At 32.5% G+C, this 72089-nt stretch overlaps 3 protein-coding genes across 4 annotated transcripts; all 3 read right to left on the bottom strand.

The window, feature by feature from the left end:
• Positions 1-897: 897 nt before the first annotated feature.
• Positions 898-14884, bottom strand: LOC127719911 (protein mono-ADP-ribosyltransferase PARP12-like). Of its 2 annotated transcripts, XM_052226277.1 has the most exons (9): positions 14751-14884; positions 11800-12536; positions 11198-11363; positions 9968-10255; positions 7891-8071; positions 5762-5979; positions 4461-4611; positions 3664-3794; positions 898-2319 (listed from the first exon to the last, which is right to left on the bottom strand). In XM_052226277.1, the coding sequence occupies exons 2-9, from the start codon at positions 12458-12460 to the stop codon at positions 1878-1880; spliced, it is 2238 nt and encodes a 745-aa protein (XP_052082237.1). In that variant the 5' UTR covers positions 12461-12536; positions 14751-14884; the 3' UTR covers positions 898-1877. The 2 variants fall into 2 exon arrangements, with proteins under 2 accessions (XP_052082237.1, XP_052082238.1); XM_052226278.1 differs by lacking the exons at positions 11198-11363; positions 11800-12536; positions 14751-14884 and adding an exon at positions 11030-11148.
• Positions 14885-27460: 12576 nt separating this feature from the next.
• On the bottom strand, positions 27461-43302 carry LOC127719910 (protein mono-ADP-ribosyltransferase PARP12-like). Its single transcript, XM_052226276.1, has 9 exons — positions 43227-43302; positions 41745-42530; positions 40839-41001; positions 39923-40225; positions 39195-39378; positions 38158-38375; positions 35970-36117; positions 35353-35483; positions 27461-33976 (listed from the first exon to the last, which is right to left on the bottom strand). Exons 2-9 carry the CDS (start codon positions 42430-42432, stop codon positions 33553-33555), a joined length of 2259 nt encoding a protein of 752 aa, XP_052082236.1. The 5' UTR covers positions 42433-42530; positions 43227-43302; the 3' UTR covers positions 27461-33552.
• An 18399-nt stretch (positions 43303-61701) lies between these two features.
• LOC127719925 (uncharacterized) lies at positions 61702-71739 on the bottom strand. The gene is made up of 3 exons (XM_052226299.1): positions 71509-71739; positions 63402-63777; positions 61702-62420 (listed from the first exon to the last, which is right to left on the bottom strand). The coding sequence occupies exons 1-3, from the start codon at positions 71677-71679 to the stop codon at positions 61888-61890; spliced, it is 1080 nt and encodes a 359-aa protein (XP_052082259.1). The 5' UTR covers positions 71680-71739; the 3' UTR covers positions 61702-61887.
• Between the last annotated feature and the right edge of the window lie 350 nt (positions 71740-72089).

Below are 72089 nucleotides of genomic sequence, written 5' to 3'. Positions count from 1 at the left end.
AATATCTCGAAAAGGAGGTCCATGAGCTATCAATATTTTTTGCTTATTTTGATTCTTCACCAATGCTCTTTTAACTTATAGTATCAATTTTAAATTCTTGATTTTTTGAATTTCACAAACCCTCACCTAAGTACATCCTTAAGGTAAAATATTTGGAAAGCTGTGAAATTTGCAAAATTTGGTTGAATAGATAGGGATTTTGAATTGGTGGTCTGACACCTGTACAGCATATTTTTGTCTCCTCTCTGTTACCATTGCAATACAATTGATATTGCAATCGTGTACATCAGATTTGTATTTGATTAACATATTGCATCTGTCGTACCGATAACCGGTAATAGGATGTGATGATGGATAAAATAAATGGAACAATTTTTGTTTGGCTGTATACCGGATAAATATACGCCTCGTTAATCCTATGGAGTGCTTTTGAAGAAAAGATAATTTCCATCCGGGTATTTAATTCCCCAAGTACTTTGTATCTATTGTATGGGATATAATCTTATTTTGTTGATTTCCGGATCTGCGGCTGCATTTTCAAATTGGAAACAAATACTTCTTAATTATGTATACTCTTATTGGAAAAGGGGGGGGGGGGGGGGGGGGGGGGGTATTTTTCGAACTTTTAACAATTTTTCCGTAAGGCAAAGGAATGATTCTTGCTAGATATACTATTTCGAGCAGCACAATAAGATCTGCTGGAACGTTTATAGTGTCCGATATATTTAACATCAGCCGCCACATATCACCAGCCAAAAGAAGCTAGTTTGCTTAGTAAAATGTTTGCAAGACTTTACATACAATGTAACAAGTATTTTTAAAGCATTCATTAGTGTGTTACTAGTCTTAGTAAAATTATATCCGAGACTACTGTATTAGAGTAATTTTGATAAGGATATACTAGTACATCTTCACGATTTTGAAGTTCTTCTATGACTATTGAAAAAAGAGTTAACAATCTTAAATCTCTCAGATCGGTTCTTCGTGTCTTCGTCTTTTTGTTAGTTGTTTTGTGTGCTTGGAATCGATATAATGGGTTATTCAACTGATTGTTATACTGAGTTTTGTTTGTTATGTTGTTCTGTTACACCACTGTACCAGATTAAGGGAAGGGTGAACCCCGCTACATTATGTATGTGTCTGTCCAAAGTCAGGAGCCTGTAATGCAGTGGTTGTCGTTTGTTGCTGTATGTCATATGTGTTTTTTGTTTATTGTTTTGTACATAAATCAGACCGTTAGTTTACTAGTTTCAATTGTTTTACAATTGTCGTGTCAGGGCCTTGTATAGCTTGCTATGCGCAGAGACATGTATATATAGTGAACTATGTGTCTCCTGCTATGTGGTTTTGCTTATTGATGAAGACTGTATGATAACCTATAGTTGCTAACTTTTACGTTATTTGGACTCTGGCGAAATTAAAGTGTCTCATTTGCAATCATTCTACATCTTCTTATTTTAACATTAGAAATAAATAACTGTAATGTCGAGACTATAACATCCCTCTAAATCAAAATCTACACGTGATTATTTGCAATTCAAGTATTTATTATAAAGTGAAAAATTTTGCTTAAAATTGTAAAAAAATATTTCCCTGTCTGTACCATTGTGGCCAATAACGCCCCCTTTTTTCTCGGAACCTGGATCCACCATTACTGGTGACAATTGATCTGATTTATATAGTTCTTGTACTAAATACATTCTAATCTAACATTATGTTTTAAAAAAATGTCATGAGTTTTTTTTTATAAATTTGAATTAATACATGACTGATTGTCCTCTAATTATCTTGTAAGTCTTTTACGGATTATTTTGAATTATAAGAAATGAAATTGTAATAACAATATTCAAAGACAAGTTCTCAAATATAAAAAAAAGTTAAAATTCATTATACTTTAAATTGGATTGTTGGTATTCTATTACATATTCTGGGTACACTTGATCGAAAGTGAAAATGACGAATATATTCGGATTCCGCACATTATCTACACATGAGTCGAAAAGTTCGAAGGGATCAGAGGGCTTCCTTGAAGGAGGACGAACAAACGACGTTTCACCAAGGGTATATTCTCCAGCTAAAACTCGAACAACAAACATGCGTTTTTTTCTTCCAAAATCCGTGTAACTGTCGGCAGTTTGAGCCATTTTCGCAAAATAACTGCCTTTGCCGTATTTATGACCTATTTTACTACCACTGAACCGGAAGTCGAAGCCTTGGCGACATATTGCATCAACTAAATCTTCATTGGTACCATGAAATAGTTGTAGTTCCATTACATTACCACCAAATGTTTTCCTCATATTCATTTTTTCTCTTTTACTACAAAAATTCAATTTGTACATTATTACAAAAGAATTTAGGATTTTGACTTCTACTACAGAATCTCTATTTTTAAATATGTTCTACTCAAAACGAATGATTTTCATCTTCACGGTGTCTTTTTTAAATAGCCCGATATCCAAAATTGGATTCTTAAAATGTTACATACGAAACGCAAAAAAAACCAGTAAAAAAACACATTTTTTTTTAATAAGTGAAGTAAGACATATTTTCGTTACAATACTACAATACTATAAAAACGGATGGATATTAATCTTTAAACATTCTAGACACTGTGATCTTACAACAAAAGTATAATGATAACGTTCATCAAAAAGTTTTTTAATCTAGGAAGAGAGATGTAAGGGACAATTCCTAAATTTGGAAATTTTATCAATAACAATTCCTTGAAAATACAGCACTTTGCATTAAATTCCTACAAGTTGAATCAATCTTATAAAATCGTAATATATTGTATATATTACAGTGTCTTCGAAAATTATTGTCATTTGTAATTTTGTATTTAATATTATACTTCTGACAAGACTTTACGACCCGACAACCATTTGACTATATGGGCTAACAGGTATATAACTACGATCTAACAGTCTAATGACAATGCTCTGGAAGTCAGAATGATGATTACATGGACTGATAAACCATATTACAATACGGCCTGCCAGGACGATATCTATACTGTTTGACCACCCGATGACTATACAGACCCAGTTAAAGTCAGAATGAAATGACTATACTGTCTGACAGTCAAATGACTACACGATCCTGACAGCGATGACTATACAGACCCAGTTAAAACCAGAATGAAATGACTATACTGTCTGACAGTCAAATGACTACACGATCCTGACATACAAGAATCAATGGTCTGACAGTCATACACGTATGTCTATACGGCCTGACAGTCAGATGACGAAACGGTCTGGCAGCTACATGACTTTACGACAGTCAAATGGGTATACGGTCTGACAGCCAGATACAATGTAACTATACTATCTGACTGTTAGATAACTATACTATCTGACTGCTAGATAACTATACTATCTGACTGCTATAGATGACTATACGATCTGACAGCCGGATGACTTTATGGTTTGACAGTCAGTTGACTATATGGTCTGATAGTCAAACGACTATACGAACTGACAGCTAGATGAATCAATGGCCTGACAGTCAGATGATAATACGTTTATATGTTTTAAAGTTTTGAAATTGTATTGTTGGGATGCTGTTTTCATTTCATCTTCCTTCTTCTTTGTTTGTTTTCACATGTCAGCGAATTTTTTAATTTTATTTATGAAAATGACATATACTAGGAAAACTTACCTCACATAATTCATCCATAATTCGCCGTTTTCAATCCTTTTTATGGATACAATATTGCATGACTTTGGCATTGTTTCAAAAAACATTTTCCTTATCGTGCAGCCTTCAGGACCGGTCTTTTGACATTCTACCTGAATGACAAAGCGCATTTGTATAGAAGTAGAAATAAACACGTAAAACTCATTCGTAAATGTCTTCAGATTGGTATTTAGGAAAAATTGTTTGGTAAATATCGTTTCTTTTTAACTATTCACCATTTGTTTAAAGTTTCAGATTTCAAATTTTTGTTTCCTTTGGCAAAAACAATTACTCCGTTAGTCCATCCATTACATCCACGAATTTATGAATTCATTCATATTAAGATTTTTCCTTATAAAATGTACATAATTCATTCATCCTTCCTTCCACCCAGCAACCCATCCACCATAAAGAGGGGAGTCGTCATGAAGCCAATTTTACAACATAATTTTGATGGGAAAACAATCTTTTTCTTAACATCTTTTATTTAATTGAAAATAGATAGATACAAAATCTCATTAATGTATAATTCAATAGCAAAGTATTTTGTATATATATTTTTATACCTATTTAACTCTATAAATTTTTTCTAGTTTTAAAAGTGGTACTGAAAAGACTAATTTGAAATCTTGTATCAATTTTATATGCTATTGTAAGAAAATGATGTTACAACATTAACCGGCTTCTAAAATGTTTTTAAATGAATGATCAATATATATATGTAATTTGAAGTTAATATTTGTACTATACGAACTTATTTCACTATCTGGACTACGAACCAAACTATAATGATGGATTAAGTCTTCTGACCGGCGTCTTTTATCGAAAGTCCATGATGACGGTATATGAGATGCTTGATCATAGGACAGTGGTGTTAGAACTAAAGTGGAACATGATGTAGATCTCTTCATAGTACCAGTATCAGATGACCTGCAATGGTACAGGATTGTAGAATTATTATATGAGTATTGAAATTTTATAAAAAAAGATTTCCATGGTGGGAAAAATACCATGGGGCAATCAAAATTCCGAAGTAAATGAAAAAAGACTATATGAAAAGATGAAAATACTATACAAAAAACTATACATAAAGATTTAAGATAGAGTATAATTTATGAAGTATGAAAAGCGTAATGATAATTAATAAAGGTGCAAGAAAATGGTTTCAAAAAACAGAAATTACATTGCTTCCTTGGAACAAATACGAAAATATGAAATAAAATATCAAAATTACAGCACCGGAATTACAGTTCGTCATCTTGAAAGTCTTCAACCAAATGATATTGAGTTTTTCACATGCATATTACAACAAATGATCCTATATAGGAGTTGGGTTTGTACCAGAGGAAGACCTCAAATTCTTTGACGAGCGAAAATGTGTCGTTTCCAATAGTATTAACAATATAGGAACTTTTTAATGCATATTATACAGTTAGTTTACAATTATTGCTGATTTCCTAGTCAATAGGTGGTTGTAATTAAGCTTCAGGTTTCTGGTTACAGATGAGAGAATTGGTAGGAAAATTTTACCCGTTAGTTTTTGATATTATAAAAATTAATGTTGTTTTAGTTCACGCTGCTGACCGTTTTATATTACTGTTAAGATGTCAGCTTATATGTTGTCGAAGGCATTCCATTTATAATCACAGTATAAAGGTCAGATTGTTATCTGATGCATACCCATAACATGGTTAACGTTCTTTCTACCTTATTATAATAATGATGATTTAAAATATCGTTAGATTCCCAAAATTAAAATAACAATCTAGATATGTGTTGTGGTACTAATAAAGTGTTCTGAAAATTAAACTGGTTGAATAAATTGTATCAGTAGGCCACATATCTTCGAGGGTAAACTAAATTATTGGGCGTCCAACTTCATCCTAATGTTTAAATTAAAATATTGAATTATAATCCTGGTACCTTTGATAACTATTTAAAAAGATCCAAACTACCGATTATTTGGACGTTAGGAAAGCTATTTGGACAAAAACTCTCAGAAGATTGTCGTCAAAATCTAATATTGTGATGCAATCAAACTGAAAGTTAAGCACCCATCTACTTAACTTCTCCTACATACTTTCTCCTTTTCAACTCCACATCTTCAGCACAAACAAATACAGGCCGTCTACGAACGCATCTTTCCGTTTTATGGACAACATTTTTCTGAACCATTTTTTGAAAGTCCATAATGTAGTCGTGTCCTCTTGTTTTGAACTTCATTTGACCACATGGGTTCTCGTGATAATTCATTTCCAAGCTCTCACTGTCCAAAATAGCAGCATAACCTGTGACATTCTGAATAGAATACCAGATAGTTTTTGTATTTAACATTTTGTCGAATTTTGATTTTACAAGATACACATTTAGGTGTTTATTTACTTTAGCAATGGCATGGTTTTGTACAACACGACGGGTGCCACATGTGATGGGAGATCTGATTACCCTTCCGGAGCACCTGAGATTACCCCCGGCTTTTGATGGGGTTCGTGTTGATCGGTCTTTAGTTTTCTATGTTGTGTTTTGTGTACTGTTCGCGTTTCGTCGTTTTTTGTTTTTTTTTTGCCATGGCATTGTCAGTTTGTTTTCGATTTATGAGTTTGAATATCCTTTTGGTGTCTTTCGCCTCATCTTCGTCATGTTTAAAGAATATGCACTGTTGACATTTAACTGTGTACACCGAGCCATCATTTAAAAATTTCTGGTGCGCGAAAAGTCAAACAACAGTCTACAAAACACTTCATTGTCCTTTAATTTCACTTTCCGTTATATAAATAATGTCATCTCACTAAATAATTCAAAGTTTGATGACTGTTGAACGCACCTATCCCATCAAACTTCAAATAAAAGATACAACAGACACAGTTAAGTCTACTTCATATCTTGACTTATATCTAAAAATGAACCAACGAGAATTGGTTGAGAACAAAACTTAACAAAAAAAGAGCTTCTGCTTCCCAATTGGGAACTTTCCATTTCTATGTAGCAACATTTCATCAGCGCCTGCAGTATATTTCTGCCAGTTGATACGATATTCCAGGGCTTGCATTTCCTATCATGATTTCCTTGATAGAGTGTTGCTGCTCACAAGGAAGCTTTTTAACCAAGAGTCCCAAGTGGTGCAGTTGAAATCAGGAGATGTGGTATGATTGCCAATGAGACAACTATCCACTAAAGTTCAAATGAGTGGATGTACTAAACTTAAATTTAAAGAAATAGAACAAATGGAATAATAAAAACAGTAAACAGCTCTCTCACAACCAAAAAAAAAAAGGCGAAAGATAATAAAGGGACATTCAAACTCATAAGTCTGAAATGAACTAATAACGGCAACGAGTTGGTTGACCGTTATGGAATATCTGTTTCACAGATGACGACAGATATGTTCCAAATGTTGCAACCACAATCCCGTCCTCTGTCCTCCAATGTGACCTACCGAATTAGACTTATCACCGGGTTTATACTCACATGAGCAACATGAGCAACACAACGGGTGCCACTAGTGGAGCCGGATCTGCTAAACATTCCAGAGAATCTGAGATCACCCTAAGTTTTTTGGTGGCGTTCATGTTTAGCAGCCTTACGTTTTCTTTGATGTGTTTTGTATACTATTGTTTGTCTTTTGGTCTTTTTTCATTGTTTGCCATGGCGTTGTCATTTTATTTTAGACTTGTTATTTAGAATGTCTCTTTGGTATCTTTCGCCTCTCTTTCATATAAAACTAAAAACCGAGCAAGAAAAACACCAGCAAAAGCCGGAAAGGGAAAACAGATCATGCTCCACATGTTGCACCCGTCATTTTGCTCGTGTTATGTACGCATTCGATGATGTCCCAATCGAGGAAATTAGGGTTTGTGGACGACAATTTGAATATACTAGGTCATATGTGACACAGATATTCCAAAACGGCCAACGAACTCGTGATGGCGTCCGTAAAACTTTGGAAGTGATGACTTTAAATTTGTCATTTGGAACCCTTGGTTCAATAGCTTTCTTGCAAGCAGAAACCCTCTATTATACAAATTATGAATGGAAAAGCAACTTCTGGAATGCCGTAGCATATAAGAGATATATGATGCAATCAATTTTAGAAGAGCTAGTCAGTTGATACAGGCACAGGGACGACCAATAAAAACTATATCATTGAAAGAAGAAACTACTTCACGGTAGCGAGAAACTTTGAGCTTATCGACTTTAATATTAAAATACCTGTCCACCGTAAATAATCCACCTTTCTCTTTGATCTTCCCAGTACCATTTGTATTCTGTTGCTAAAGGTTGAAATTTCTGAACCGCTGATGATTCGGTTGATAACCTCCTAATATTGATAATGGTTCCTTTTTTCTTCCCTGTCATTTGTATGAAATCCATATTCATTCGTATTTGCTTGCTGGAAAAGGCAGATTAAGACCAGAATTAAATTTAAAGATGCATATATTTTACGCACTTCAAACAATTTTACCCGATCAAAACAGTCGCTCCTTGTTTATAGGGGAGGGGTCAAAAACACATTTGTTGCCCCTTGTTCCCCGGCTCCTACGTTCCTGTGGGTTCCTTAAAACATGTTAATATTTGTTTTTGATTGGTTTATTTTCAATCCAATTTAACCTAACCGTTAGGAGGTCTTTAGCCAGCCTTATACTATACTTTTTCGAAATTTCATTGCATTTTTCAATTTATGTAATAGAAATTCCTTCCGGGCTTGTGTGATTTCCATTTTTCAGTCAGTCTGAATAAAATATAAGAGATTTTTTATAAGTTATAGTGGTGGCTATTTTTGAAGAGGACTAGAGTAATCAACCAAAAATGTAAAAGGAATTGTATCCAAATTATTATATTTTCAGCAAAGCAGCCATGTCGGTTAGATTATGCAATTATCGAACATTACTTAAAATCTAACCAAGGAAATATTTTTTCTAAACTTGAATTGGTGTCAAATTTCAATTTTATTGACAGTGGCTGTTATGTTTAAAGGCGATTATGGCCATCAAACATAATGTTATTGCCTACAAGTTTGATAGCAGTTGGTCCAATTCAAGATTATTTTTTTAATGAATTATGTTGGTTGATTGGTCAACATTTTATTTTTGGAAATAAATGCCGTAATGGTTTGACATGGGTGTTATCAAGTTTAGTAGTTTTCATTACGGGTGATGCAGGCCTAGCTATGTCACAATTGGTACAGTGGTTTCCGATGGGAAGACTTCTAAAACTGTTTAGGATGGACGTCAAGTGATTTCAATAGTTCACGTTGGACATTTGACCCAGGTAAGTAGAGCAGCTGCCTTAAATGCAACAAGAAAATGAATACGGAGCATAACAAATAACCATGACCTGAAATATCCTAAACAGTGATTAAATATTAAATAAAGTTTGCAATGCGTCACTTTTTCGAAGGCAGAACCATCGAATCATCTCGGTATGAAATATTTAACCTTTTACAGATAATTATATGATAAAATATGCCTACCTACCCATACGACTTAAAGCAATTAACATAATACATATCACAGTAAATACCAAAAACTCTTACCAACAGACAATGTTATACACATCCACAGAACACATATATGAAACTACATACAAAAGTCACCATTATAAACATCACATTAACCATATCATATCTCTAAACATCAGACATTATATATACACATCAACAGAACACGCATATAAAACCGTATAAGCAGTCAAATATACATAACATTACGCAGACCATACCTAACCTCTATACACCAGTCAACATTGTACACATCCACAGACCATACCTAAACTCTATACATCAGTCAACATTGTACACACCCACGGACCATACCTAAACTCTATACACCAGTCAACATTGTACACATCCACATACCATACCTAAACTCTATACATCAGTCAACATTGAACACATTCACATACCACACCTAAACTCTATACATCAGTCAACATTGTACACACCCACGGACCATACCTATAAAACTGTATACAATAAGAAACACTATAAACGACACAGAACATAACCAAACGTTAACGTACTCTATATAACAGTCAACATTATACACATCTACAGAACACGTGTATACAAAACTGTTTATGTCAGTCAACATTATAAACATCCATGCATGCATAGAACACATATATCAAACTATATAACAGACAACATTATACATATCAGTAGAACACACCTATAAAAATGTATATAGTAGTCAACATTATAAATTCACAGAATATCCTTAACTTCTATACACAGTACATACCCATACTGTGTGACAGCAGTTGACAATGCACACATCACAGTACATACCCAAACTGTATACAGCAGTCAACAGTGTACACATCACAGTATTTCTGTTCTATCTCCACGTTTGTCGCTGGTCTGTAATCAGTCCATTTGCCTCTTGTGTCTTTAAACTGCCATTGATACATACTAGCTTTATGCTGCATGTTACATCTAGCTCCGTATCGACAATTTCCTCTCAAATAATAGATGCATATTTCTTCAGATTCTGCCTGTAGTGGTTCGTCTATGTCACAACTACATGCTACTGATAAACTCGACATTCCCGTAAACAGGCTTGGGTTTGATTTTGATCTGTAAAAAAGATGTAAACGTATCTACTAATGTCAATATTGTGCTGCCCCCCAAAAAATGAATACCTTTTTTCTAGCTTTAGCATTGAGTTAGTAGTACTATATTTTATCAGCATTACCAAATAGTTGAAATTCAAATTCTCTGCGGTGTCATAGATGTATTTTATTGAAGAAAGCGGTGTGATAATTGTAGCTTCATATGTACATGCATCAAAATAAATTATAACTAACCTGATCATGCCAGTATTCTGAGTTGTGATTTTGCTATATATGCTTTATCTTCATTACCTGATCATGCCGTGATCCTTTGGTTGTAATCGTTCCGAAGTCACTGGTACCTCATCGTTAGTATCACAGACTACATCTTAATTACCTGATCATGCCATTGCTGGGTTATGATCGTGCCACAGTTACTGTAACTTCATTGTTTGTATCACGTGCACTGACTACACCTTCATTACCTGATCATTCCACGATTCCTGGGTTGCGAACGTGCCACGGTTATTGGTACTTCATCGTCTGTATCACTGACTACACTTTCATTACATGATCATTCCACGATTCCTGGGTTGTGAACTTGCCACGGTTATTGGTACTTCATCGTCTGTATCACTGTTTACACCTTCATTACCTGATCATTCCACGATTCCTGGGTTGTGAACTTGCCTCGGTTATTGGTACTTCATCTTCTGTATCACTGACTAGCCCTTCATCACCTAATCATTCCATGATTCCTGGTTCTTCATCGTCTGTATCACTGACAACTCTTCATTACCTGATCATGCCACGATTCCTGGGTTGTGAACGTGCCACGGTTATTGGTACTTCATCGTCTGTATCACTGACAACTCTTCATTACCTGATCATTCCACGATTCCTGGGTTGTGAACGTGCCACGGTTATTGGTATCTCATCGTCTGTATCACTGACAACTCTTCATTACCTGATCATGCCACGATTCCTGGGTTGTGGTCGTGCCTGAGGTACTAGTACTTCATCGTCTGAATCACTGACGTCATCGTCCGAGTCCTCAGTGAAACACTCTTTCAATTCTTCTACAATGTCTCTTGCACTCTGTTTTATATTGATGCCATATTTTACTAGAAGTTCTAGAAAATGAAAGATGTGAAATTGAATATGAAAATAATAAACAAACGTTATTAAAAATCGCAAATCGTAAACGTACTTCAGGAATGAACTTGTAAAGATTGTTTGCTCGTAACATTTTTTTCTTCATTACTTTCTAATATGTTTTACTCGTCATTCGCCTTAATAAGGAATGCATTTACCTTTTTAACGTCCAATGCCATTTTATGTTAAAAAATGTAAATGCTGATATTCTAGAAACTAAAATATTTACATTTTTTCCCCATTATTTTGTTAAGTTGTATATTATCTGATGAACAATTGCACATGCAACAAAATACATTCATAATTTCTATTCACATAATATTCAATATCTAAATACAAAATATTCCAATTCTTTAATTTGAGGTTATAAAAAAAGGAAACACAAACTATTCGATAATAAGATAAAAATTCTACCTTTCAATTGAGGCTGGAAAATGTTATGATTTTGTCTGCATCTCCTTCCAAAACGACATGATCCGGTAACATAAGGTTTACAAATATGCAGAAATTTACATCCAGCTTCCTTTGAACAGCCTTTTTCTAAGTTGTAAAATTTGCATATTGGTGGTCGTGTCACCTGACATCTATTTCTAGGGCTTTTAAATAGATTTCTTAGCTCCTCAACATCTATTTCAACCAAGTCGTGATATTCTAAAAGTGCCTTGTTATAGTCGGATTTCAAATTGTGACCAAAACGACACCTAGATCCTTTAACGGTGCAAGAATTTGATAACAGATAATATTTACAGATGTGTAATTTATTGCAAGTTTTATCGCATCTTTTCCGTATTCCGCTGTGCGATGGACACAGCTCTAATGTCGTTTTTGCTCTGATCAATTTTGAATTATAACGGTCTTCCACAAAAAAGTTGCTATCGAATTTTTGTAGCAGAGGTAGAAAGGAAAACCGAAACTTTCTTCCAAGACTTTTCTCTACATTTTCTTTTAGTTCTTCAATAGTCAAACTATCATTTTCTTCTTTGCAGAGATGCTGAATAGCAGCGTTGACGATCTGAAGATCATACTTCTTTAAATTTCGTTCTGGCTTGGGTGGTAGTTCTCTTAAGCTTGCCATAACTAATTCGGAATGGCGATTGCTTGCATGAAGAAATGCTATTTGTATGATTTGCACATCATTACACAGGTTTAACCTAAAATAACACACACAAAAAAATCATGCGGCAGTTCAGAAGTCTCATTCCATGAATTTTTTAAAGATTATTTTCTCTAAAACAAAGATCATTTCATGAAAAAATTGGAACGGCGGAATGGATGATGGATAGTGGGATTTGATGTTTTGACGTATTCTCAATCAGATTAAAATTCAGATCTGTCGGAACTCGCGTGATTGTCGAACACCATAATGAAAACAGAGATCTATATCATAATTAGATTGGTGTACGGAAACAAGTATGTATGAACGCGTAAATAAACTCATCATAGATACCAGGATTAGGATTGTGTACGCCAAACGCGCGTTTCGCCTACATAAGACTCAGCAATCACGCTCGAATACGAAAATCATTAAACACTGAAAAATTATTGAATTAATCAAACCCCTTAAATAGTGCATGGAAGTACCATATTGTCAATATAATACTTATCATATTGTCAATATGATACTTCAATAAATATTGCAAGTCCGCCATAAAGAGACTTCGGATATTATATTTATTCTTTACTTTCCAGAACATTTGTAATTATTATGTTACTTCATGAGCGATGGTCCGCTGTCTTGGTCACATGAATTATTGTAGAGAGAATCTAATGGAAAATGATTAAACTGCTTTTTATGAGTCAATATCTTTGATTGTTATCAATTAAACATCAGTCTTTCGTTTAAAAAAAAACACAATTAATATATATACTGGCTTCTCTTGGGGGGAAATCACCCGAGTTCGATCGATCGGCATAGGGTACATCGTCGACTTGGTATAGTACAGACTCGTTTGCATTAAAGTGGTGGGTTAAGGCAGCTGTTTCATCAGAACCATATCCCCACTTGTATGACAAAACAATCGGTTCAAACCAGTAGAACTGTGAGCTATTGCTCACTAATGATACCTCGTGTTAAGTTTTCGGCAACCAGGAAGATGAAGAGAACAGAATCTGAAAACGCATTACATGTTAAAGTATGTTCACATGAAGCCTGGTAACAAATTTCATGAAGCTTTTTTTTTGCAACTTGCAAGAAAAATGCGACTAAATTTCGTACATGGCCTATATGTGTAGAATAATATATAAGTATTCTGTAAACAGGAAGTTGACGAGAAAGGAATCGTGATTTATATCACAAAACGAAAACTGTACATCCGAAATCAAAACTTAACAATTCAATCACAAATAATACATGTTACCAGTAAACCGTTTTATCGGTGTTCCCACTATCTATATCACACTGCAGCTCTTCATACAGTTGCATATCACGGCCTTGTGACGTCAAAGACGTTGACCCGGACCTTAATAACTTTGAACCGGACAAATCACCGACGTCATAATGAATTAACCTGTTCGCTGGTGAAACAAAGAAAAACACTTGTTTCTGTCATGCAAATTATACAAATACAATCCGATGAATCGATTATCAGATTTTCTTCATATTGATATTGTAAAATATCAGCTACTCGACACAATATGATGCTTTTTTTAACTCGTTCGCTGCGCTCACTCGATGAAAGCTTCATATTGTGACTCGCGGCAGATAATTTACAATATCAATATGCAGACAACCTGATAAGCGGTACTTATCAGACAAAACCTCAACGAATTGTAATCTGACCTTAAATCAATTATGGGTGAATAAATGTGATTGCGTAGTTTACATTCAACAGTAAATCTTATGTTTTACCAGTCTTCACGACGCCTATTAGGTATGGAGTTCAAACCTTTTTTGTACAAGCCCGGCCTTTATCACAAAATCCTAACATAAAAGCTTTTTTTATATCAATTGTTCTTCTATCGTTTGCATTTTTCGTTTCAGAGTTCTCAGATTTTCCATTTTTGAGATTTCTGGAACGGCGTTGTATCAGTAATGAACAAATAGAACACTTCAATAAAATTGTATGAAATAAAAAAAATAATAATAAAATTTGAAAGTTAACATGGTTAACATCGAATCAAATTTGAGTATTTGTTTTGTTTAGCTCGATCGGGGATTCCTCAACCACCCAGGTGATTAGTTTTAAATCTATTTGTTAACAGGCTAAGTATAAATTCCAGGATACATGTTTATCATTTGCTTAATATGTAGTTTTGTTTACGTGGCAGACAAGTAGAATGTAAGCGGAAGTAATCATCTATATATGCAGTACACATGTTCAATTTTGAGTATTAACATTAATATAAATATATATAAACAAACTTACCATTTAGAGGTTATAATTACAAAAGATATATAAATTCAAATGCGGAAAAAATGTACTTTTTACTGCAATCGAAATATTAAAACAAAATACTTTTTACTGCAAAAACTGACACGAAAGATAACCCAGGTAAATTAGATGCACCTTGAACTTCGATGACATAGAAATATTAATCACTATATGTACTTGCCATCCCGAACACATTTGAAGGGGCTCCCTAAGCAAGTCTTCGATACTCTGATAGCACGAGATCAACTGTCCGAAACTTCAATACTGAAAAAATAAACAACACATGTTGTTTTATATTATATTTCAACTGGCTTATATAACTATATAAGCCAGTTGAAATATGATAAAAATGATTGATCATAAATTTCCTAGAATTTCCTTCTTCCTTCTTCAAAATAAGAATCAATTCCCTTAAAAGATCATATATATATATATAGCTACTGGTAAGAAAACATAGATAAAACTGTATGAAAATGAAGGATTATTTTTTTATTTCCATCTTACTTTGTTAGTCAGGAATATAAATCTCCGGGAAAATGCATGATGTGTCTCCATTACATGTTTGATGATGTTTTACGAAAAGTCCTGAAAAAAGCTGCATTTAGGATAAAAAGTAAAATCACAAAAATACTGAACTCCGAGGAAAATTCAAAACGGAAAGTCCCTAATCAAATGGCAAAATCAAATGATAAAACACATCAAACGAATGGACAACAACTGTCATATTCCTGACTTGTTACAGGCATTTTCAAATGTAGAAAATGGTGGATTAAACCTGGTTTTATAGCGCTAAACCTCTCACTTGTACGACAGTCGCATCAATTTCCATTATATTGACAATGATGCGTTAACAAAATGTCACAAATAGGGGTACAAAAACAACTGACATGATATGCGGCAGAACCAACAATAAAACATGTGACCGTGATAAATATGTTGGATTTCTTAACTAGACTTCTTTATATATATTTTTTTACTGTATATAATGAGGGCTTTGTCATCGTGCTTTCCAACAGTTAGCTGATAAATTAATATTAGCAACATTTGAAGCAGGCTGAACATTTCAGCGTGTGCACTCTTGGTGTTTTTCTGGTTTTTTTTAAACCTAGATGCATCACCACTAGATAGAAAGTCTGTTTGTCCACAGTTTCTGAACATATTTTATAGGATTTGGCTCTTTTAGGTCCTTTTTTGGTCATAGAGCTCTTCGACTGTTTCGGTTTTTATACATCCTTGGCTTTCAAATATTTGGCTTTGAGCGTTCCTGGTGAAGGTAAATCCAGAAAGCGCTTCGGACACATGACATTTATAACGTGTAGTTTTTCTTTTTTTTAATTGATATACTTCCTCTTAATGAATTCTGAAATTGTACTTAAAACAGGCCTGCTACTCCCTGATACAATTACGCAGATGGTCCAATGTGTTTTGTGGATGTTAGCTTTTCTAACTCTTGATCTCGGGCATAAGATATTTATAAAGTCATTCCAGAAAATCACATATCGGTCGTACCGAAATTGATATCAACATTTATATTCAAACACTAATATAATTATACATGTATTACAATAAATAGTTTAAATAATTGTTTATGTCCGAAGCGCTTTTGTGGATTTACATTCATCAGAACGCTTAAATAAAAACATTTCAATGTCAAGGTTGTATAAGACCTAAACATGTGAACAGCTATATAACCAAAAAGGACTGACAAAATAGCTTAATCCATATAAGGTGGAACCTCAGTTTCTTTATAATATCTGAATGTAACAACGGATTTTTTTTAAATTGTTCGCAAAGCTTGCCAGTATCGACGGAAATTTGATGATGTTCCAGTGACAGTGTGTGCAATGTGAGGATCTGATTCTCGCATGCGTCTTGTTAATGTAAATGTATGACAAACTTGAGACTTTGAGAATGAAGAAGAGATGTTAAGTTTTTATATATGCGGCCAGTCAGTTGCTACTTAAATATCCAAATACAAGATTTCGAGGAAGAGCTTGATTGCTTAACGCCTAGTGGTTAAATATGTCATGCACATGCATTCATATTTCTAAAAAAAAAGAAAGAATACATAAAGCTACTGCATGATGATAAACTCATTTCTTAATATATTCGTTAGATGGTTTAAAAATTTAAAACATTGCATGCCACAAAGTTAATTAATTCTTTTGAAAAACCCGAGATGTTATCCCTCTAACAGTTAAAGGTTGACATTCAAGGAATCCAGTCGACTATCTAACATTAAAGTTTGATGATATTCTTATTTGATAATTTAACTGCAATAAATAGGGATGATCCCTTTTAAAAAAATAAGATTAAGTAATACTTTTTTTTTTATACTTAATAACTATTAAAATTCTTGCAAAGCTAATTTTATTTTTCGTTATCGTGCTGTTTTATGATTTTTTTCCATTTTGTTTATCCTTATATTTTATTTTGCTTAACATTTACTTTATCGAGATAGAGTATACTATAAACGGTGTGTACTATGAACTTTTAAAGTTTTGGTTGTTGACGTCTTTGTCAAAGGACAAGAGGTGATAAGGGCCATGTATTGCTCCACCCCCAAATTTCATTTTGTCATTTTGTAACTCTATACCAAAGACCTTCTGAAAATGGACAGCCAACTACTACACCTTTTTTGTTAGCTTCTTTCTTTGATTTTTTGTATTTGTTTGAACTGTGTTGTCAGTTGTGATGTATATTTACACAATTTTGGCTGCAGGATGGCAATTATCCTTACATTAACCTATTACCTCCTTTTGTGTTGCTCACCCAATTTTGTCAATATAATCAGAGACTACTATAACACGCTATAGTAGTGTAGAGTACGAAGACTAGGGTACATGTATTTTATTGTGACATGTGTGATGTACATGTAAGTTTACATAGACAGGGAGAAGATATTTTTGATGTATGTTTTAATTGGTATTAATAGAGCATATTGTTTAATATTCTGTATTTTTTTATGAAAGTCTTATTATGTAGGAAACAGTAACTGTGTGAAATAACTTGTACTATATTACTTGTAATGATTGTAGTCTGAAACATATTCATAATTGAAGCAAATAAGTTTTAATTAACATTTAATTAAGTAAAGTTAGAACAATTACAATATTATGATTTTCTAGAAATATTGAATTACTGTCATTTGAATATTTGATAAACTATTTGAAGTTCATGTTATAATTTACCAGTTCATAGTAATAATCCACTGAATGTCTTGTATTTTTGTGATGATCCAATTGTAGCAACTGTAGTAGATCGTAGTAAATCTCGTAGTAAATCCACGCACCTTGCTTGAATTTTATGAATGAAATGTACTGACATGCGCAGTGGAACCCATGTGTCACTTGGGACGATTTTTCAATAAAAACACTATTTTTACGTTTCGGCAACTGTTTTCAAATACTCTTTGTAATTCCTTTTAGTATTTGTAGTCAACGTCTTCAATGTTTTGCAGATGTTAATGCTCACTATCCTTGATATTTGTCATTTTGGTTAGCCGGTGACACACATAACTTTTGGCAATGTTGTTTACGTATTGTGACTTCCGGTGAAGTTTTATTGGTGTATTTTTAGCTACTATAGAAATTTGTTTAGTACCATGCAAAATTTGTTTATTATATGACTGTTACTAAAATTGTATATTATTATGATTTTTGTAATTTATTTGAGAATTCAAATATTTCGTTGGACAGCAAGCGCGCGATCCAACAATTTTCCAACTTTGCCAACAATCCAACATTGACGTAATTTCGACGCTTGTTCGTCAGTTCTGCTTAAATCTTTGGTCGTTACAGTTAGTATTTTATTTCGCTCATCAGTAATTTTTGTCAAAATGGTTAATTTTTCTAACAAACTTCATTTTTTTTGGGGTTAAATTGTAAAGGAAAATAGTAAATTTAACGTTTTCTAAGTTAGAAAGGAATATTTCATTTTTAGCGGACTCTTAGGAGCCGGACTCTTACATTTTTGATCTTTTGCTTAAAGTATTTTATTTTTTTAGTAAATTTAGGAAAGTTCTTAAAATTGTTTTAGAATATCTTTTGGGTTAATTATCGTATTATTGCTGGCAAAGCTTTATTTCTAGTTTATCTTTTAAAGTTAGGATTATTGAAATTGTTCATTGTTTTCATGTTACTGTTAACGTTTGTCTTTTTCTAATAAATAAAATTAAATAGGAAAACATTAGGCAATTAAGGGATAATTTCCTATAGGTCTGGAAATTATAATAAACAAAACAGTTTATTTAAGGTATAAATTGTATTTTATTGTTAGTTATTCAGGAAAGGTTCTGAATATAACTAATGATAATAAACATTTTTTTATATAACTGGTGAGGTATCAGTTATTACTATTTACAAAATTGTCAGAAAGAGGTATTCTGACTAAATTCACTTGAAATTAGTATTTTCTGTAAGGGTAATTTATTTTCTTGGTAATATAGCAGGACTCAGCCTTTTAGGTATTTTTCTAACATACCAACATACAATTATATTGGTAATAGCAAGTGTTATTTTTTATTAGAATTGCACGGACAAAGTTATCCGGCAATCATAAAAATTATATTAATCATCTCTTGAGTGTAGAGATAAAATATTACATGTATACTGAATAGATTCTTGTCATATATAATCTAAAAGTCTATAATTTAAGTATCTTACTACTTAAAATTGTTGTTGTTTATCTTGAATATCAATGAAAATATCTGAGTCTTGAAATGAATAAAATATAGAAACTTATTTATGTTACTTTTAACAAATGCCTATATTATACTGACCAGTTCATATCTTGTCATATTAACTTAGCAATTTACAAACTACTCATAATTTGGAGTAAAACTTTTGGGTCAAGCATTTCAAGCCCCTGCCCGCTACATAATTTTGGCATCCACGGTGGGATTCATTAAACTTTATTGGATCCTGTGATACGAACCTTTTGAAGTGTAATAGATTATCAGTGAAATGGGTAAACCAAGGTCTGTTCGATCAAGAAAGACTGACACATATAATAGAGGACATAGTAGCCAATTAGAATCAGAAACAGAGGACAGTGAAATCCATACTCTCCACACCACTGATGACGAAACATGTCATTCTGGAAGTGATCAAGTTTATGAAGCTTCTCATGACTTGTCTGACATAGAGACTGAGGAAGAAGAAGAAACAATAATTTTAAGACCCAGATCCAAATTAAGTAAGAGACCAAGTCCTAGAAAACCTGGCTCTCCAAGAAGGTCCTCCAGATATAGAAAGCAAAATGATCTAGAAAATAAGTCAGAACCTCAAAACCAAGGTGATTCTGGGATATATGATATTATTAAAGTAGCTATACAAGATATGACTGGTCAAGTAGTATCAGCCATTCAAAATGCTTTTACTGGCATTACAAAACAATATAGGCATACTAATGCTTCAAGTGAGCAACAAAAACATGCTAAAAGTATAACAATTGCTAATAATAGTAATTCAATTTCTAAAGTTAGAAAAAGTAAACCAAGTTTTACATCTAATAGTAATTTAGATTTTACATCAGCATCTGAGTATGATGAAACTGATGATGAAATATTTAGTGATGCATGCTCTGATATGGATACTAATAGTATTGACACAGATATCGATGTTATAACCCAAAGTAAACGATCAAAATCGAAAATTGGGTTTTCCAATGCTAAACTCCCATCCTTCACAGGAAAAGAAAAATGGGAAGTCTGGATTAATAGGTTTGAAGCAGTAGCAAATCTACAAAATTGGGATAATAAAACTAAATTGAGTGAATTGTTAACCAGACTTCAAGGGGAAGCTGGTGATTTTGTGTTTGACCAATTAAATAGTAAAACATTAAAGAATTACTCAAAATTAGCAACAGAACTTAAAAATAGATTTGGAGTCTTTGAAAATAAAAGAACATATAAAGTACAATTTAACAGACGTACCCAAAAATCAAATGAAGACACTGCAGACTATGCTGCGGAATTAAAACGCATATATGACAAGGCTTATTCAAACAGACATGCTAAAATTAGGCAGGAAGACCTGCTTCAAAGATTCTTAATGGGATTGTCAGATAATGAAGCAAGAATTCATATTGAACTGACAAAAGACCCCAAAACTATTGAGGAAGCAGTACAGGAGGTTATTATCTATAAGGAGACAACTTCAGAAACACAGGAGGGTAATTCAGAAAAAAATACCAAAGTAAGGCAACTAAAGAAACAGAACACCAATTTCAACAAACAAGGTTCTACAAATACAGAAAAAGATGTCATTCCGATAACCAAAGATGAATTACAGAAAATGTTTGACCAAATGTACCAGGACAAGAAAAGAAATGATGATACACATACATCAGTAACAGGACACAATTATCATGATGAAAGACAGTTTGACAGACAGTCCTTCAATGTCAATGCACCATCCTATGTTCCAAATGGGAATTTTAGAAAGAATAATTCAGACAGAAATGCTAACCCAGAAACTATCCCAAAATGTTATTATTGTGGTCAACCAGGTCATTATGCCAGAAAATGCTATAGTAATCCCAATAGGCAACCAGATTATACATGTTATAGAAATAATAAGGCTACTCCTCCAAGACAGATGAATATGCCTTACACTCCCCCCAACAGTAATACTAGTCCGTCACAAGGTGAATTTAAATCAGATGGATATACATTAAACTAGAACGGGTTAACCCAGCTGACCAGAAGTTAGCCCTTAAGTTTAATGAAAACGGTCATAAATTGGACAATATTGGTGTACATGAACCAATAAGCAGTATAACTTTATGTAATAGTAAAAGTGAGGAAAATATTAGTAATAGTAATAGTATTGAGGAGAATATTAGCAAAAGTAAATACTAATAAGGAAAATATTAGTAATAGTAATGAGGAAAATATTATTATCAGTGGAAATAATAGTAAGAGTAAAGAGGAAAATATTAGTAATAGTGGAAATATTAGTAATAGTAATAGTAAAGAAGAAAATATTAGTAATAGCGGAAATATTACTAATAGTAATGAGGGAAATATTAGTAATAGTAAAAGTAATAAGGAAAATGTTAGTAATAGTGAAAATATAGTAAAACAGGGAGATACCTGTAATAGTAATACATCTTCTGTCACTTTAGAAGATAAAAATTTAGTTTGTTCTACACCAATTTTAGGTAGTGAACCATCAATTGCAAGTAATGTAATTGCAAGACAAGTACTCCGAAGTGATGGAGTTTATGTTGAAGGACATATCCAAGGGTCTGAGGTTAATTTTACTGTAGATACAGGGGCAGTTCGGACAGTGTTATCCGTGTATGCCTTTAATAAATTTCCTCATGTTAATAGACCAATCTTGGAAAAGTCTAATACTTTAGCTTGTGCTGATGGCAAACCCTTAAAGGAGCTAGGGAAAGCTATTTTTGAAATTCAATTAGGAAATTTATGTTTTAGTACAGAAATGATAGTAGCAAATATAGAAGATGAAGCTTTGTTAGGACTGGATGTTTTAATGAAATCTCAGTGGGGTCCTGCTGACATAAAGTTAACAGATGGAATTATACTGCTTGGTGGTCATGCTATCCATTGTACCCAAATTGGCCAAACAAATAAATTTATTCGAAAAATTTATGGAGAAGCTAACTATGAAATTCCCCCAAGGTCAGAAATTTGTGTTGATGTTTTTGTTGACCGACTTGATGATGATTCTCCTGAAACAGTTCAAGATTGTATTTTAGAACCCTCTGAGAATTTTTTAGAAAGATTTTCATTAGTAATGGCACCATGTTTAGTTAACATACATGTAAGCCAAGATGTTACGTGTAAAACTAGCATAATGGACACATATGATTACAAAAACACTTTGTATCAAGATACAGTAATTGGTTCAGCAGAAGTTGTTGAACATGAACCAAAGATGTTAATAGAAAGTGAAGACACACTTGAATTGAATAACCAAAATGCAATGAGAAGACTGAAATTTCATGACTCACATTTAGTGTCTGGAAAGGGGGTATCCAAAGAAGAAATAATTAGACATTTGACTAGTAAAGAAAAAGAACTTGTACCAGAACCACCTCCTACAACAGCTACAGGAACACAAAAGAAACAGAAGAAGTCCCTAGTAGTTAATGACAATTAATTATATATTGAATAAAGATGTAATTTTATATTTTTAATGGAAATTTAAGGTATTGTTTATTAGAGTTGTTAACATCAAAAGTAATTTCAGGTTAAGATTAAAAGTTATTTAAATTTACTTAGATTGAAAATTTATCTTTGAAATTCATGAAAAGTTTATAAGTTATTTATATTAGATATAGTCAAAGCTTTCGAGTGTTAAAAGTTAATTTGGGGTGTATTTTTGAACTTATATTTAAACATTTTGGTACTGTTTACATGGTAACTAAATTTTCCTTCAGAAAACCTCTGGTTCTTAGCCATGTTCCACATTGTTCTTAATGTTCAGTAATTTTTCACATTTGGTATATATAACTAAGTCTGTCTGGTATCTACCGCCCTCGTGCTGATGGTCATAATGGTGAAACTTCTGGTGTATCTGAAAAATATTATATAAAAAGAATATATTTTTGTAGTTTTTTTTACATAATTTAATATATTACCATGTATTTTAGTTATAATCATAGATGGTATTAATAAGAAAACTAATTTCATTCAGTTTTGGAAATAATTCTTAAAATATTAAGTCTATTTTTCTTTTTAAGAAGTACATGTATATGCAATTATTAAAGGCATAGAAAAAAAAAATCAAAACTTTAAATGGAAGCTTTTGCAAAAAGTTAAAAGTATTTGCGGGGACGCAAATAATGGAAAGGGGGTAAAATGTAGAGTACGAAGACTAGGGTACATGTATTTTATTGTGACATGTGTGATGTACATGTAAGTTTACATAGACAGGGAGAAGATATTTTTGATGTATGTTTTAATTGGTATTAATAGAGCATATTGTTTAATATTCTGTATTTTTTTATGAAAGTCTTATTATGTAGGAAACAGTAACTGTGTGAAATAACTTGTACTATATTACTTGTAATGATTGTAGTCTGAAACATATTCATAATTGAAGCAAATAAGTTTTAATTAACATTTAATTAAGTAAAGTTAGAACAATTACAATATTATGATTTTCTAGAAATATTGAATTACTGTCATTTGAATATTTGATAAACTATTTGAAGTTCATGTTATAATTTACCAGTTCATAGTAATAATCCACTGAATGTCTTGTATTTTTGTGATGATCCAATTGTAGCAACTGTAGTAGATCGTAGTAAATCTCGTAGTAAATCCACGCACCTTGCTTGAATTTTATGAATGAAATGTACTGACATGCGCAGTGGAACCCATGTGTCACTTGGGACGATTTTTCAATAAAAACACTATTTTTACGTTTCGGCAACTGTTTTCAAATACTCTTTGTAATTCCTTTTAGTATTTGTAGTCAACGTCTTCAATGTTTTGCAGATGTTAATGCTCACTATCCTTGATATTTGTCATTTTGGTTAGCCGGTGACACACATAACTTTTGGCAATGTTGTTTACGTATTGTGACTTCCGGTGAAGTTTTATTGGTGTATTTTTAGCTACTATAGAAATTTGTTTAGTACCATGCAAAATTTGTTTATTATATGACTGTTACTAAAATTGTATATTATTATGATTTTTGTAATTTATTTGAGAATTCAAATATTTCGTTGGACAGCAAGCGCGCGATCCAACAATTTTCCAACTTTGCCAACAATCCAACATTGACGTAATTTCGACGCTTGTTCGTCAGTTCTGCTTAAATCTTTGGTCGTTACAGTTAGTATTTTATTTCGCTCATCAGTAATTTTTGTCAAAATGGTTAATTTTTCTAACAAACTTCATTTTTTTTGGGGTTAAATTGTAAAGGAAAATAGTAAATTTAACGTTTTCTAAGTTAGAAAGGAATATTTCATTTTTAGCGGACTCCAAGGACGTATACGTCCTTGCGGACTCTTAGGAGCCGGACTCTTACATTTTTGATCTTTTGCTTAAAGTATTTTATTTTTTTAGTAAATTTAGGAAAGTTCTTAAAATTGTTTTAGAATATCTTTTGGGTTAATTATCGTATTATTGCTGGCAAAGCTTTATTTCTAGTTTATCTTTTAAAGTTAGGATTATTGAAATTGTTCATTGTTTTCATGTTACTGTTAACGTTTGTCTTTTTCTAATAAATAAAATTAAATAGGAAAACATTAGGCAATTAAGGGATAATTTCCTATAGGTCTGGAAATTATAATAAACAAAACAGTTTATTTAAGGTATAAATTGTATTTTATTGTTAGTTATTCAGGAAAGGTTCTGAATATAACTAATGATAATAAACATTTTTTTATATAACTGGTGAGGTATCAGTTATTACTATTTACAAAATTGTCAGAAAGAGGTATTCTGACTAAATTCACTTGAAATTAGTATTTTCTGTAAGGGTAATTTATTTTCTTGGTAATATAGCAGGACTCAGCCTTTTAGGTATTTTTCTAACATACCAACATACAATTATATTGGTAATAGCAAGTGTTATTTTTTATTAGAATTGCACGGACAAAGTTATCCGGCAATCATAAAAATTATATTAATCATCTCTTGAGTGTAGAGATAAAATATTACATGTATACTGAATAGATTCTTGTCATATATAATCTAAAAGTCTATAATTTAAGTATCTTACTACTTAAAATTGTTGTTGTTTATCTTGAATATCAATGAAAATATCTGAGTCTTGAAATGAATAAAATATAGAAACTTATTTATGTTACTTTTAACAAATGCCTATATTATACTGACCAGTTCATATCTTGTCATATTAACTTAGCAATTTACAAACTACTCATAATTTGGAGTAAAACTTTTGGGTCAAGCATTTCAAGCCCCTGCCCGCTACAGTAGTTTCAGATATAACGGAACTATAAACAACTGTCATACAAATGGGAGGTTTAACTACCTATAAACCATGTTTAACCCACCATTTTCTTTCGAAAACCACTCTACCAAGTCAGGAATATTATAGTTGTTATTCTTTCGTTCCGTTGATTGATAACGTTTGATTTTGTCAGATTTTAAGTACCTCCCGTTTTTGAACTTACCTTGGAGTTCGGTATTTTTGTTTTATTTTTATGTACATTCTTTACACATCATCGGCCATTTTAATTTGTAAATTGTGTGTATTCACTATTTTGTTTTATGTATAACTAGATGTTCACTTGGCAAAACTATACATCATTAAAACCATTGGCGACAGTACAGCTATTTTTCTCAGTAAGAAAAGTTTGTTGCAGATCCAATCTTGGATTTTTTTAAATGGAAAGAATTTTAGGATTAAGGATCTACTTACCCTTCCGGAGCACCTGAGATCACCCCCAGTTTTTGGTGGGGTTCGTGTTGCTTAGTCTTTTGTTTTCTATGTTGTGTCATCTGTACTATTATTTGTCTGTTTGTCTTTTTATTTTTGGCCATGGCGTTGTCAGTTTGTTTTCGATTTATGAGTTTGACTGTCCCTCTGGTATATTTCGTCCCTCTTTTAAGGACAATACCAGTTCGAAGAGTCAATTGATAAGCGCCATCGCCTTATTTTCTTTTTCAGTTTCACTATCTATCATTGTATTCAAAATAATAAAAAAATCGCTGAATTGGTCAAAAGTGTCATTTAGGACAGTCCCTCCTGTAGGATGTTTATCCACAAATAATTCAGTTATGTTTATATACCTGTAAATTTTATCTGTCTGATCCTTTTTTGTTGTTTTAGTTTCTAAACCTATTAAAGTTTACAAGACAACAGTCACAAGCGCAAAACATGGGTCCCGAAAAAACTGTCATTGAAAGGCAATAACTGCTATAGAGCTGACTGACAATTTGATTTATGTGTAGGTTTGGTCTAGTTGATATGTGTTTTTGCTGTAAAAAGTGCCTAAAGACCGCCAAAAGGGGAATGACTTCCAACTGACGTTTTCAGCAAGTTTGACATGTTTATAAATCTGCTCTTTTTTAATTAGATACTGTTTAAAGTTTCATGTGTTTTTGCTGTAAAAAGTGCCTAAAGACCGCCAAAAGGGGAATGACTTCCAACTGACGTTTTCAGCAAGTTTGACATGTTTATAAATCTGCTCTTTTTTAATTAGATACTGTTTAAAGTTTCTCCCTATCTATTGTAATAAAATGAGTAAAAATGGAGTCGACTGAAATTTCAGCAATATCGTATTATTTTTATATAACCTTATCTTGATGGTCATTTAAAGGACCAGTTGAGGATTAAATAACACACATTTTCATAATCATATGTATGCAGTTTTTGTTCCTTGTGCTTTGCAACATATCATGTATAAAATTCATCTTTTTGCATTTTAAATGTTGGAAACGCTTTTCCCAGTCGTGTTTGGCCTTAATCTGTCCAGTCTCAAGTAGTATCTTGGCACTAAGGTATTGCCTCCTATGCCGCTAATTGTTGGTTTCTCAAGAATGGTGATTTTAGCTACAACACTGTTGTTGCCTCTGTTTAAAAGGTTTATTTTCAAAGTGAGATGAATTCTTGTTTAACGAAATCTATGCAATAAATTGCACTGAAATCTAATGATCAATATTATGTAAAAGGCTGATGAGAAGGGTTTATCAGCAGATATACACAAATATCCAGATCTTGTATAATCCTAGGGGTCATTGAATCACATGAGCTTGGTCATTGTTCTCATTAAATCTATAGTTTTGTTAAAATGAATTTACAAATGTTGACAATACATAAAATGATAAAACAAACTGTTGACATAAAGATGTCTCGCCTGTATGTAATTTGATAGTAAAATAAATGTTAAGATTAAAACAGCAATACTTTAACTTGCAAATATGCAAAATATTCAAAGTCAATGAACTGTTACTGAAGGTACATGAGTGCCAAATAATTTCAGTGGAAATAAGATATGTCTCACAAACTTAAACATGCAAACTATGAAAAAAAAAGTCAATTATTCATGGCTGAGGAGGAAGCAGGGCTTAAAAATCTCAATGGAAATGAAATGTGCCAATGTTTATACAACTGCATACCAAACATCATTGATTTACCATAAGTGGTTCCCCTTTAACTGACCTAATCACAAACTTTAACAAATTGTTGACGACACTGCTGCCGGAAACAGCTTACCTAAGTCTAAGCTGGTTCAAGAACAATCTCAACTTGTTTGAATTGCATATTTGTATTTTATTGTCAGATAAAATTTGCAACAAGCACATATATTCCTAAAATATAAAATAAATGAAGCTTCATTATACCTATCCTAGCCATCAGGATGAATGGAACATAAATTGTAAACTAGAATTGTACATTTATATGTATTTGAACGAAATATTGTGAACAACATCTTTTAAGGATGTTCGCTACTCTTGTTTCAAAATAACAAGGTTTTTAAAAGACTGTATATAAATTAATAGTATATAAATAAAGGAAATAAAAAAGCAGAAAAAAATGAAGGGTCTGTGTGCTTGTTTTCAAGATATATGCCATTGAAAATTTGACAGGAAATAATTCTCTCTTGACTTTTCATACATTTAACATTGACACCCTTTTTCTTTCAAAAAATATGAAAAAATAACCAGGATTTCCAAATATGGCTTTTAAAACTATATGTAATAAAATTATCAAAAGAAAAGTAGGGATTAGTGGGGAAATATTTTTAATGGCACTACATGGATAAAGCATCCTTAAGCACACACTACATGTGGTAGTAAATTGAGAAAACAAATTTTATTAAATTAACCCTTCAAGACCTAATTAAATGTCCATTGCCTCCTTTCAGAACCATATTGCACTTACAAGTATCATGAATATGATTGTCATTAATACATACATAAATATTAACATGATCCAGATTCATGGTGGTTTGTATAGCTATTATGTACCATCTGAGACGAAGTTATTTTTCAATGATACATAACTTTTTATATTTATTAGGGATTATTCCTTTATTCACCACTAACAAGTCTGTGAAAATTTACAGAAAATAAAAGGTTTCTTGTACTTTCAAAATGTTACAATGTTGGATTAAACATCATTGGGCCAATCCTTCAGGCTTTCAAAATTCTGGAACTCAAAAATGGTGTTTAATAACACCTTGTAGATCATTTAATCTAGAAATTAAGGTATGTATTTAACCAAGAAATTCATGAAAATTAGTAAGCAATTCAAACCTAAGCATGGCTTATAAATCCATATCTAATCTCCCCCATTGATTGATTGATTGGTGTCAATCCTAGTCAATTAAGATTAGAGTTGACCACACCTGCTACGTGCGGGGTTCAAAGTCATACCTTAAGTGTTGACAGGTTAGTGGTACAGTAGTTTGACTATTTAGACCACTTGACCACCGAGTCCCCGTCTTTCACAATTGTATAGATATAACAAAGTCTATTTTAGGACTAAAACAAATTTTTAACACCTTGTAGATGATTTAATATAGTAGAATTGAGAATGAAAATAGGGAATGTGTCAAAGTATTTAATGTATGAGGTTGACCATGAAATTTATGAAAATTAGTATGCAGTTAAAAACTCAGCAGAGCTTATAAATTCATATCTACTCTCCCCATTTGTACATATATGACAAAGTCTATTTTAGATATTTGAGAAAAAATAGGTGTTCAATGGTATTAAGTCGACAAAAGTGTGTGATTGAGTATGATTGCTCCTATTTTTATACGTCAAAGTTCATGTTTTTCTATGAGAAACACCCCCCAAAAAACTGGAATGAAAAATTACAAATAAAACAAAGTTCACATTGCCATACTATACTTCAGATTCTGAGAGTTTCATTGAAATAGAATTTAGTATAATTTGCATATAAAGTGTAGATGGTTAAATGAATGATCAGATTAAATGATCACTATCTATCAGCTGTAAAATATAGCAGTGTCATGATGCATAATACATGTATTCATAAATATACTTTTGCATACTGCAATATATTAGTAATAACATGTATATTACAAATTACAAATAATCCCAATAAAACAAAAATAATTAAATGAATTACATTGATAACAGTTGAATAACAATGAAAACAATTGAATCCCAATGAAAACAATTAAATTACAATGAATTTATTAAAATAATTGAATTACAATGAATTTAATTGAATAACAATGAATACAATAGTGAATTACATTGAATACAATAGTGAATTACATTGAAAATAATTTAAGTACATTGATTCTAATTTAATTACAATGGAAATAATCTAACAACATTAAACACAATTGAATTACATGAATAGAATAAAAAGACCTAAACTTAAATGCCTCTATTTCACTTCAAAAGATTAAACCGGTTTGTAAATGAAATATCACTTTATTAATTGTGTCAACTTTGTTGAGGGAGTAATGGAACCAGAGTTTTTCAATAATTTCTTAATCTATCGACTTATAATTTCAGAAAAGTTTGTTAAAAATCATGTCAGCCATGACCACTGTGATACCCTCTGGGACTTACAGTTCACCAGCAGTGGTATAGATCCAGTGCTAGAAAATGAAAAACAAACCCACTTCATAAATTTTGTGCCTCCAACCTCTTTTCCTGTATCTATCCTCATCAGGAATGCTCAAATCCAAACATTTTGAAAGCCAGGGATGTATAAGACCTAAACATGTGAAAAATGTAAAGGATCAATGATGAAGGCATTTGCACACTTCATAAAGACAGGAGGCTAAACAAATATCATTTTAAAATTAAACCCAGAGTTCCAAAGTAGTTTAATACTGCTTGATATGGTACGACTTATGTCAAACTTTTATACTTATGACACTCATTATACTGATCGACAAAAAATAACCCCAAAACCTATAATATAATAGTTGGATTGTTTGGTTGCAATTTGCTCATGTAAAATATTTTCAGAATTTAAGGGGCGTCAATACTGTTTCACATTGTATTGCTCATTTGAAAGACAAAGGATTCAAAATGTCATTGAGATTTGGTAACCACTTGACAATTTTCTAACACTGGTATTTTTGGCAATATAATAGCCAGGTTAGTTTATCTAAAGGCTTTGATACATTTGCAATAGGGAAAAATAAAAATATGTCAGTAATATTGGGTTTTTTTTTAAACTTCATGGAAGTTTTGTTTTACATGAAAGAATATGTTAAAATTACCAACCTTCATAGAGCAGTTTTACATAATTTTTGTATTTTAATTTTTCTAATGTTTGTATTGTGCTAGGCTGGTAAGACTATCTGATAGTTACAATCACTAACCCAGTGGTAGGAAATGAAAAATAAATCATGATTTTTTTTTAATTCTGAATAAACAAAATTTAATTTAATAACAAAATTCTATATGAAGTGTAAACATTTGTGGTGCACTTTAATTTAAAATTCTCTGCCTTCCTTGGGAAGAACTCATATCTTAATGAAATGAATACTTAACTGGCACTAAAAAAAGTAAAATAACAAAAATACTGAACTCCAAGGAAAATTCAAAACAGAAAGTCCCTTATCAAATGGCCAAATCAAAAGCTCAAATACACCAAACGAATGGAAAGCAACCGTCATATTTCTGACTTGGTACAGACATTTCCTTATGTAGAAAATGGTTGATTAAACCAGGTTTTATAGCTAGCTATAACTTAACTCTGCCAACGACACCAAATTCCTTCAATGACAAAAACTATGATCAATAAAATACTGTAAATTCAGAAATTTTTGTGATGTTTTTATTATTGCGAAAAATGCAACAGGGTTATAATCGCAATAATTCAAAATCTCATTTTGAAAATTTTATATATGAATTAAACAGGATTTTTCTCAATATCGCAAAAAATTAAAAACGCATTTTAGTCCAAAATGACAAAATCGCAATAAAAAATGCACGCAATAATTCCTAAATCTACAGTAATAGAACAATAAAAAGGTATTTATATATTTTAAAATAACTAAAATTGAAAACTTGAAAATCACATTGCAACAATTACAATCCATTGCATTCTCTTATAAATTTACTTTGTGTGCATGTCTCTAAACTAAAAATCAAATTTACTTTGTGTGCATGTCTCTAAACTAAAAATCAAATTTACTTTGTGTGCATGATGTCTCTAAACTAAAAATCAAAGGTTTCAACTACATATGTTGTTCTGACTCTTTAGCATTAAAGCTAAATTATTAGTTATGTTAACTGGTAGAGCCCAAATTCCCCTTGGCTCTGTGGTTCAGGAAAAAAAGATTTTGCAATCCACTTTTAAAAATTGTCCAATTGAAAAAAAAATTCCAAAAAAATCTTTAATATTGGAATAAATTTATGCTTCACATATATGTTTGAATTTCTGCAATATATCTATCTTGTAAGAATTATAAAATATTTATCAAATCATTTTCTGTGGAAAAACGTGTGTGTATGTGTGTGTTAACAATATTCAAGCTAAAAGTAACAGCATTATATTGCTTGATTTTAGTGGAAACAAATTACATGAAAACTATGAAGCAATTAGAAAAAGAGGTTTAGGGAAAAGTGTATCAGTGAAATTCTGCATCACCATGAGAAAAACTAAAATTCAAATATATGTGCTGATCAAAAGAATCAATGTCATTAGATGAAATTCAACTCTGTATGAGGGTCTGGATGTGGTTTGCAGAATAGAGAATAATGGAAAAAAAAGTGCAGAATACAGGATAAATAATGTAAAGGATAAACAAATATAGACAAAAATAGACAAAAAAGATCAAGCATAGAGTATAATGGGCAAAAAATAAAGAATAGAGAAAAATGACTTGAAAATTTAAAGAATAGAGATCTGAAAGACCCCCATCCAGACCCTCATTCATGTTACCCTGAGATATTATTTAATTCACCGGTTCATCACTTAGCAAGGTCTGCATGTTCTGTGCACATGGCCTTTCTAATTATAAACAAAACAAATCAATTATTCGAGAGTGCCTTGTCATGTGTTAAACATTTTTATAATGTCCTTTTAGATGCCCATATTTCTGTTACTAAAATAAAATTTTTATTCAAATATAAAAAGTTTTCTCAAACACCCTGAAAGTTGTTTCAAGTCCCTTCCTCTGACGTTTGGCTGAAATAATTTAACAGATAAATATCACTTGCCTGGTGACCTTTAGGTTTTAAAGTAACCATGACAAAATTTCATGATTTTCCTTGTTTTACAGCAACTTTTAAGTATATGTTAGATTTGAAAAGTATTTGCACACCAAACAAACAACTTTATATTTGGTGAAATAATGTCCATAGTTATAATGAAGCTTCTCTTAAATTATTTTGCTGTTTCTTGGCTGAGCACAATATCTCCAGAAAGGAAATAACAACGGAAAACTGCATAAATTCTGCAGCTTTTTATCGTTTTCATGAAATTGGTACATTATGATGTAATTGTGACTACATAAAATATTTCATTTATAATTCTTGATTTTACACATTTCTAAACATTATGTGCAAATTTGAAATAGTTCTCAAAAACTTTATTTTCTTGTCAAAGCAAAACCAACCTTAACGCCACTAGTCTTTTGATATTAAAATAGAATTTTCATAAACATGCTAACACAAAACAAAACAAATTATAATCCATAACATAACAAGCTTTTAAACAAATAAAAATTTAGAAAACAGATCTGGATAAAAACTGAATTTTGGCCAGATTAATATGTTTGTAAAAACAGTAAATCAGATACATAACTATAAAAATTCAACTTTGTGACACAGATCTCTAATCTAACTGTTCCTTGAACACTGAAATTTAACCATAGTTTCATTCCACTTAAACTGTGTTTTGAATTAAATTCCTAATTTTCTATATTCTATAATGTATTCAGGATAAACCTGATCAAAAGTAAATATCACATATATGATTGGATTCTGTAAATTGTCAACACAGGAGTCATATAATTCAAAAGGATCACTGGGGTTTCTTGGTGGAGGTCGAACAAATGACGAACTCCCAGGGGCATAATCACCGGGTAATACACGTACTACAAACATGTGTTTCTTGACACCAAAATCAGTGTAGCTATCGGCTGTCTTAGCATACTTAGCAAAGTAGCTACCTTTACCATATTTATTTCCTGTCTTGCTTCCACTAAATCTGAAATCAAATCCTTGCTTACTAATAGCATTAATGAACTTTTCGTTTGTTCCATGGAATAACTCTAACTCAGCTATGTCTTCTTCTTTCTTCTTTCTTTTCATTTTCTCTCTTTTGCTGCAAGTATAAAATCAGTGATTTCACAATTTTCCTTTAAAGAATATATGTTCGAATTTTCAATTTAAAAAATTCATCCACTCATTGGTTTATATTCAAAGGAACAAGAATGCATGTGTTGTCATGCTAAGCATATCAATACTTGTGATTCAAAATATCAGAAAAACAGGAAATAGATATCGGAGAGATCTGATCTCATCACTGCTAATCTGCTGACCAAATATGAAGTCATTCTGTTTAGTAATGTTGGAGAATTGTGTGAACAAATATTTAAAATTTATTCAACATATTGTAAATTCAGAGTATCAACAAACAGACAGTAGACGTCTGACACATCCCAGAAGAGCCCATACACTACAACTATTCATTGTCAAGCTGTTGATCAAATATGAAGTCATTCTGTTCAGTAGTAGATGAAAAAAAAGTGTTATTCAATATTTGTTTGGAAAAACAGACCAACAGATAGATGAACAAATGGAGGGATTGACAAACAAGGTGAGTGCAATATAGCCTCCGGTTCTAGAGTTAGGTATAATATAATACTAGAGAGTACATTTAAGACACACATATTTGACACAGCCTTAAAATTATATGTCATCTTTTATTTCCTTGAACAAGTTAATAGTGGTTATCATTTTGATTTTAGATTTATAAACATAACTTTTGTCTGATTTTATAGATGGGTAACTAAATAACTGGTATTAAACTGATTCAAAGTCAAAAGAACTTTATATTAAGTTGGTGAACTGCTGGTCAATTTACACTTAAAAAGCTTCAGAAATTTTTATACAATTTTAATAATTAACAAATGTCAGTTTTTATTAAAGGTATCTGAAGTTTTTCCACCAAGTGCATATTATTTGGGAGTTAGATTTGTATGAAATGTTTAGTTTTTCCACCAAGTACATATTATTTGGGAGTTAGATTTGTATGACATGTTTAGTTTTTCCACCAAGTACATATTATTTGGGAGTTAGATTTGTATGGCATGTTTTTCAACAGACCTTGAGAGCTTCCACTTAAAAGATTTGACGCAGCATGTCAATCAAGTATGACTGGAATTAAAAAAACATTGGCAATACAATAGACACTACAAAACACCAACACCAAATAAATCAGAAAAATAGACATAAAACAATGACCATTAACTAGGTATAACATATGGTTCATATGGCCTGTTTTGGTACAGACACAAAATATGTTGGTGTTTATCCAGATTTTTTGTGTGCGCTTACCTACCCTTTTCTTTGATTGATTGGTGGTTGCTTTATACAGTCTCAGCACAAAAAGTCTATATCGCAGCAATCCCTTTCTTAGACCACAATTAATGTAAGAGATGGAGTATTTCATCATTTATTCTTATAAATATTACAAACCTAACAAAGTTAATCCATAGTTCCCCATTTTCTATTCTCTTTATCTGTACTATTTCAGCTGTTGATGGCATGGTGGCATAGAAAAACTTTTTCATCTTCTTATATTCATCACTTTTTTTAGAACATGCTGCCTACAATTATAAAGGAAAATCAACTCACTTTGTTGATTTGGCCCTTTTTAAAAGTAAATAAAGGCATTAAACCTAGATTCATTTTTCTGCTTACCTTAGAAGATGGGATTTCTGCACACTGGCACTAAACTTGTTGGTGATTTACACATACTTTATTAATTTCCTGTTTTAAATGACAAATAACACTTCTGAATTTGTTTTTAATGATTTTTGGAATATTTAAACACTTGTGAAGTGTTTAAGATTCATTTATTATCATATTCAACTTATTTGAGGTAAACTTAAGCAGATTTTTCCAGCAGGCTACAATATACAAATTAAAATTAACGGGAGTATCACCAAGTGACAAATCAGATTTTTCCTAAATCACCATGGGAATAAACTATGAAAAGATTAAAGACAGCTTTTTTAAATTTGTTTTGAATTTTTTCCCATTAACCATCAGTTTTCAGTTCAAGTTGATGGCAAAAGAGTACTAAAACATACCATGTGAAAATGATCGCTGATTTCTGCTGGACTTTTTTGTCTATCAAATGACCAATGGAGTGGTATATAGGATAGTGGATTGTTGTCAAGTGGTGCATGAACAACCAATGAAGTAGCTGTGGTCTTGGTATTCCCAGTATCAGCTGATCTATAATACAAAAATAAGAGATCTGTGAATTGCCTTTTAAAACAGAGTGAATATAAACGTTTGATTTTGTCTTCTTACACTATAAGAAAAAAAAATAGTCCCTGATAAGTTCAACAAAAGTATAGAAAGTAAAGTTAAACAACTACAATCAATCAATCAATATTTTCATGCTCTTCGTCAACTTTTGAATCGTTAAAAGACAGTTAACAATTTTACTATCATAATGTCAAACCTGAATTTTCATACTAGCTTACTAAACTTAAAATGGTGGACATGATGCTTCTAATCTGTTTGTGAATATCAAATAAGTAACAGGTTGGTACATTTAAAATTTTTGAAACCTACAATTTTCTATTGAAATGCCTATTCCCTACCAGAATATGACGGTACATGTACATATAAAACTGTCCGTCATTGCAACTTATTTTCCTTATACTGTGTATTTATTATTATTTGTTGGATACCAATATTCTTGGATTTCGTGAGTACAAAGGAACAACAAATTTTAATGTTCATTGGATAATACATATTAGTATTGGAATACATGCAGACTATGGCAAAACCACAAAATTAAATATGCAAAAAAATGCAAATTTTCCTCAATCCACGAAAATTGGTACCCACGAAAAATAATGCATCCACAGTAATTGTTAAGTTTCTTTCTTTATCATTTTATTTCATTGGACTGTCATACAATAGTAACTTCTTTTATCAGTGTTGAAAGTCTACAAATTATTATTCATTTAAAAATTAAACAATTGTAATATTATCAGACAAAATAAAAGAGGGTCTGGATAGGGTCTACAAAATAGAGAATCATGGGAGTAAAATACACAATACAGGGTGAAAAAATAAAGCATAGAAAAAAATTAACCAAAACTATAAAGAATAGAGATTAATGGGCTGCAAAAATATATAGTATAGAATAGAGAATAATGGACCAAAAAATAAAGCATAGAGAAAAATGGCTTTAACAATTAACAGAATACAGAACTGAAGGACCCAATAAAAAGAATTAAAGCCCACTCCACTGATATTATTGTTCCATAGTAAGTTTGATTAGGTAAGTGTTATTTTAAACACAATATAATCTTTGAACATGGTAAAGACTCAAAACAATTTTACATTTTTTTATTCCAAAGTTTACATATTTGGGCCGTGTTTCAGATTTTTATGAAATTTTGTAAGCATTTAGACCTTGTTGAACTGCATCTGATAATAGAAAAATAATTACCTGTAGCATTCATTCTTCAGAGATACAATCAATTAAAAGATTATTAAAAAGATCTAAAAATGTATAAAATGTAAGTAAAAAGCAGCAAAAATGCAGTGTTATTCCTTCAAAATGTAATTTCTTGCATTTCTCACCACAGAATTTTGTTTAAAAATGATATTTTATTACTGTGTTATTAACCTAGTCCTAGAGATGACTTAGAAATGAGAAAAGAAAGCTCACATTAGCCCTTTGAGCCAAATTATGTAAGCTTAAATGGGAGGACTGTCCTTCCTTCATTTTAAAATAACAACATTACAAAGCTGTTTCATAAGATTCTGTAATTTTGATTGGCAGAAAACAATTGCAAGAAATTCCAAAATTAAGTTTTCTTTCCTAATAAAATGCAACAGCTATGACTGCACGTGCTACCCATGACAATATTATAACAATGCCAATGAAAATTGCATAAGATCAGACTGTGCCAAATAACTTTAACCTTCTATAAATAAGTGAAGTGGCATGAAAACTGCATAAGATCAGACTGTGCCAAAAACTTTGATACCTAACAGCCCGAAAGCTCATATCAAGAAAATAATTAAACCAATATTTTAAACATTTTCCCTAGGCTGAAACCAATTTTTCACTAGTAACTAGGCTTAGGACTAGTGGCTATTGTCTTATGATCATCTGAAGCATTTGGTAGATTTATAACACATTTTGGTTATTTAAATTCAAGGGGCCAAAAAAGTAGCTTTATCATTCCTCCTTCTTTGGGAAATTTGTTATTTTTTAATAATAGGTCTTTAGAATGTAAGATGTCATACTTCTTTTTCCTTTTCTCTATTTCCGCTGCCTGAACCAATGTTGGACGTCTTCTCACTTTTCTCTCTGTCTTATGAACTACATTTTTCTGTACCATTTTTTGGTAGTCCATGATATACTCATGACCCATTGTTGCAAATTTCATTTGTCCTATTGGATTTTCTTGGTAGTGTTGCTCCAAACTTTCACTGTCAATCATGGCTTTGTAACCTGTCTCGTTCTATTAAAAACAAACACAAGTAATTTTTAACAAACTGTAAAATTTAAATGATCATGAAGGATTTTGTAGATTTAGAACACTTTTTGGTTATTTTAAACCAAGTAAGTGGCTTTATAATGCCTCCTCCTTTGGGAAATTTGTTATTTTTTAATTTTAGGTCTTATTAGTTAATGATTCTTTAATTTCATTCCATGTAGACATAAATTATCTCCCCTTAACTGCCAAAATTTCTATTAATATATTTGCTTTAAAAGTGAAATATTTTCTTAACTCATCAGTATCCTACATTTTTTAAGGGTATTAAGGTTATTCTACTAAGCTTTGCTTCAGCTTGTTCATTCAATGAAAAATTTGAGCAAAATCGTACATACATTTTTCTTTATCGTAACTTGAATACGTCAACACCTCGATTTTTTAAAGTATAAAAAAACCCATGCTATTTTTAAGAGGCAATTTGAGATAAGATGAACAATGGCCCCCTGTTTTTTGATCTCCTTACTTAGAAAATTTAAAATATGAAAAAATCAGGTATTTCTCGTATAAAGATTGAATACCCTTGATTCACCTAAAGATGCAATTGATAATGCTAATATTGGTTAACAATTGGTAAGATGCAGCTTTTTACCCCATGACAATGCATGATGTGTTTTTTTGGTTCGCTCTTAATCAATACACAAAATGTTGTCTTTCAAGAGTTAGAAGGTTACATATTTAAAAAGGTTGATAAAATTTATGGAATCTAGTTTTCTCCTTATAACTGATAGCCTGCAATTATTATGAATGTATAGGTACCGCATTTAATGCTAAGCAAAAACTAACCTGCCCTCCATAAATGATCCATTTATTTGTCTGGTCTTTCCAATACCATCTCCACTTTGTAGCTAATGGTTGGAACTTCTGTACTGCTGATGATTCTGTCGTGAGTCGTCTAACATCGAGTGTGGGTGATCCCTTCATCTCACCAATCATCTTCCCAAAGTCAACTTGTAATACATGTTGTTTACTGCAAGACATATTGTTGTAGAATATATTATAAACTTTTGCAAGAATTGAATTCAAAGCGAAATTAGCTGTTAAGGCTTTTGCTTCAATAAAATCAACATTAAACTTTGTAGATAGCAAACCAGACAAATGTTTAATGTAAAGTCCATTTGAGTTCTAGAATACTTTAAAACTCAATAACGAATGTACTAAAGATCAAAATTTCATATCTTGGAACTAATTTTATACAACATACTTTTTCATTGCTTTACAAACTCCCGATACTTTTTGGCAGAATGTTTTATCAATAATTTACTAAAATATATACCGGTAGTTATTTCATAAAGTCTTCCAAAATTAATGTATACTTACTCGCCATATTATTCTTTTATGTAGAATTATGCTTTTTATGCATATTTCATATATTTCTGCATTTTTAAATTGCAGGAGCATTTTTCTAAAGCCAAAATGATTTTTCAGTATTATACAATTATAAATGTATTCCTTTCTTTTAAAACTTAGCATCTAACTCATCATCATTGAAAGAGTCTTATAAATATTTATACCTAAATTGAATATAACATATTTCTTTTTCAACATCACTGAAGTTCAGTTCAAGGTCAAAGCTCGCTGATGGTCTAAAGTCAGTCCAAGATTCATCTGAAGTGCCACCTTGCTGTCTAAATTGCCAATGATACATGGAATCTTTATGGTGTCGACGACAATTTTTACCAAATCCACATTTCCCCCTTAGATGGTAAATACATATTTCCATCGACATTGACTGTGTAGAAGGATCAGCAGTATCTATTTCACCAGCTAATGATAGATTGGTCATACCGCCAAGAAGGTTGGGATTGGAATTGAACCTTCAATGAAAAGAAATAGAAAATATATTCTTGTATAAATTTTCAAAACAAATTTTAAATGTTAGTACTTAAGTTATATTTAACTTTTCATGACTGGTATCATTTTTTCATAAGACTGTGGATTGATCACTGATGATGGCAGCTAAAGCTTACCATACAATATAAGGTCAAATAAAAAACCTTGGTTATCCAAGTAGAACTCAGAAACAGGCATAATTTTTAAAATGGACCTAACTGTAGTAACTCTAAACTAAGTTTGTGACATTGACCTTCAAAGAGGAGATTGAAACCTTTTTTGTTACCCCCTGCTGCCACCTCATATATAATGTTTTTATATCATACCCATTAAGAAATTGAATTCAATCATAAGGTGAGGTACACATGAAGTGAAGAGTGACTAAAAGGCTGGTGGTAATAAATTTTAAAAGTTATGTTATTTAGAGAAAAATAAAGAATTTAAATTCCAAAGGATGGAGGTGTAAACTTTTTAGGAAAAACACTTAAAACCTAAATATCCATTCTGATTATGTTTGGTCTCTGTTTCAATGTCATTTACAACACATCTAGATTTATTTTTACATCTTTACTGCAGAATTGTGAAGAATGTACAAACCTTTTCATGTTCTGAAATCTCGACGTTGTTTGTCTTCCAGTAGCTGACTGCACACTTCCAGAATCACTGTCGTCTTCAAACTGTGATACTCCACACTCTTGTAGGTCAGCTAAAACTTCCTTAGGACTCCTACGTGTACTTATGCCATATTTTTCTAGAAGAACTGTAATAAGGAAACATTTGTTCATTAAATACAGGTATATTTATCTGATGGTACTTCATAAAATTGAGAATGGAAACGGGGAATGTGTCAAAGAGACAACAACTTGACCAAAGAGCAGAAAACAGCCGAAGGCCACCAATCGGTCTTCAACACAGTGAGAAAATACTGCACCCAGAGGCGGGCTTCTGCTGGCCCCTTAAAAAAATGTATACTAGTTCAGCGAAAATGGACGTCACACTAAACTCGAAAACAATTATAAATGAACCAAAACTAAAAAAACATACAAGACTAACAAAGGCCAGAGGTTCCTGACTTGGGACAGGCGCAAAAATGTGATGGGGTTAAACATGTTTTGTGAGATCTCAACCCTCCCCCTATACCTCTAGCCAATGTGGAATAAAAATACAACACAGCAATATGCTCAGTAAAACTCAGTTTAAAAGAAGTCTGAGTCCGATGTTAGAATAGGTAACAGAAGAAATTTAGCAAAATTACAATGATCAACATAAATTAACAAAGCACTATTCACTTTAATTAATACATGTTATATCATCTGTTTATTAAAATAATTCCAAACACAAGTTACATTTTCACATAAAAAAACCTCCAGAATTGTTAAAGCAACACTGAGGTACAAAATGTAAATAATATAAGTCATCTTTAAAAAAACAAAATTTGTAATCTTGTAGAAAGGAATATGCAACTTTACAATGTAGATTTTAAAATAAATCATGTCACTTTACCTTTGACCTGTTGGTTTAGAAGGTCATGACTCCTTCTACATCCTTTTCCAAATTTACAGGTTCCACTGATATAGAATCTACACAGGTGTAAAAATGGACAAGGCTGCCCTCTCATGTCTTTAGAACATCCTTTCCCTACATTATAGAATTTACAAATTTGTGGCGTTGTCATCGGACATCTACTCTTTATACTTCTGAATAGGTTCCGTAAATCTTCTAATCTCAGTTCATCCATAAAATTATCCCTGAGCAATGCCTTGTTATGTGCTGTGGTTAGATCATGTCCAAACGCACAAAGTTTGCCTGCTTTAGCTACATGACAGGAATTTGACAATAAATAAAACTTACAAATGTGGAGTTTGTCACAAATAGGAGATCCTCTACATGTCCCACGACCTGAGCAATGTGTAGGACAAAGTTCTAACTTGGTCAAAGCACTGATAAAACTGTTCCTTCCATCTGTTTCAATTTCAAAATTCTTTGGATAACTTTTTAAGAATGGAATCAATGATGCAGAGAATTTTCTTCCAAGACATTGTTCTATTGCAGCCTGTAAATTTTGTTCAGATTCAGTGTTTCCATTGGACGCTGACAAATATCGAACACATTGTTTAATGATCTGAACATCTGCATTATCTGTTATGGCTGGTCCTCTGTTTAACTGACTGGGGGGTATGTAGTAAGCCATGTTCCCTTCAGCTGTCAAATTATAAATCTATTGGACCCATACACATCTTGACAAGATTTTATAACATTTGGTTTACATTACCAGTTGTTTTATTTTCACTGCAAAGTAAAAAAAAAAGAAAATATATGGTAAAAGTGCGGTTTGCTACTTCAAAACAAATAAAATTATATAAGTAAAAATATAAGTTGTTTCATATCCACATTATAGTGTCCAACAAGGAGATATTTATCTTCTATTGCAAAGCATGCACAATTTCAATGGTTTCCTGAAGGATATGTTTCAACGAATGTTTTCAGTGTCCCTAGGCCTAGGACCAAAATATGAATTATGGGAAAATTTATTACAAATGTTATTAAACATAAAGAAATTTTAATTTAGAAGACATTTAGACTATGTATCTGGATCATGACAAATGAAGAATATTTTTAAACATCATTTAGTGTGTATCTGAGAAAATCAGGAAGAGATAAATGTTATTTTTACAATTAGAGTTATCCCTCTTAGTTCGAGTTGTCTCCTCTATATATTTATCATTCTCAATCATTTATTAATCAGTTTATATATTTGCTTGCATGTAACGTATGCTTGGTTAATGCGTGTCCTTCGTTTATTTTGGTTTGAATTGATCCTAGTGCTCTAGATGGGCCTTGAAATGATAAATAAAGCATTTTGTTTGTTTCATCACCTTTTTCTCTCGTTTTGTTTAGTATAAACATACAGTTTGTCATCCATCGCGAATTTAATGGTATGGAAACTTACTGATAAAAAAATGCATAATGTATTTATCCTCATACCTATTCTATTCTATATAAATTTAGGCCTGGCACATTTTCCCTGAATTGAAAATGAAAGTAGAATATCATTTCTAAATATCAATCAAAGACGGGTTTTTATTTCCGGATTTGTAAATTTTTTGAAAATGTCATAAAAGTACAATTAGTACAGTACTTTTATAATATCTTCAATCCATTTTTTGGCAGGTTTTAGATCAGGCTTTGGATGTCAGTCAACTTTATTAAGAGTGATTGAAGATTGGAAATTAGTCCTAAACCAAAATAAATACCTTGCAGCACAGGCACTTGTCTCAGAAAAAAAATTTCCTACATACCTTAATATAACATTAAGGTATATAGGTGAAAAAATTCTGAGACAAGTGTCTGTGCCTTGCAGCTATCTTGATGGACTTGTCAAAAGCTTTCGACTGTCTTCCCCACGACTTTTAAAGATTATGGTCTTTCAAAATCATCACTTGATATGTTATATTGTTATTTAACAAACAAAAACCGTGTGTGAAAGTAAACCAAAATTTAAGTGGTATGCTTGACATATTTAAAGGGGTATCACAAGGTTCCATTCAGGCGATCTATTTAATGTTTTTATAAGTGACTTGTTCTTTTTTGTAAAAAAATGTTCCGAGTTTATATGATTATGCTGATGACAATACTTTGTAAAAATCTGGAAATTCCTTGCAAGATGTAATTTCTGCTCTTGATGAAGACAGTAATTATTTAATACAGCGGTTTTCTTCAAATAAATGCACCCATATAATAACCCAAATTTATTATTGGTTGATAACTGTCTATTTGATTTTATTGAAACTGATGAAACCTGTGGAGATTCTCACCCAGATCATCAGCATAATGTCAAAATATTCTTTAAATTTACTCATCATGATAAATTGTTTTTCTTGTCACATTTTTGTTGTTTGATTAGCAGTTCATACCGCTTCACTGTGCAGGTTTTTATTAAGCTGTCTACACACAACCTCTAGCTGTCAAGCAATACTTTGATTAAAATCGTTATAGCGTTTATTTATAGTATAATAGAAAGGATTGACTATTATCTGAACTAAGTCTATTTCCTTTTCAAAGCAAGATTTTGCTAAAAGTTCACTACCTCTATCCACTATTATCTCCATCAACCCCAGTAGAAAATGTGATAAAATTTCAGGACTCTTGTTATATACATGTAGCTTACATGTCGGGCTAACTTTATTTTTATTAAATGCAGGTCGGTTCGATTGAAATATATATGTTCCTGTTGCGATTTTGATTCTTGTAGGAATCCTTACAATGTCTCTATTATTTGCTGTCTTTGTGGTAATCAGTGGGTGTATTTTCCCGATAGTATATTCAATTTGACAATTTCAATGCTCTTCAACTTCGTACTTTATTTGGCCTTTTTAACTTTTTTTTATTCCAGCGTCACTGGTGAGTCTTTTGTAGACGAAATGCAAGTTTGGCGCAAATACAAAATTTCAATCCTGGTTTCTGTGATGAGTTCATTCATATATTGGAGAGTTGAGTACATCTTTGAGTCATCAAGAATTTTGTTGGTCCAGTAAATCTGCACCTTATTGTTTATAAAGGGATTTCCATTTTGTTTTCGTTAGTGGATTGCAGATTTCCAACATTCCATCACTAAAAACTCGTAGAATGCTCTCATTTGCCTTGAATACCTTTAAAATAATTAATAAAAAATGTCCTTTATTTATTCAAGATTTAGTTGTTAAAGAAAAAACAGTTCATATAATTTCAGGTATGTTAACACTGCTGAGGTACCTAGACCAAGAACATCAAGTTATGGTAAAATATCTTTTAGATTTGAGGCAGTAGGAAGTATGAAGTTCCTTTCCCAATGAGGCCAGAACTATGACCTCTTTAGACCAATTAAGGAATTATATAAATTCCTGGTGTGGGGGTCAAAAATGCAATTGCAGTTCGTGCCGTTTCCATCCAGTGGTGCCTCATAGCTAAAATTTCTTCCTTTTTATTTCTGGCCTTTTGCTCTGCTATTAAATGCCAGTGCTTAATTTATTTATTTATTTATGCTTTTAGTTTGTTAGTATTTTATGATATTTCAGTGATTGCTGGTTCCCCCATTCAATGCACATAGAGGATTTTGTCGCGTGTGCATTGACCATGGAGGTTCGGAGGTCGAAAATAATTTGCTTTCATTGTATTCGCATGCTTTTTTATTTTTATTCCCCACCTACGATAGTAGAGGGGCATTATGTTTTTCGGTCTGTGTGTCCGTTCGTTCGTCCGTCCGCCCGTTCGTCCGTCTATCCCGCTTCAGGTAAAAGTTTTTGGTCAATTAAGGTATTTTTTGACGAAGTTGAAGTCCAATCAACTGGAAACTTAATACACGTGTTCCTTATGATATGATCTTTCTAATTTTAATGCCAAATTAGAGTTTTGACCACGGTCGACTAAACATAGAAAATGATAGTGCGAGTGGGGCATCCGTGTACTTTTGACACATTCTTGTTATTTGTTAGTATTTGCATGAAGCTGCATGATTTTTATATGATAGTCGGTTAGAGAGCTCATCACTTACTTACTTACGTTAACAGAAGCAAGAGACATCGGCACATGTCAATTCGGCATACTTAAGATTTTCGTTTTTAATGTTTTAATGATTCTCAAAAACAATAATATTCAAGGCTTTAGCCAGAATTTGTACAGGACTACCAGGGGCGAATTCACTGAGTGGGGTAATTTTGGGCTCGATCGTGGCCATGCACTACGTGAGTTCAAGTTCTCAGTAGCGTCGGAGTAGACTGAAAAGACGGGTGGGGTTAGGGTGGCAAACATCTGAAACTGACAAGCAAAAAAAAAACACACACATCTAGCATGAGGCTTATAGTTGGGAGTACCGGCCGCGCATGCCAGTTGTCATGGTTGATAGGTAATCCTTGGCTGAAGTATTATGTATCCCTTGACGCATTATACTGCGCTCCCTGTGTTTTATTTGGCTCACAAAGATCCGACACTAAAGAGAAAACATTCGGGTTTCAGTCCCCGTGTACAGGTTGGATCAATGTTGGTCTATCAGCCGTCACTTGCAACAGGGCTCTAAGCATCACGAATACGTTATGCGTCGGAGGAATTTATTCGTATAAGGAGTGAAAAATCACAAGATATTTTGCAGTCACTTTCTACAAGCTATAAACATATAAGAAATCGAAATATCTTAAAGAGTATCATTGAAGTAATCATGTTATGTGGCAAACAGAATTTAGCGCTCAGGGGTCATTCGGAGAAGGACAGCAGTTTCATTGCCATTCTTCACGACAAGGCAAAGGGTAACGAAGTTCTGGTTAACCATTTAGCATATTGCGATCCAAGAACCAAATATACGTCTCCCGACATACAATACGAACTTATTATGCTGTGTGCGGATCAAATACAATCTGACATTGTTGCCCGATGCAACAGTTCTCGCTACTTCGCATTTCTCGCGGACGAGGCAACCGACTGCTCCACCAAAACACAAATTTCACTTTGTGTTAGATTTTATGATAGGATGGACAAACTCATTCACGAAGATTTCTTAGGTTTTGCGAAAGGTAAGAAAACTACAGGAGAAGCGTTATCAGATAACTTTCTCACTTAACTAGAGAAATATGGCGTTATCATAGCAAACATGAGAGCACAAGGATACGATGGTGCTGCAAATATGTCAGGGGCTCATCGTGGCGTCCAAGCTAGAGTACGTGAAAGAGTACCGCTTGCTTCATATATATGCACTGTAAAGCACACAATCTTAATTTGGCCATAGTGCATGCTTGTAAGGAAGCACTCGTTCGAAATCTTATGGACACCGTGCAGGCGATCGCGTTCGCTTTTGATTATTCAGCGAAGCGTTTGACATCATTCAAAGAAAGTTTAGGTACTGCCCCAAATGAGGTTAAGGCGGAAATGGGTAGACGACAGATGTTGAAGACCTTATGCGAGACAAGGTGGGCTAGTAGGTCTGATTCTTTGTTCACTTTTCTTCATGCATACTCTGTGATATGTGATTTTCTTGAGGATCTCGGGCAAGATGGGGATGCTAAAGCCAGAAGTTACCGATGTTCAATAACTAAATTTGATTTCATTGTTGATCTTGTTGTCGCTCAGGCTATTTTACAACCTTTGGCTTCTAGTATAGATTTTGCGTACTGACGTTGTTTATCATCTTAATAACTTGTTATAGTATTCTTTTATTTATCTTTATTAATATTACTTTTACTGTTAAGTCTGGTTTTTTTTAGATATCCATTTGACGTGACTCTGTGCTTATGTATCCCGTCATACTTTGAACGACAAAATTATTTTATTTATTAATATTACTTTTACTGTTGAGTCTGTTTTTTGTGATATACATTTGACGTGACTCTGTACTTATGTATATCGTCATACTTTGTACCACACAATTAATATTATTTTATTTATTAATATTTACTTTTATTGTTGAGTCTGTTTTTTTGTTATATCCATTTTACGTGACTCTGTATTTATGTATCCTATACTTTGAACGACAAAATTATTTTATGTCTACCTGTGCGAATTTAAAACGCGCGATTTTACGCCAGTACTTAAAACCTTCCATCCTTTATTGGTGGATTTTACATAGATATATAAAATCGTATAATATAAGCAAAATGAGGATGTTTAATTTGATGTATGCCTTTTTGTGCTTCTTCGTTACATTTGTTTGTTTTTATAGTGATTAAGATGATAACACAATGTTGACTGCTGTACCGGCCCTATTTTTGACATTTTGACCTATTGTGTCTGTTTGTTTTGTTCACGCATCGTTGTCAATATAATGGAATATACAAGTGAGAGGTTTAGCAAGCTATAAAACCAGGTTCAATCCACCATTTTCTACATAAGAAAATGCCTGTACCAAGTCAGGAATATGACAGTTGTTATCCATTCGTTTGATGTGTTTGTTTGCTTTTTTTTATTTTGCCATTTATTTTGATTGGGGACTTTCTTTTTTGAATTTTCCTCGGAGTTCAGTATTTTTGTGATTTTACTTTCTCTGTCTGCGATCTTGCAAACTGAAGACTTTGACTTAATTCAGGCTGTCGAGGAAAGCAAAGTCGTTGTTGAAATGCTGCAAAGAAAACGCGAATCCAACGACGATTGGGACCAATTGTTCAATAGTGTCGTAACTCTTGCTTATAGTGTTGATGTAGTTCCGTCGATAACACGAGGGGCAACAAGACAACAGCATCGGGTAAATGTTGCAGCTGCCGGACCGAAGGATTATTGGAAACGAGCGTTATTCATCCCGTTTATTGACCATCTACTTCAGGAACTAAGAGATAGGTTAATAAAAAATGAAGACAGGTTTGTAGCGCAATATTTGATTCCGTCAAAACTAGAGAGTTGCTCTTTACAGGTTGCTGACCGTCTTTTCAATACATTTGCTGATGACCTTCCATCTGACCATGATACTTTTAACATCGAGGTGGAAAGGTGGAAAGCAAGCCATGATGGTCTATAGCAGAGGGACAAATCCCTGGTTCACTTGCGGAAAGTTTGAATTTGTGCAATGTTGACCTGTATCCAAACATTTACACTTGTTTGCTTATTCTTTTGACAATGCCAGTGACCATTGCCACCGCTGAACGCAGTTTCATTGTCATGCGCCGGGTAAAAACATATCTGCGTTTTACGATGACAACAGAACGACTTTCGGGGCTATGTATACTTCATGCATACAAGGAGACGCCCATTGATATTGACAAAGTTATTGACTGCTTTGCAACCAAAAAGGACAAGAGGCTTGCTTTTTTGTTTAAAGTCACTGGTGAGAGAGACTGACTCGTGACTCTATGTATTTTGAAATAAAACAAGACACATTTTTTAGTTTATTCACTGATAAACATGGCAGGAAACTTAGAATCATGCATAATGATGTGTCATAAATATTGCTCAGCTTTTACACGATGTTTGCTTAATACAGCTAAATGCAAGGACGAGCCATCACCTATATATCCATTTGTTAAACTTTTTCCATTTAGTTGACCTCGTAAGTTGTTTTCCGCTGCCTATCCGAGTAGGTATAAAATTAAGATGTGGTAATGAACCAGAACGCCAATGAGACAACTCTTAACAAGAGACCAAATGACACAGAAATTAACAACTATAGTTCACCGTACGGCCTTCGACTATGAGTAAAACCAATACCGCTAAGTCAGCTACAAAAGGCCCCGAAATACCAAATGTAAAACAATTCAAACGGGAAAATTAATGGCTGTAATTTATGTACAAAATAATGAAAGAAAAACAAATTTGATATACAGCAACAAACGACAATCAGTACATTGAATGACATGATCCTGACTTTGGACATGTACATTCAGAATGTGGCATAGATAAACTTATTTGAAGGCGTCAACCCTGCCCTAACCTGGGTACCCACTATAACTGGATACATTGTTTAATTTAATCTCCAAACAATTTATAATGTTGTGATTTTTATCATACTGGTCTCAGTAGATATAACTTTTTATCCCTCTGGAATCTCCTGGTTTTTACAGTTTCTTTGCGGAAAAAAATATATTTTTTCACAAAATTATCCGACTTTTTTTTAAACAAAAATGCGTTTGACTACACCTTAATATTCACAATATTTTCAGTTCATATTTGTGGGTCTAAAACCCTAAAATCCAGGAGCTTACCAGGGCTGTGCCCTGGACCTAATCTAGAAAACCGCTGGATTAAAACCAAACATGGTATGAATGTTTCTTTTGAGGTGCTGACCAAGTGTTGTTACTTTGCCGAACCATCATCCAAGATGGCCGATAGCAGGGGTCTTAGTTTAACATAAGACCCTATGGAAAATACATACAAATGCTTCTTCTAGAGGAGCACTGAATGGAATGAAACCAAACATGGCATAAATGTTCCTTACGGGGTGCTGATAAAGACCTTAATAAATGTATCTCTATAGATTAAGATATACTGTAAACTACAAAAATATCAAGAAAAGAAGTCAACATGAGCAAAATTGTCAATTGACATCTTGTTGGAGTTATTGTCCTTATAAAGTCATTTTCTACAATACCAATGAATTTATTGGTAATTTCTGTTTTTACATGATTTCCAAACCCAAAGAAGGACAAGGTGAGCGACACAGGCTCTAGAGAGCCTCTAGTTTAGGTTCCAGTGCAGTGCTGTTTTTGTAATATCCCTTTTTTTCTGTAGGATATGATCAAAATCCACCTCCAGACGTCTTATCATTATTCCAGTGACTTTATCTTCTTGTTGGCATCTGGTCAGAAGGTTCTAGGATGTTGTTGTCTTTTTATAGAATGGTTTTTGTATATGTAAATATAACATGGGGAGTTGCAGTTCAAATTGCTGAGTTTTGCTTCAGAGTTATCTCTCGTTGATCTAGAAACTAAATGGAATTGTTTCTTTTACATTTTGTTCCATTGTGAGTTTCTTTTTATAAGATGAATTAATAAGTCCTGAATGGCCACAGCCAAATATTTAAACTTTATTTGCAATTTCAATTGTTCACAATGTATAAGACTTTTGCACTAAGGAACATGCATGCAGCTTTCAGTATACTTAATTCTAAGGTAAGTAGAAGAACTGATTATGCAGTATATATCAATTAGGTTTTGAAAATTGGGGTGGGGTAACATTTCAACTTTTCTTTTCAACTTTGGATCCTCTGAAGAGTTGTTGAAGGGTATTCGTGTTGAAAATTCATTTATTTTTGTGGATGGAGGAGAAATTGTGGTTTCGTGGATGTGGTTTAACCAAAGTCTGAAATTAAACCTGTAAAAAATTGTACTTAGTTGAACATTTCAGTTCGTGATTCATGAATACCCACATCACTCATCCATGAAAATTGGTATCGCACCAATAATAATGAATCCACAGTATGTAGTCTAACTGTAATAAAAATATTTGTGTCATATTTTTGCAGTTAGTGTGGTACCTAACACTACAGGGAGATAACTCTGTAAAATCAGCTAAACGTTTTAATTACGTTTTATTGTTAAGGAAATATTAATCTTCTCAATGATTAAAATTAGTGTTTGTCAAACTGCTATATATCCAATGAAATTTTTCCGAGAAAGTGATTGCTTCAAGTTTTTGAAATTTTTATATTTTTTTCAAAGGGTCAAAGTAAATATTTTGTCAAAATTTTATGAAAATTAAACGAGCCAAATCAATTTTAGTCAAGGTGTTGGGTACCACCTTAATGTTACCAAAAGAAAATTTCAAGAGGATTAATCACTTTGATGAAATACTCCTTTTTTTCATTTTCAGGTTTTATTCACATTGCTAGAAATGAATAGATCCCATCACAGAAAACTGAGATATAATGAAGAACTAGACGAAGAGAAAGACTTGGCTAAAATTTATTACTCCAGACCATTAGACGTCTTGGTCGAAAAAGATCGATGTACACTAACAGAAAATTTCATGAGATTAAACAACATATATATAGTGACATTCGTTCTAAGTAACTGACAATGTTGACTATGAAGATCTAAAATGATCACATGTAAACACGAAAAGGGAATCTAGAGCATGTGTATGCTAAAGGTTCATAGAATTAATATATTATATTATATATTAGTTAACTATGACCCCTCCATTGTTAAAGGAATTCATGAAATAGATGTATGCTAAAGGTTCATATAATTATTATAGTATATTATATGTCAGTTAACTATGATCCCTCCATTGTTAAAGGAATTCATGAAATAGATGGAGATGCTTCAATAACTATTGACATTTTGTTAACCTCTTTTTATAGCTGAAAACAGATATATACTTTTCTATACAAATAAATAAACTTTGGCATTTCTTTACATTATAACTGTAAATTGTGAGAGCATTTTGATACATGTATAAACTTTGTTTGATGGTGCAAGGAAGAAATGAGTTGAATAAAAATCTCTTCCAAAAGTTCACATATGAATCCTAAAATTATGATATATATCCTAAAGAATAGATGGATGTGTGGATTGCTGTTAAAAGTCCAGTACCAAATATTACATGCATATTCAGGACGAGAACATGTTAATGTGATATGAATATGAATAAAGGCAACAGTAGTATACCGCTGTTAAATAGTCATAAATCGATTTAACTGAAACAAATCCGGGTCACAAACTAAAACCGAGGGAAACATATCAACTATAAGAGGAAAACAACGGAACAACATAAACACTGAACTGCTACAAAAACAGGCGCCACCATACATAGAAACGGACTATTTAATAACACTGAACTGCTACAAAAACAAGCGCCACCATACATAGAAACGGACTATTTGATAACACTGAACTGCCATATTCCCTGTTTTGTACTAGACAGGCACCCTCAACTTCCCACACTTGAGGCGCCCATGTTACAACAAGATCATTGATTCGGTTATTAAGAATATATATGTGAATTAAAGGATATATCTATCATACTTAAGGGAAACATGCTGATATTTCAGGAAATCATGTGACTCAAACTGAAAGAGATATACAGGGTAGTTATGATTGTGCAGGTTTTTTTCACATTAGCATATCTACTTTTAAATGCAAAACATTTCTTTGCATTTATTTGTAAATGTATTTTGTTTGCACTTTTGAAATTAAATTCACTCAGAATTATATATATATATTAATTCGTACTGGGTACTTAGAAGCAAAGACATATTAATTGTGTATAAGCTTTTTGTAGTCTGCAAATTTCAGCCTTGCAGACTATTTTTTAAGTAGAGGTCAGTTGCTTCATGCGTTACTTATAAAAAAGTTAAATGAAAATTTTCTTTTTAAGATCAGAACAGATAAACATCTACTTGATTTATGAGGCAATATTGCCTATTACCCTTATGCTATATTTTTAACCTAGATAAATACCAAACTGGTTGAGGTAGATTCTTCTTCTGCTAAATTTTCAATGTTTCTATACGCTGGTTTACAGGATGTATTATGGTATACTGTTGTCCGTCTGTCTGTCCGTCCATCATCAACATGTCGAACAATAACTCAAAAATGCTTTAACCAATATTCATGAAACTTTGGTGAATTATTTATATCTATTGACGTAAGCTCCCTTTTGATTTTTACAAATTTAGATTTTTAGTATCTGAGTTATGGGATTTTACTCATACATTGAGGTCCCAAGGGTCCAAAATTATACTTTGTTTGATATCATCAAAAACTGAATTATTGCGGCTCTATGATATGCTGAATCTTATTGTGCATTTAGATTTTTTATTTTGGACCCTGTTTTCACATTAGTCCATATTAAGGTTTGAAGGGTCCAAAATTAAACTGTGTTTGATTTCAACTAAAATTAAATTTTTGGTGGTTTTTTTTATGTGCTGAATATAACCATGTTGTTAGATTTTGGATATCAGACCATACTAGGTAAATTAAATGTCCCATTCCAAATTTTTAAGATCTTTGACCACATTTATTTTGTGTCAGAAACCTATATTATGTCAAAAATTTGATCATAATCCAAATTCAGACAGTATCAAGCTTGAATATTGTGTCCAAACTTGCCCCAACTGTTCACGGTTCGACCTCTGCGGTCGTATCAGACTGCGCACGGCGAAGCATTTTATTTTTACTATAACTCAAAAATGCTTTAAACAATTTTCATGCAACTGTGATGAATTGTTTATAAATATTGACATATGTTCCCTTTTGATTTTTTAAAATTTCTGATTTTACATTTTTGAGTATTGGGACTTTATTCATGAAAATTGGAATTGGGAAGTTTCAAAACATTAATTTATAGATGTATTTTGCATTTTTCATGTTTTCGGATTGACTTAGATGAATTAGATGAATATCTGGGTGATAAGGTGTGTTTTTATCATTATCATTTCGTTCTTTAGATTTTTCATAATATCAAATTATGTCAGTTGTTGATTTGATATTGGAAATTTGAATAAACAATCTCTTATATTGAGAAACATATCTGTTTTCCAAAAGATTTGGAAAACAATTATGATAATCGGCCTTTACAGGTTTTGCAACTGCATACAAAGAACATGCAACATATAAAGCAAAGCAACATAAACATACAAAAAACTCCTTGAAAACATTGGCATTAAAAGCATAAGATATCAATACAGGTAAAGCATGTGCAATATTGTAGCCATATCGTGTATTGATGAGTCCATGTTTGTTGCATTTATAGACTGTTTTTTTTTCTTTCGCTTGCAATGAAACTTGCAGACATTAGCTATTAGGGTTCATCTAACCTTGACTTCATTTTCATAGTGCATTGGTCAATGTTTAGTCTAGTTTTTGTCTCGCCTGCGATGAGTCACAGAATGCGAGACAATGAAATTACAATTCTGCTATGATGGCGTAAACTATTTGTATAAAGTTTTATATTTCAGACGGTAGAAAACCTGCATGCTTCATATCTTGTATGCAGATACCTATGTTACGAAGTTTATGTCTGTCATATGTCCATTGTCCTTGACCTCATTTTCATAGTTCAATCACTGTTTGAAAAAAGTTATAGCTTTTTTGTCATGTGAAATGCTCACTTGTTTTGAGTAACAAGATAACTATATTTGGTATATGACTTTCTTGCAAGGTCTACATGTCTTTCAGACAGCTGAGGGTCAGCTGACCCCAACCTCATTTTATAGATTAGTGATCAAGGTTAAGTTTATGTGGTAAAGTCTGTATCTCAGATACTGTAACCAATAGGTCAAATATATTTGGTCCATGGAATGATTGTAAGATGTACATGTCTGACTGGCAGGTTTCATCTGACATTGGCCTCTTTTTCATGGTTCAGTGGACAATGTTTATTTGTTGTGGTTTTGTGTATTTCTCATATACTATAAGAATAGGGCCTCTATATTTGGTGTATGGAATGATTGTAAGATGTACATGTCGGTCAGGTAGATTTCATCTGACCTTGAACTCATTTTCATGGTTCATTGGTCAATGTCTAGTTTTTGTGGATTGGTCTATTTCTCAGATATATACTATAAGTAATATATGGAATGATTGTAAGGTGTGCATGTTTGTCTGGCAAGTTTTATGGTTCATTGATCAATGTTACTTTTTAATTGTTTTGTCAGTTTGTCAGAATCTATAAGTAATAGGTCTATTATATTTGGTGTATGGAATGATTATAAGGTGCGCATGTCTGTCTGGCATCGTTCATCTGACATTGTCCTCATTTTCATGGGTGATATTAAGTTTATGTGATATTTATTGTAAAAGCTTCATTTTACAGAATTTCTATATAAATCCAATCATAAGTAAAGCAGGCGAGACATTTCAGCATGTGCACTTTTGTTTTCTTTGTGACCTTTTCTCAGATTTCAACTTTATTTTGTGTAAGGATTGTGTGTAAGATGCTAATGACCGTCGTGGCAGGGTGTATTTACCTTGAACTCATTTCATGATTCATTAGTCAATGCTTAGTTTTGGTGAATTACTATAGCTGTATTTGGCAGAACCCTTCGAGATTTTGGGGTTTCAATGCTCTTCCACTTCGTACTATATTTTGCCTTTTTATTGGAGCGTCAATTATTAGTCTTTTGTAGACGAAACGCGTGTCTGGTATTAAAAATGTTAAGCTGGTACATGTATCTATGATGAGTTATTTTGACATCCTCCTGGCAGCTGGACACATTATTTTGACTCAAAACCAACTAATCAATGAATTGCCTCCTAAAGGCTTGAAGCTTTGCTGAGAAGCATCAAATACAAACGTTCAAGTATTTGGTTTGACATATAAAGAGAACATCCCCATGTCAATCCATACTGAACATGAGCATCACAAGTCACTTTTGTTGTTGAAGACCATTTACTACCTTTTTTTCCATTGTTGGATTGTCAAACCCATTGAGGTGAACATAACTCCATTTTTTTCATATATCCCATCCACCAACAAGTGCTGGTCGCCATGATATAGTCGTCTAGGAGTGCTGAAAATAGTGTTTAACACCACCAATCAATTCATCATTCGATCAAAAAATTATTATTTTTAATAAAAACTATCAAATATCTATCGTCCACCAGAGACCTAATATAACATGTTATATCAAACCCATCATCACCAAATGCCGGGGATTTCCTACGTATGAAATCAGAGAACTATACTTTAATTAGATTGCCCCACAAAAGTTCATTACCTTTTTACCAGTAACTTTATAAAGTGGAACAATGGGGAAGACACCAGTGGTATTGCCCCAGATGAAATGTGTATGTCGTCAGTGGTATGGTACCAGATGACATATGTCTATCGTCAGTGGTATTGTCCCAGATGACATGAAAATAGATAGAGTCTGCGCTGTCTTTTAAGAGAACAGCAGATTAAATGTTAGAAACTATAGGCCTGTAACCATTTTGGTTATCGTATCTAAAATTCTCGAGAAATTGTCGGTTTATTATCAGTTTGAAAGGTTTTTAGTTAAAAAAGATTTGTTATATAGCTTTCAGTCTACTCTAGTTTTATGTCCGCGTATTCTACGCAGACATTTTTACTTCATTTACTTGATCATATTAAAACAAAGTCATCTATGAACTCTACACTGGTATGATAATACTACATGTATATTACAAAAAGATTTGATACAGTTGATCATTCTATTTTATGTAACAAACTACAAACAATGGGTGTAAAATCCATAGAATGGTTTAAATCATATTTGACAGAGAGAAAGCAGAAATTAAATGTAAATGGTGTTGATGTAAAATGTCCCTATTCTTAAGTCAGGAGCATGTCGTTCAGTGGTTGTCGTTGGTTCATATCTGTCATATTTGTTTTTCGTAAATCGTTTTGTTATAAATTAGGCTGTTAGTTTTCTCAATTGAATTGTTTCACATATTTCATGCCTGGGGCCTTTTATATCCGACAATACGGTATGGGGTTTTCTTAATGTTGAAGGCCGTACGGTTGCCTATAATTGCTTACACTCACTTCATTTGAACTTGGGAGGATAGTTGTCTCATTGGCAATCATACCACATCTCTTAATTTCTATATTTATCTTATTTTCAAACAGTCACTTGTGGAGTACCTCAATGTAGTATTTTGGGTCCACAAAGGAACCTGGAGGTGATATCTGAAAAACCTTATAGAAATTGTCGATGTCTATCTGATAACTCTAAAAAAAACCTTTATATACTGCTTTAATGCAATGTTATTTTGATTATGCATGTTCAACGTAGAACTCCTGTTTGGGTCAAAAATTCAAATATCGAGTATTTCAACTTGACTTAATATCAAGTATTTCAAAATAAATCTGTTGAATTTGTTACAGATATGGAAAACCAAACTATCAGTGCAAATTTTGATGTATTGGGTTTTTCATGTAGAAAATATGATCAAACAACTAAGACTCAACCATGTATATAAAATATTTTATAACAAAAGCCCTTACTACATACAAGGCAATTTTACTAAGATCAAAAGCTTGTCAATATTATTCAACAAGATCTAGTGAATACATTTTTTTTATACCGGGCAACAGACTAACATTTTATTATACTGCTATAAGGAAAGGATTGGAACTTGTTGCCAAATGATTTAAAGAGCACTAAAGATTTTGAATCTTTTAAGTCTGATGTTAAAGATTTTCTGTCATAAATGGAAATCAACGATTTTAAGGTGGCTGGGGTGTCTTCCTCCATCTTGGATTTTGAAAAGCAGATAACAATCAGTCTAGATCTTTAATGAAATGTGCAAATTTCGAGAGTAGTATGTAATTCATGTGTAAAACTTTTCGTGTTAATATAGAAAATTATGTGTTTTATCATATTTTACGGCTGTATTTTACAAACAGTAGAATATTTTTTTTTGGTCAATTTTTTTCAACTGTGCCACATATAAGGGGAGATAACTCAGATAAAGTAACTTTTATTATGATGTACCAAGAAAACGAGTTCTGTGCCCCCACTTTTTCTTTTTCTTATCTGAAAGCATATTATTAGAGCTATCTTCTCATATTTTATCTATGGTTTAGTTTTCTTTTTATCACAAAAAATTGGGTTTTCCATGCATAATCTATACAAAATATGACAATTTTGCACAACCTGTAGCTCGAAAAAAAGCCCGGTGACCCATACTTTTTATTATATTTTTGAAAAAAGCCTGACATAAACTACTTTTTGACAAATTATAAAAAAAATTCTATGGATTTTAATTTAGACCCCCTATCTACCTTAATAACAAGTTTTTATTTTATTGAATGCTTGAATGTTCTATAGTCAATGTTATCATCGATTAAAATTTTAACAACTAGTATAAAGCCTGCCAAAAGTCATTATCTCTTATAACTATATTTTAATATTTTTAAGAATGTAACATAAATGGACCCCATTGGAAATAAGCCTTATGGCTTTAATGGGAAATCCAGATTAGGTATCAATAATGGTTTTACAATAATTATGTTTACACGTCTGCTATATATCTATACTACTTTTGTAATGTTTTATGTTGATATCTGACCAAATAAATATACCTATCTGTCTAATAACCAAACTTGAATGATCCTTATTGTATTTAGTATAAAGCTTATGTTTTTTATTCCGGTCCGTCAACATGCATGGCCGCCATGGCTAAATATAGCACATGGTGGTTAAACACAGTTTTTGGCTTATATCTCAAAAACTAAAGCACTTAAAGCAAAACTGACATGTGGTAAAAATGACCAGAAGGTGATATTTTGGTGACAGGCTTGTGATTTTTGAAGATGAACTATACTTACATCACTCCGCCATCAAGGCCCCTTTATATACGCATACACTTTCATAAAACTGAAGACTTCATTTTTAACTAGTGTAGCTTTTGCATGCTGTTTTTTTAAAGATCATAATAATATTAAAATCATTTTTTTATTAAGGCTACTCTTCAAACGATTTAATTCATAAATCATGTAATCTGATTGTCAAATTTCCTAAGTTTGTTATTTTGTATTTGGACCTATTTTCAACTGATCTAACTAAAACACAATATGATTTGTAGTAGATTTTTTTTTTTTTTTTTTTTTTAGGGCAAAAAAGGGGATTGAGCTTATTTCGCCCCTTTAACACAAAGTATAACAAATGGGAATTTAACAGGCCTTGGGGCTTATCTCGCCCTTTATTTTAAACTAATCTTAACTTGTATTTGTTTGCAATTGTCACTATTGCTTGCATCCTTTCTTGACTGAATATAAAGTTCTTGCTGTTCCTAACATCAAGCCAAGTGTCAAAACTTCTTTTGATGTATTGGTACGTGTCTTTGTTCTGGTCTTTGTAGTAGAGCTATTTTCCTAATGTTTGTAGTTTAAAGGTTTAGTTGGCTTGCTTGCTTTGTTTGTCTAAATGGCGGGGCTTCGGCTTGTATACGTTATACTCTGCATTATACTTACATGTAACATCCAATGACATTTAAGTATTATGTATACAAGCTGAAGTACCGCCTATCTAATGATTGCAGATGTCAATCTTAATTACAATGCTTGAGCAAACATTTAGACAAAGCAAGCAAGCCAACCAAACCTTTAAACTTCAAGCATTAGGAAAATAGCTCTAATTTAAGAAAGGTCATCGGTGTCAGACGACTTGGCTGAGACTTCATGACGACTGGAAAACAGCTGTATAAAATATTCATGTGGCAATAATAATTATGGATCTTTCAAACCTTTCGACTGTCTATCACATATTATTTTGTTTCCTCGTGTTCATGTGTTTGTTATTATTGTTTTATACCGTTATTTAGAGTTAATTGATTTTACTGTACTGTTTTTTGTTATTGTATGTTGTTTTATATAACTTTTGTGAGTAGACAAATTGAGTTTAGAATGGGGAGGGATGAGATTAGTTTAACCCCGCCATATAGTAATGAATATGCCTGTTTCGTGCCAGGAACATCGTCTGTTGCCGCAAGTTGTATTATATTCAGATTTTGTTATATGTAGAAAATGTGATGTCGATGACTAATTAGATATAAGAAGATGTAGTATGAGTGCCAATGAGACAACTCTCCATCCAAGTCAAAATTTATAAAAGTAAACCAATATAGGTCAAAGTACGGTCTTCAACACGGAGCCTTGGCTCACATCGATCAGCAAGCTATAAGCAAGCTATAAAGGGCCCCCAAAATTACTAGTGTAAAACCATTCAAACGGGAAAACCAACGGTCTAATTTATATAAAAACGAGAAACGAGAAACACTTATGAACCACATCAACAAACGACAACTACTGAACAACAGATTCCTTGATAGATTCTGTTAAACTTAATCACATTTTTTTTTCAAGTTCGGGATGATTAAGAGCTTGGCATGTTGTATAGAACCTGTTTATTGGTGAAGACCTATATATGTTGTCCTCTGGATATGTCTTTTTTTGTGTCGTTGGATTGCTGTCTGAACGACGCTTACCCCCACATCTCATGTTATTCATGTTGAGTTATTTTTTGAATGTTGTGAATTGTCCACAGAATTATGTCACCAGAACAATTATCGGGTGACATATTGCTTTACCTCTGTTTTTTTTTTTCGTATTATTATTATTATACTTCCATCTATTTTTGTCAGACAATGTCACCTATCATAAAGTTTATTCACTTAAATGAGGACCACCATCTGTAGAGTTGTAGTGAAGATTTGGAACTTATAAAATGACCGCTGTTACCATGGAAACTGCATGCAAAATATATGAAAAACTAAAGTTTTTTGTTTTTGGTGAACAATTTGAGTATGCCTGAACTTAAAAGCATATTTTTTAAAAAATTTTATACATCGCGGTTGTCCCACTTTATACAGGTTTTGGGTGATTTTGAGAATCATTGGAGCTACTATATATTGCCATGGAAACTGAGGAAAAGATCTATCTTTTGAATTTTGGAAATTGTCACTGTTTCCATGGAAACAGCAAAACTTCAATATTTCAAAATACTTCAAACCTAATGAAACTTAATATAGATGTTAACTGGCAAGTGTAAATGTGCCATAAAACTTTGAAATTATAAAACTGTAAAAATGTGAAAATTTTGAAATGTTTCGAAATTAATGAAATTTAACAGCGATGTTAACTGGCATACGACTTTGGAATTTTCAAAATGAGTACCGTTTTGTGGCAATTGGCCGGAGGAAAATCCGCTATTGCTTGCAATGGCAAATGTAGATTTTGTTAGAATTGGAGTCATGATACCTTGCGACGGAAGATTTTTTTTCTCGAGAAAAAAATGTTTACCTTCTTTGGCTAAATAAATTTATTGAATAAATTTAAGCACAAAACTATCTATCTAAATGTTTGGAATGGAAAAAAACCGTACTTGCATGATGGGTGCAAAATATTGTGTTTGGAATGAACCTCAATTCCACGCACTTAAATGATCTGAGATTTCAAAATTGACCTTGGGTTCAAACGATTTCTAGAGAAATTAGTGTCACTATTACCTTGAAGCTCTGTTTTGATTGCCAATATGATAGATGTTCATAACGTTGAATATAAAGATTTTGTAGCAATTGACCCAAAAATAAGAAAATGCTGATATTTTGAAATGAATTTATATTTTGTAAGTAAAAAAGCGATACATGGATTCAAGTGATGTAGCCTGTTTTGCATAAAGTGCTACACCGCTACCTCTGAAAGTGCAAATATTATAATTTCCTGTTTATTGAGAATTCCAACTTATGGAAAAAATTTTATGATAAAATGTTTTATCCATGATTTGAAGCTAGTCACAGGAACACATAGAACTGAGATGATTACAACCATATTGACATGCATCCTCACAATACTGGTCCATACCAGGTATTGTCTCATACCCACCAATAGCTTTACACGTGACCATCTGTATACAGCGACACTGACAAAGATTAGGAGAACATGCATCTTGTTGATCGCCACAGTAGGTATTGCACCACCGTTCATAGCCTAGACCAGCATAAACACCAACTCCAATACAATCAATTATTTCGTCTGCTTTACACGAAGTCACATGACCGGTGAAGGAAGTTGTTGTTGTAGACGGCGCTTTAGTTTTCGGTTTGCTTGTAGACGGAGCTGATGTGGTTGTTGGTTTTTTTGTGGTTGTTAGTGGTTTCTTAGTTGTTAATTTTGTGGTAGTCGATGGTGGTGGTTGAGTTGAAGCTTTGGTCGTTGGTGGCCTAGAAGTAACTGGTGTTGGATTAATAGGATTAGCTTCATCGTCAATGGCTATATCAGCACAGTTAATAAACGTTTCCTGTGGTCCATTGTGATTATTTCCTGCAAATAAAATATTGATTTAACACCACCACACGAGTACATTTCCGTGATTACGTTTTAGAGGAAACAATGTCAGTAAAATAAAGCTATGGACACATAAGTATAGTACATTGTGTAATCTGGTATTGTTTTTTGGTTTATCGGTAAGTAATCTCATGATCAAATGTTATCCCCCTGGTTGCAAATCTGACTTGATGGACAATATTTCTTTGACAAAATGCAAAAAGTCATCTGAAATATATCGCTTGTAAAATCGGTTTTAACTCTTAAAAATCATACCGTTCGCATAATTGTATAGGCATGTTATTAGATATAGAACTTTGCTATAAAGAAAATTGAAGATAATACGACCATCAAAACAAAATTGAAGCCTGCAAATCTTCAAACACAATATTGTTGTCTCCATTTTGACAAAACTGAAAGATAAGATCACTAACATTTTTTTTAAACGAGGTTACAATGATAAGTAAGAAAATAATAAAGTTGGTTAGAGAATATCGTAAAGGGTTCAGCGGATAATAAAAAACCTTTTTTCCAGTTTAAGTAAATAAGTGTGATCTCCAAAACCCAAAGCATTATTGACACAGCTTTGAAATTTAGTACGAACTTTTGATAACATGCACACAAGATAAAAAATACTTTAAAAGGACGGATAAACATTAACTACTTTAACTTTTGTCCTTATGTGTAATAGAATAAAGGATTTTGTTGCGCTTCGTTTGTTTTCGTTTCTCGTGGACTACCATGAACACTGTGACGTAAATTAAGAAACCAGGATCATGCTCTTGAAAACCCCATCAAAAGGACATGCATGTATGCTCTTGAAAACACACGAAATGGGCATATATGCTCCCGAAAACCCATTAAAAGGACATGCATGCACTTGAAAACACATACAAAAAACATATGCTGTTAAACACATAAAAAAGACATCAACAGAAATAAAAAGAGTGATAATAATTGATATTTATGTATTTTTACCTGCAGTATAATGCCATTGTAGTACGCACTGTTCACATGTCATATCCGCCGGAAGTGCCAGTTTGACATAATGTGATCCTACAACACTGCCAGGTTCGTACCGAGTTTCACCAGGTTGTCCTGCTAGCTCTAAGACGTTCTGGTCTAAACATTCCTGTGACACTTGAGTGGTTATATCGTTATTCGGACAAATTTTAAACACGAAGGATCCAAGATGGTTGGCTGTCAGCTGAATCTCGACCTCAATGTCTTGACCTTTCTGGTATCTTCTGGCAATAAAACCTGTAGCATATATTCCACCAGCCTCATTTTTACGCTCTCCGTCATATGGATCGCCACATGTGCCACATTTACCGTCGTTTTGATAAAATTGTCTCTGAAAATGTAATTTCAATATAACTCATTACGTCTGACATAAATACATATATACATATAACTATATACAAGTCTAAATAGAAAACAACGTTCAAACCTATGAATGCGTTGGATAAAAACCGCAATTTTTATACGTGTGCATGCAAAACAAATTTCTTCGTAGAGGGGTCTAAATAAAGCACAAACAACTTTTTCCAAAAGACCAAAAAGTGAAAAAGTTTATTTAAACAAAACGCATTTGACTAACAGGTCGAACAACGGATGTTCTCAATCCCTGCTGACTGCCTTTGGCGATTGCCAAATAAACGGGCCACAAGATGTAACAAAATGGATCTTTATTATTAATCTAATACCAAACAGAAACAATAAACTTGCGGAAAAGATGGTATACCGCAAACATGAGGTGCAAAAAATTTGTACACCATATCCGGATTTCGACAATTAATGTCTCTTCAGTGATGTTAAGAATCGAAACGGTATTTGGAAGACCATATAATTTACCTCAATTAAGGATAGACTCTTGAATGTTGAAGAGTCGAAATAGGATGAACGGATCCTATAAACCCGAAGGCAAATATAATACAAGCCCAAACGAAAAAATATAAATGAGTCTAAATTGAAAACAATGTTCAAACCTATGATTGCGTTGGATAAAAACCGCAATTTTTATACGTGTGCATGCAAAACAAATTTCTTCGTAGAGGGGTCTAAATACAGCACAAACAACATTTTCCAAAAGACCAAAAAGTGAAAAAGTATATTTAAACAAAACGCATTTGACTAACAGGTCGAACAACGGATGTTCTTAAACCCTGCTGACTGCCATTGGCGATTGTCAAATAAACGGATCACAAGATGTAACAAACTGGATCTTTATTATTAATTTAATACCAAACAGAAAACAATAAACTTGCGGAAAAGATGGTATACCGCAAACAAAAGGTGCAAAAATTAGTACACATATCCGGATTTCGACAATTAATGTCTCTTCAGTGATGTATGGTCCGACTATACGCGTATGGTCGGACCATATGAGTATATACTCATTTGGTTATTAACGGGCCGGACCATATGAGTATTTTGACCATATAGTAATTTTTTTCCAATATGCAAACTGTATTTGCATCGTATCATAGATCAAATTTATTTGTTCAGTGTATGTTCACTGGTGTTAATATGTCCTTTGATTGAGTTAAGCCATTTCAGTTGATATTGTGTAGTGTGTCTTTCTATGTTGTGATGTTACACTATTGTTTCAGATAAGGGTGAAGGTTTGGTACCATTAAAACGTTTAAACCCGCTGCAATACACCTTATCGCTATTTGTCCGCCATTAATGAACATCACACAGGTTCTCGTAAAATTTTGACGTCACAATACAAAATATCTGACGCCACAATGGAAAAGTGATTGTTGTATGACTTCAAAAGTTCAAGCGGGACAGACTCTCGGGTCAGCCGGGAATAGCGATAAGGTGTATTGTTTGCACCTGTCCTAAGTCAGGAATCTGATGTTCAGTAGTTGTCGTTTGTTAATGTGGTTCATAAGTGTTTCTCGTTTCTCGTTTTTTATATAGATTAGACCGTTGGATTTCCCGTTTGAATGGTTTTACACTAGTAATTTTTGGGGCCCTTTTATAGCTTGCTGTTCGGTGTGAGCCAAGGCTCCGTGTTGAAGACCGTACTTTGACCTATAATGGTTTACTTTTATAAATTTTGACTTGGATGGAGAGTTGTCTCATTGGCACTCATACCACATCTTCTTATATCTATTTAACCAATAATTGATGCCCATTTATCCTACTTGTGTCCATTTGTTTAGCAAGTAAGATACAGTACAAGTATGTTCAGCAAATAAGACATAAAAAAAATTGATGCGACGGTTGCCAGTAAAAAAACAAAACAAAACGAAGACGTTTTGACATATTGTAGTGTAATTTCACAATTGTATAAGAAAATGAATAAGCAAAGATAAACTTTCTATTTTTTTAACCAGGTACGCATAGCTTTGTTCACCAGACCCAAACATTACACGTTACTGACTGATTTGTTTCTGTGACATATTGTCTGAATCTTGGTTAGAGCCGTCGGTAGTCATGATAGTGTCAATCAAAAGCGTCCGTTTATATATAGGGTTTGACTTTTTATTTAATATTGTATTTAAACATTTCTTGAACCTGTCTTCTAAATTCATTCGTCAGGACAAATCGACCATTAATAAATATGTTCAGTATACTTTTAACTTGTAAATTGAATTCAATGGGTTATCCATCGTCACTTTATTCAATTTATCATGAAAATACTTATTCCCGTATCATGTCGCGCATAATCATGATTAAAAAAACTCAAAATTTTTAAATATTCATATTTTTTTATAAATTCTTCTACAATTTGAAATTAATAATTTTTTATAAAGTCTTTTTTTCATATCAAATCGAAGGGTCATACCTTTTGAAGTTTGTATTATAGTATTAAATGTAAAACCAATGATTTATACAGAAAGACTTAGTCTTACTATGTACATGCTTGATTAAACATTTTAACCGTCGTCGTGTTAATCACCCGGACCATATAAGTATATACTCATATGGTCTTGACCATACGCGTATGGTCCAAATACTCATATGGTCCGGAACATATATATATATATATATAGCATGCATAACAAGGGTGGCAGCTTGTGGCACTGTTTTATATGGAAAATCGGCGTTACTGATGTCTACGGGTGTAATCCACTTGTCGTAGCCACCATTCCGTCTTCTTATCCCGCCATTGTGAAATTACCGATTGCTACTTTATCGAATTTTCATTGCATGATTAACACGACGATTAATTGGTGCCATTACTGAAACGGACCTTCCGTGCATCTGATATAAAAATAATAACATGTGACATGATTGCCAATAAGACAACTATCCAACGGAGTTCAAATGATGTGGATTTAAACAAGCTATATGTCATCGTACGGTACGGCCTTCAATAATGAGCAAAACTCATACTTTATAGTTAGCTATCATCAGTTGAAAAGACCTTGTTCATTTTTGGTTTTTGTTGGGATTCCTATTGCTCAATATTCTGTTTTCTGTGTAACATTTTTTGAACCACTGTGTGTCTTTTCTTTTCTTTCTATTTAGCTATAGTACTGTCTGTTGTTTTTTTAATTGTTGGGTTCTTATGCTCACTATTCCGTTTTCTGTGTCACATTTTGTGGAATTCTTTGTGTCTTTTTTCCGTTTTTATACAATTTTTGCGGTCGTATATTGGTATCACGTAGTCGTCGTCGTCGTCGTTGTCGTCGTCGTCGTCAAAAGACACTTGGTTTCCGGACAATAACTTTAGTGTAAGTAAATAGAAATCTATGAAATTTAAACACAAGGTTTATAACCACAAAAGAAAGTTTGGGATTGATTTTGGGGGTGATGGTCCTAACAGTTTAGGAATTAGGGGCCAAAAAGAGGCCCAAATAAGCATCTATTCAGTTTCCAGACAATAACTTGTGTTTAAGTGTATGGATCTCTCTGAAATTATACACAAGTTTCTATATCACAAAGGGATGGTTACGATTGGCTTGGGGGGTTATGACTCAAACCGTTTAGGAATTAGGGGCCAAAAAAGGGGGGAAAACAAGGGTTTCCTGGTTAATGTACAATTAAGACAATTTAAAAGCAGTGTAAAGGAGGTAATCCAAACACAAACAATGTTTTAAATTATGTATAAAGGAATGTTGTATTGTCTTGAGGTGATTAGCTGTCAATTTACTTAAAGAAGTTACTATTAAATTTTAAATTTATGATGATTAAGGAATATTGATTTTAGCCATGGTTATGTATGTCATTTTCTATTTTAAGAATTTTATGATGTATTTAAATGGGTAATTATGGTTGCAAACTCCAATGGAAATTTGAATTGAGATTATGACCATATTTTGAGTGAAAGAATTTTTTGTTTGAAAAAAGGGTGGGGGAGATGAAAAAAGGGGGAGGGGGTAAAAAAGAAATTGTGGGAGGGGGACAACTTTTTCTCATTTCAGATTTTAGAAATTAAAAAGAAAATTTCTTCATATATTTAATTTTTTTGCAAAAAAAAGGGGGATAAAAAAAATTTTAAAAGGGGGGGTAAATTTATTTTTGTTTTTGTGTTGGGGAGTTGTTTGGAAAAGGGTGGGGAGGTGAAAAAAAGGGGTGGGGGATAAAAAAGAAATTGTGGGAGGGGGACAATTTTTTCTCATTTCATATTTCAGAAATTAAAAAGAAAATTTCTTCATATTTTATTTTTTTTGCAAAAAAAATGAGGGGGGGTTAATTTTTTATTTTATTTTTTTTATTTTGGAGGGGGGGTCAATATGCAACAGCATAGTGTATTGCAAAAAATTAAAAAAAAGGGGGGTATTTTTTTTAAATTTTGGGAGGGGGTAATTCGCAAAAGCATAGTGTATTGCACAAAAGCAAAAAATTTAGTACAAATTCAAATCCTATAAGCAATTCTAAGTTCTCAATGGTTTTGTTTTAAAGAAATGTTGTATTCTTTTGAGGTGATTAGCTGTTAATTTATTTTTAGAACTTATATTAAATGCTGATGAAGGAATTTATTTTTAGATATTACTATTAAATTTTGCTGATCAAGGTTTTCTTTTTTTAGCCATAACTTTGATGTCATTTTCTATTTAATACTTTAATGATGTCTTTAAATTTTCTATTTAATACTTTAATGATGTATTCAAATGGGTTTGGTTTATTTTTTGCATTAGAGTTACCTCCCTTACAATGGTTTTGTTATAAAGAAATGTTGAAATCTCTTGAGGTGACTATTAGCTGTACATTTATTTTTTTGAAGTAATATTAAATGTTGACAAAGGAATTTTTATTTTTAGATATTACTATTAAATTTTGCTGATCAAGGTTTTCTAATTTTAGCCATGACTATGATGTCATTTTCTATTTTTATACTTTTATGATGTATTTAAATGGACTTTTATGGTTGCAAAGTCCATTGGAGTTTACATTTCTTTCATGTATCTCAATTTCTATTCTGAAACTGTGGTTACTCAGTCTAAATTTTGTTAAGGTTCTTCTGCTGTTAATTTTTTTTATATATTAAAGATTGAAAGCAAATTTAAATTTAAAATATGCGCTTAATTTTCCATTATCTTTTGAATAGCAATTTACATAAGACTGCAAAATTTAGTATGGGTTCATATAGTGCTATGATGTCGTCATCGTTTGCATCGTCGTCAACTGAAAACACGTTTGGTTTCCGGACAATAACTTTAGTTTAAATGAATGGATCTCTATAAATTTTTTTAAGAAGGTTCAATACCATAAAAGGAAGATTGGGATTTATTTGGCAGATGATTGTCCCAACCGTTTATGAATTAGGAGCCCAAAAGGGACACAAAACAAGCATTTTTCTACTTTCAGGATAATAACTTGAGTATTTCAATTGCTCTGAAATTGTACCACAATGTTCAATACCACAAGTACAAGGTTGGGATTAATTTTGGGGGTTATGGTGCCAATAGATTAGGAATTAATGGCCAAAAAGGGGCCTAAAACAAGCATTTTTGTAGCTTCCAGACAATAGCTTGTGTGTAAGTGTATGGATCTCTCTGACATTGTACATCAAGGTTCCATATCACAAAGGGAAGGCTTGGGTTGAGTTTGGGGTAATTGCCCCAAACATGCAGGAATTAAATGCAAAAAAAAAGAGCCAAAACAAACATTTTAAAAGTTTCTAGACAATAACTTATGTTTAAGTGCATGGATCTCTCTAATATTGTACTACAAGGTTCCATACGTATACTCTAAAGGAAAGACTGGGATTGAGTTTGATGGTTAATGCTCCAAGGGGGATTCAAAAAGTTTAAAAGAGGGGGGTTCCAATATTTTTTAATCGGTTCATATTTTTTTTCATCATTTTTATATTTCAAATTTTTGAAAAATTTCATGAAGAAATCTTCAATTGCACAGTATTGCGCATTAGATTTGTAAAATCTTTGACCACATTTATTTTGTGTCAGAAACCTATATTATGGCAAAAAATTTGATCACAATCCAAATTCAGATAGTATCAAGCTTGAATATTGTGTCCAAATTTGCCCCAACTGTTCAGGGTTTAGACCACTGAGGTCGTATTAGGCTGCGCTCAGCGAAGCATTTTATTCTTTCTAATTATAGTATTGTCTGTTGTTTTTGACTTAAACATGAGTTTTGATTTCAATTTGATTTCAATTACAATGTTTTTTTTATTTTTGGGCCAGGAAAGTGTTTGAATAAAAACGTAAGTGTATATGATACAAGTTACGTCAAGAAACTAATGCAAATTATACTGCAGCTACGCCTTTGTCTTTATATATATTCTGTCAAAAAATATAGTAACAAAGTGATATTTCGTGCAATGTCGATTTCATGTCACAATTTCTTAACTATATGTGTAGCCATTTTAGCTGCATTAAAAAAAGACCAATATGCATATTGGCTCAATGAAGAAACATATAAAAAATAATTGTATTCGGCACGAAACAGTTAAGGAAGGGCTCGGTCGACCTCACCCTCCCCCAGTATTTAAGCCTCATACAAACCAGATGACATAAACCTGATATTGCAAGTATATTTACGTTGCGTGCAGTAATTATGATTTTCTCAACTGCATGGACCACCGTGAAAACTAATAAAAAGTTGTTTATATATCGATATAATTGTTTTTTACCTACAGCTTGTTAAATGTTCGTTTATTGTGTATCTTGTATTTTTAATTCTTAAATTTCCTAAACCTACAATATGCCACGCGTCAAACTATTATATATTACGGCTTTTCATAGAAACAATTACCTATATTCAAAATTAATTTATTTACAACGGTTGGTTTTCAGTAAGCTTAAACAACGCTTTGAATGAAATCCTAACTTTTTTTTAATTATCAGTGTTTGTGGTTGAAAGGGACAAAAGCAATGTAAATGTTAGAGTGAAACGCCACACGAAAATCTGTTGTTTTTTGCTATGAAAACAAAATGGCAGGTGTAAAAAATGCAAATTTTCATTCCGAAAAAAAAAAAGAAACATGATAAAATCTTTCAATTTCTACTTCAAGTTTTACAACGAACGACAATTTGTTAACGACACTAAAATGAAGTACACAAATAAGGCTCCGTCAGATTTGGAATTTATATTTTTTTCTCTATTTCTTATATTTAAAAAAAAATACAGAAGTATCTTAATCTGTTTATCATACTAGTATGATCTTACAAAAATAAGAAAATACAATGATTTCGTGCACGCCGACAAATTTATTATTATATTTATCAATGTTTATGGCCTCTTATTATGAAATTTTAAATGTGCAATAATACCAAAAACAGCAAATATACAGAGATGTGTCATTTTGTACGTGTACCAATGGGAAACGTAGTTCACAGCAATATTATTTTTTATTTCATTGCATTTAATAGAAAATGTGGAGTTTGTGGCATATCAAGCCAAAATTTTACAGATAATCCACAGACTTTATTACAGAGATTTTAGATATAACATTGTAAACGTAGATTACTCACTTGTGTATTTATTTTGTGCTAGCATTTATTGTTTTCAATAAGACTTAGCCAACATCTGCAGTGCCGAGTCACTAAAGTCGAACACACCATAGAAGGTGTACTTGCATAGGTCCATATGTGTGCTTGGTTTTAGTAATATCATTATTTAAAACGAATTTAAGGGAAATGATTGATTAAAAAAAACTTACAGCAAATCCACCACAAAACAGTTCATTGTCATTGTAGTTCGCTTCGAAACCTTGTCCTTTATAAAATCGCCAAAGACTCGATCTCTGTGGTGGGTCTATCATACGACCGTGTCCTGACACACTAATAAGGAGACAACTAACACTAAGTGCGATAGTTATTTCAAAAACCATTTCTAAACTTTGATGATTTCCTTACAACAACGAATTAAATTATGACGGAATGACCAATACCGTCATTTAATTTATATGCTAGATCACCTTGGTGATTAAAGGCGGGTTTGATTAAAAGAAATTAAAAGTAAACATTGATAGTATCTTAAAACACGACAAAAATCACTAACTTACAAGATAATGTTACCTGCCAAAGGGAGGATCCAGGTGTGTTTTATGAATAGCTACAGTACTTTCTTCATTATTCTACGTTTAATATATTTTAATTCACTACTTAAATATTTGCAGATGGCTTTTAATTATATAATAATAACGAGATCAAGTTGTTGATACTCAAGTTCGTGACTATAAAAACAATTAGGGTTTTATATTTGTAGAACTCATATCTAAAGCAAATATCATGACATGCT

This window comes from Mytilus californianus, unplaced genomic scaffold, assembly GCF_021869535.1.
Source record: "Mytilus californianus isolate M0D057914Y unplaced genomic scaffold, xbMytCali1.0.p SCAF_11, whole genome shotgun sequence".
NCBI classification, from domain to species: Eukaryota; Metazoa; Mollusca; class Bivalvia; order Mytilida; family Mytilidae; genus Mytilus; species Mytilus californianus.
The sequence above is the reverse complement of the archived record's forward strand: the minus strand, read 5'-3'. Positions and strand labels throughout refer to the sequence as shown.

Bases quoted from the DNA above. Each gene is read 5' to 3' on its own strand.
- LOC127719911 (XM_052226277.1), bottom strand. From the start codon at position 12,460: ATGGCAAGCTTAAGAGAACTACCACCCAAGCCAGAACGAAATTTAAAG. The intron at 8,072-9,967 runs GTATGTACTGTG...TGCCTTTTCCAG, and splicing joins GACTGCTGTATACAGTTTGG to CAAGCAAATACGAATGAATA. The intron at 4,612-5,761 runs GTATGTAGGAGA...GTACCATTGCAG, and splicing joins GTGGAGTTGAAAAGGAGAAA to GTCATCTGATACTGGTACTA.
- LOC127719910 (XM_052226276.1), bottom strand. From the start codon at position 42,432: ATGGCTTACTACATACCCCCCAGTCAGTTAAACAGAGGACCAGCCATA. The intron at 40,226-40,838 runs GTTTGTACATTC...TTTTCATTGAAG, and splicing joins AGATTTCAGAACATGAAAAG to GTTCAATTCCAATCCCAACC. The intron at 36,118-38,157 runs GTATGACATCTT...TTTGTATTATAG, and splicing joins ATAGAGAAAAGGAAAAAGAA to ATCAGCTGATACTGGGAATA.
- LOC127719925 (XM_052226299.1), bottom strand. From the start codon at position 71,679: ATGGTTTTTGAAATAACTATCGCACTTAGTGTTAGTTGTCTCCTTATT. The intron at 63,778-71,508 runs GTAAGTTTTTTT...TTACATTTTCAG, and splicing joins TGTTTTGTGGTGGATTTGCT to AGACAATTTTATCAAAACGA. The intron at 62,421-63,401 runs GTAAAAATACAT...TTTTATTTGCAG, and splicing joins ACAATGGCATTATACTGCAG to GAAATAATCACAATGGACCA.